Genomic DNA, 72,089 nt, shown 5'->3' with positions numbered 1-72,089 from the left:
TTTCTGACATGAACTCTAATTTCTGAATCTGTTTTGGACTTCATTCATAAACCCTTTACTCTGTTGTTTTTCACTATGCACCAGTTCACTATATTATTTATGTATGTATGTCACGACCCCATTCCGCCCCTAGTAGAATGGTGCCGTGATGGCCAGTAATCCGAGATTACCAAAGGCCAACTTACAAAGATTCACACACAATCAGAGTATACATATGGGGCTTACATGTGCGAAAGTAATAAATTTAAATCTAAGTAGTCCATAAGAGCTGTACATAGATCAAATGAAATGACATACATCTTAACATGGTCTTACAACTTGAATACAAAATAAAATGGAGTACATATTACATCTTGATCAAAAGGCTTCTCAAGCCGACATATACAAAGACATGTAACACAGAGCTAAGAAGCATAATCTTCAAAATGATACAAAACATGAATCCAAAACATCTTGCAAAGCACATCTAGGTGTCACCGCCTTCTTGCTCGTCACCTACATATATATAAGGAGAGAGTGAGCTTGGATACTCAGTGAATGGTATAAGTAATAAAGGTTTGAATGAATAATGTCCGGGATCCTTTCCAAATCAATACATATCATAACTTTACAAATTAAAGGGATGAATCAAGTTCATCTATTAAATCTTTCAAAGCTTCTTGGATGTTAATAACATTTACATAATACTAAAGGATGACATTCCGGACAAACAAACCCACGCGGAAAACCGTTAGTGGCAAAACAAAGGTGCAGTTGCATTATAGTCCCCTGGCACTAAGGACTTTCCCAAAATGTCATCAAAACAAACATAATACATGATACAAAACTAGGGACAATCATTCATGCTTAATCAAATACTTTTTCAAAACGAAACAAAGCTTTATCAAAACTTTATAACATAGTTTTATTAAAAATACCACTCACATAGCTCTTTGGGTGTAGGGATTACAAGCAAGGATCCAAGGCCTACAAGCACATAATAAAGTCTACTGAATGTACCTCAAGAAGACAAGAAGGAATGCTCAAATATGGGTATGAAATGCATTCTTAAAACAAGCTTTTCATGAGTGCAAATGATCTCGGCATTTCTTTCCAAAACCAAGCCAAGACAAAGTAAAATATGCTGGGAGTTAAATCACTGTTTTTCATCTAGGGAAAACATGCTGGGTACCAACCAGGTCTTGGAATGGATGCACAGAAATGATCCAGGCAAAAATGACCTAGCTGGGTGAGCTCAGGAGGTCTTGGCCGAGGTCCCACACCTTTTTGCCGAGGTGTGGTTACCTAGGCTTCGGTGTGCAGCTGCCTACCGAGGTGTTACAAGGTGCTGGCAAGGGTATACCATGGTCGACCTAGGTGTGCAGTGGTTAGCCTAGGTGTGCATGCGAGATAGACTAATGGTGCAAGTGATTATGCAAGGTAGGCCAAGGTGAGATACGATGCTTGGCCTAGGTGTGAGATCTAGGCAAGAGTGGTCTCGGTGACCACACCTAGGGAAATAGTGAAGTCTGGGAATCTGGGTTTCCTCCCTTGAAGAACATGAAGAATATGAACATGAAGAACATGAATACTAAAATCATAACTTCTTTATTCAAAATCTGAGATTTCATGAGATGGGTTTGAAAACATGGATCTGGGTACTCCTACTTGAAGATCTTATGAAAAAAACACAAAAACATGAATCTTAATACAAACTTTCGAATCAAAACATGGTTTTCTTTCAAGAACACAAGAACATCATTTTCTCTTTCTAAAACCGAATTTCAAAGCAATGCATGGCTCATGAATCATGTTAGATCATACAATGTAGTTAGATGAGCATAAAGAATAACAAGAGCAAAATAAGAGTCTAACCTCAAAACACGAATCCAACGGTTCAAATTCTAAGGATCAAGCTTGGAAATCTATTCTCACTCTAAGAACCCTTCTTCCTCTCCTCCTAGAGCTTCTCTCTTTACAAGGCTAGGATATGACAAAGTGATATGGGTTTCTCAGCTAGCACCTGACTTAAACGTCTGCGGGGACACGTGGCGCTACCGGATTGGGTTTCCTCAAAAAGGTGACAGAATGATAAGACAAGTGTAAGGCAAAGTGTATACAACAAGTAAGGTGACATGGACACTCCGGCAGGTAATGACCTCAGATCAAGACATAGGCTTCGGCAAGTAGGGTCTCAATGATCTCGGCTAGGAAGGATAACACTTGGCCTAGCTATGCCACACCTCAGCCTAGATGTGCCACACCGTGGTCTAGGTCATACTAGTCCCGGCGCAAGGTCACTAGGTGCAAGGTTCAAGGATGTCGGATGCCTAGATGATATCATTTCGGCCTAGATGATACACATCTCGGCCAATATGCCAGGGCGAAGGTGGAGGTCAACCGAAGTGGTTCCAAGATGGTTTCAGGTGTAAGAGGTTCGAAGGTGTGACCTAGGCTTAAGATGACCTCGGCTAAACACACACCAAATAAGGAACAAAGCAAGCATGCAACAACACTTAGATAAAACAAAACAGGATTTCATGAATGCAACTTAACAAGACAAAATTATATAAATGCATGTGAGCATGACTAAGGCAAAGTGAGGGTTGTTACAATGTAGGTGATCAGGCACGGAACCAGATCTAAGTTGCTAGTCTGGAGTTCTATTTTGTCAAGCCAGCCATCGTGCTTCCCGAGGTGGTTCCCAAGTGTTTCAAATGTTCAAGTCTAGTGCACGTGATGTCTATCTTAATCTTTTCTTTCTTTTGTTAACCAAGATTTTTGTATAATCTAAATTTAGGGCCAAGTCCCTTTTTGTTTTGTTTAGAAGTGGGTGTCGTAAGACAGTGACTACATATAAATAAGTGAATATAAGTTCTAAATTCTTTTTCCCATATAAGTCTGTATAGCTCTATGGACCTTGTTTTTGTAATATTTGTTTCTGTTAGCCCCTTGTACGTTAATATGTTTTAGAGGCCTTTGGTAATGTTAGGATTACTAGCAGGTTACGATGCTAAACCTATAAGGGCGGGTTTGGGTCGTGACAGAGTGGTATCAGAACACGTGTTATACCACATACATGAGTCCATATGAACTATAGGATATCCTAGAAAAGAATTAGGGATATTGCATCAGTATGCGTGAGTGTGTTAATCGTGTGAACATATTTGAATGAAATGAACATACAAACATGCGTAACATGAATTGAATGAAAATGAATATGAACACTGTGAGAAGATTTATTTGCCTATGTTTATTATCGTTTTGTTTACATATAGCAATGCAAAGAACAAGAAGTGATGATGTATCTAAATCATCTGATGCTCGGATGGAATGAATGAAACAAATGCTTGAGGCCTTAACTGAATTAATGAGACAACAACAAAGACAACATCCTTTGCCTCCTCCACCTTCTCCAATACAATTTGAGCTGATGAACAATGACATTATCGATTTGACTCAGAAATTCAACTAGATGAAGACACCAACTTTTTTGGGTGGCATTGAGCCACTATAGGCTAAGACTTGGATGCTTGAAATCAAAAAATTGTTTGAAGTCTTTCCATGTTCCGAAGTCTAGAAAGTTTTGTTGGCTACATACACTCTAAAAGATGAAGCTCGACATTGGTGGATGTTGATACGAGACAGTAATAGGGTTATGACCTAGAACCAGTTCAAAGAGATCTTTTATGAAAAATACTTCCCTCAGTGTTTTTAGGATCGTAAGGTTTCAAAATTTGAACAGTTAAAACAAGGCTAAAAAATCTTAAAATCCCCGAGATATTGATTTGTGATTACGTATCAATTTTAAATAGTAAATAACAATCTCAATCAAATAATTAAAGACAAATTGACACAACGATTTAACATGGAAAAACCATAATTAGAGTGTCTCCAATTGTGACAAAACCACGGGCAAAATCCACAAAACAATCCATAAAACGTTGAATCCATAATGCTGATATCAAATCCACGATGATGAGCCACTCTAGAATCCACCAAAGCTTTAAGCCCAAGTTCCACGGAATCCACCGAAGAACAACTCTCTCTTTTGTGAATAAACGAAAACAAACAAACCCTTGATAATGTTGATATGAAGTTCACAGATCCATTGATCACTCTTAAATTATCAAGGAAACACTCAATTTCACCATTCAATATAAAACACATTGTATCTTGTTCTTCTATAAAAATATGGCCGGCTAAAACACCAGAAACATTGAACAACACACTTTATAGAAAACATGATCACGCAGACCGCTCGAGCGCACATTTTACCACTCGAGCAGTGTGACTAAAGGCGGTGCAAAACATATAGCTGACCATTCGAGCTCAGCTTTCACTGCTCGAACAGTAAAACTTTCTTCCTAGAAGTTCAAACGCTCTGCAAAAGTACTGGATGATCATTTTCTTCGCTCGAGCGCACAAATGAATGCTCGAGCTATCAAACAACTTTGATCTCTGACATAGTTAGTGAAGTGGCAAACACTAAGGGTGTGTTTGGTAACGTTTACGTTTTCAGTTTATATTTATAAAAATTTTATAAACTGGTTTTTGTTTATTTTTTGTTTATTTTTAGGAAAACATAAATTACAAACGCGTTTGGTAATTGACAAAATGTTTAAAAAAATTTAAAAATATAAAAAAGAGTGAGAAATGACAAGTGACGGCGGAAGACGGTAGTGGAAAGTGGTGACGGTGGGTGGTGGGTAGCTGGTGGTGGTAGCGGGTGGGTGGTGGTGGTTGGTGGGTGGGTGACGGTGGCGGGTGGTGGGTGGTAGTGAGTGGGAGGTGGTGGCGGCGGGTGGTGGGTGGCAGATGGCAGGTGGTGGGTGGTAAGTGGCCGATGGTGGGTGGCTGGTGGTGGTGGTGGTGGTGGTGGGTGGGTGGGTGACGGTGGTGGGTGGTAGCGAGTGGGTGGTGGTGGGGCGGGTGGGTGGCGGATGGCGGATGGCGGGTGGTAGTGGGTGGGTGGGTGGGTGGGTGGTGGTGGTGGTGGCGGCGGCGGCGGCGAGTGGCGGGTGGCGGATGGCGGGTGGTGGTGGGTGGCGGGTAGGTGGTGGGTGGTGAGTGGCCGATGACAGGTGGTGGTGGATAGCGGGTAGGTGGCAGGTGGTGGTGGTGGTGGGTGGGTGGGTGACGGTGGCGGGTGGTGGGTGGTAGGGAGTTGATGGCAGTGGTAGGTGGGTGGCGGATGGCGGGTGGTAGTGGGTGATGGTGGTTGGGTAGGTGGGTAGGTGACGGTGGCGAGTGATGGGTGGTAGCGAGTGGGTGGTGGTGGTGGCGGGTGGTGGTAGCAAGTGGGTGGCGGATGGCGGGTAGGTGACGGGTGGTGGTAGTGGTGGTAGTGGTGGGTGGGTGGGTGACGGTGGCGGGTGGTAGGTGGTAGCGAGTGGGTGGTGGTGGTGGTGGCAGGTGGGTGGTAGGTAGTGGTCGCAGGTGGGTAGTGGGTGGTAAGTGGTAGCAAGTGGGTGGTGGTGGTAGTGGGTGGTGGTGGTAGGTGGGTAGTGGGTGATGGTGGTGGTGGTGGTGGTGGTGGTGGCAGGTGGCTGGTGGTGGTGGATGGCTGGTGGTGGCAGGTGGTGAATGGTGGTGGCAGGTGGGTAGTGAGTGGTGGTGGCAAGTAAGTGGTGGGTGGTGGTGGCGGGCGGTGAATGGTAGTGGCAGGTGGTGGGTGGTGGCGGGTGGATGACAGGTGGGTGGTGGTGGTGGTGGTAGCGAGGGGTGGCTGGTGGTGGCGAGTGGGTGGCGGTGACGGGTGGTGGCTGGTGGTAGCTGGTGGGTGGTGAGTGGTGGTGGCAGGTGGTGGTGGAGGGTGGGTGGTGGGTGGTGGTGGCGGAAGACGGTGGTGGAAAATGGTGGCGGGTGGTGGCTAATGTTGAGTGATAAAAAAAAAAAAACTGAAAACTCAAAATGGAAACACATTTTTTGTGTTTTCATTTTTTGGCCTAATTTATAAACTGAGACCACTGATTTATAAATCAAAAATTTTACCAAACAGGTTTTTATTTGAGTTTTTTAAATTTTTGTAAATATAAACAGAAAACTGAAAACATAAGTGTTACCAAACGACACCTAAAGAATTAAGATCATAAACTCCTCTATAAGGCACAATTCGGGTTGGATTTGCATCTAAAAATTCATAGCCTCGCTGAAATAAAAGATCTAATAAAATTACAACTGAAAGGATTTTTGTCAAACATGATTGCCAATAACAAAAAACCTAACAAAGACAATATGTCAGTGGCCGAGTACGAGGCTAAGTTCACAGAGTTAGCCTAGTTTGCTCCGTATATGGTAGACACGGATTACAAAAAGGCCAAATTTTTTTAAAGAGGCCTCAATCTAGATGTATTTGATCGGGTTGGTGAGTTAAAACTGACTAAGTATGTGGATGTGCTCGATCAAGCCTTGATGTCAGAAGCCAATTTAGCATCCATGAAACAAACCAATGCTCCAACAAATGAATGGAGAGGTAAAAGATCTGGATTTAATTTCAGAAAAGGCCAGCCATTAGCAAAGAAGCAAAATACAGGATCCTCTAGCAGTTTAAGTCAAAGTAGTGGCACAACACCTACTTGCTTAGAATATGGAAGAAAACACAAGGGACCTTGCTATCGATCAACAAGTGCTTGCTTCCGGTGTGGCAAGATTGGCCATATGATAAAAGATTGTCCGCTCATGTCCCAAAATTCCAACCATCCTGTGGCAAGTTCAGCCAGATTTGATTTTGTACCAAGAACAATCGTGAGAACTAATGCTAGAAAAGAAACCTTGAAGCAAGGCAGAGTTTAGACTTCTGCCTGGAGACGTCCAAAATACTAAATCAGTGGTGTCAGGTATAATCCCTATCTGTGCTCAGAATGTTTATGTCTTAATAGATTCTAGATCTACCCACTCATTTGTGTCGCATGCTTTCTTCCGAAAATTGACTAGACCTTTAGAACCTATGAATTATTTGTTGTCCGTAGTGACACCATTTGGGGGTTTTATGTTATGTGCATTTATATATTCTACATGTGATATTATGATTGGAGAAGTACTTTTATATGTTGATTTGCTACCATTGGATATAGATCATTTTGATTGCATATTGGGAATGGATTGGTTGACAAAATATTATGCTATGATTGATTGTGTTGCCAAATCTGTTGTGTTTCGGCCACCAGGGTTGCCTGAATTTGTATTTGCTGGGAATGGTGTAGGTCCTCTCTCGTATTTGATCTCTGCTATGCAAGCAAACAAAGTGCTTAAGAAGGGATGTAAGGGTTATTTGTGTTGTGTTTTGACTGTGTCTACGGATAGTGTTAATATGGAAAACTATTCCTGTAGTCAATGAATTTCCCAATGTGTTTCCAAATGAACTACCCAGTGACTTAGTTGATAGAGAGATTGAATTCACTATTGAAGTAGTACCTGAAACCCAATCAATCTCCAAATCTCTATACCGTCAACTATCGAACTGAAAGAATTGAAAATCCAACTTCAGGAGTTATTAGACCATAAATTTATCCGGTCAAGCACTTCACTTTGGGGTGCTCAAGTGTTGTTTGTTAAGAAGAAAGATGGGACTTTGAGGCTATGTATAGACTATTGAGAGTTGAACAAAGTAACTGTGAAAAATAATTATCCACTGCCCCAAATAGATGATTTGTTTGATCAAGTCCAGGGAGCCCAAGTATTTTCTAAAATTGACCTTAGGTCTGGGTATCACTAGTTAAAAGTTAAGGTAGAAGACATAGATAAAACTGGATTCTGAACTAGATATGGGCACTATGAATTTTTGGTAATGCCGTTTGGGGTAACCAATGCATTTGCCACCTTCATGGACCTAATGAATAAGGTTTTCAAACCATATCTGGATGAATTTGTGGTTTTGTTTATTGATGATGTTCTGATATGTTCTAAAAGTAAGGAAGAGCATGAAAATCATTTGAGAGCTATGTTACAGACTCTGAGTGAAAAGAAATCGTGTGCAAAACTGTTCAAATATGAGTTCTGGCATGATAGTGTAACATTTCTGGGACATGTAATAAACCAAGATGGCATATTAGTTGATCCACAAAAAATAGAAGCTATTGTGAATTGTCCAAGACCGACTACGGTGATAGAAGTTAGAAGTTTTCTAGGTCTTGTTGGCTATTACCGCAGATTTGTGAAAGACTTTTCCAAACTTGCCGTGCCATTGACTCAATTGACATAGAAAAATGTACCATTTGATTGGAATGACCAAAGAGAATCTTCCTTTCAAGAATTAAAGGCCAGATTAGTAACTGCATCAATTTTGACTTTGCCTAATGGTATTGATGGGTTCCAAATCTACAGTGATGCTTCGTACAAGGGCTTGGGATGTGTACTAATACAAAATGGTAAGGTAATTGCTTATGCTTCTTGGTAACTCCGCCCACATGAGAAGAATTACCCGACCTATGACCTTGAACTTGCAACTGTGGTTTTTTCTTTGAAAATCTGGCACCATTATCTGTATGAAGTGACTTGTGACGTGTATATGGACCGTAAAAGTTTGAAATATTTCTTTACTCCAAAAGAATTGAACATGAGACAGAGGAGATGGGTTGAACTGATAAAAGATTATGATTTGCAAATTCTGTATCATCTGTGAAAGGCAAATACAGTTATAGATGCTTTGAGCCAAAAATCCATTAGGACTTTAGCATGTTTGCTTATCGGTCAGAAAGAATTGTTGTATGAGCTAGAAAGAAATGAAATTGAGATTGTCTTGTGTGAACATGGTGGAATTTTAGCCGTTATTTCTGCACAACCAGCCATAATTAAAGAAATTAAAGGAAAACAATTAGAAGATGAATTTCTGAAGAAGATTGTTGATAACATTGATTCAAAACTGAGGCCCAGATTTGTGTTTGAAGGCTATCCTGAAATTTCAAAGAAGACTGTGTATCGGATTGTTTAGAGTTGATAAAGCGTGTTATGATCGAAGCTCACAAGTCTAAATTTACTATGCATCCCGGAAACACAAAAATATACAAACATTTAAAATAGAATTTTTAGTGGCCTGGTATGAAGTAGTGTATTGCTGACTATGTAGCCAAGTGTTTGCACTGCCAACAAGTGAAAACCAAACATCAATAACCCGCTGGACTGCTTCAGTCACTTCCAATACCAGAATGGAAATTGGAGCATATTACGATGGACTTCATTGTTGGACTGCCTTGCTTCTCTCGAGGTATGAGCTCTATCTGGGTTATTGTTGATCGCTTGACTAAATCTGCTCACTTTTTGCCAATGAAAACATTTTATAATATGGATAAATTGGATAACATCTATGTGAATGAAATTGTGATATTGCATAAAGTACCTGTGTTTATTGTATCTGATAGAGACCCAAAATTCACTTTAAGATTCTGGAAAAGTTTGCAACAAGCCTTGGGAACTGAATTAAGACTGAGTAGTGCTTATCACCCACAGACAAATGGCCAATCTAAACGAGCAATTCAAACTTTGGAAGATATGTGGAGAATGTGTGTCTTAGATTTCCAAGGGAATTGGGAGACGTACTTATCTCTGGCCGAATCGTGTATAATAACAGCTATCATTCGAGTACTGGGATGGCTTCTTATGAATCTTTGTACGGAAGAAAATGCCGATCTTCGATTTGTTGGGCTGAAGTAGGAGACAGGCCGTTATTGGGACTGGAACTTGTATAAGAGACGACTGAAAAAGTGAAACTAATACAGCAATGATTGAAAACTGCTCAGAGTCGTTAAAAGAGTTATGCGGATGTTGCAAGAAGAGATAAGGAATATGAAGTCGGTGACCATATGTTCATTAAAGTAACTCTGATGAAATGCCAGAAACGGTTTGGAGTTAAAGGCAAGTTGGCATCGTAGTACATTGGGTCGTATGAAATCATTGAGAAAATTAATCTGGTGACGTATCAAGTGGCCTTACCTCCAGTCATAGACAACATGCACAATGTTTTCCACATTTCTATACTTTAGGACTATTTGCGAGATCCATTTCAGGTCATCGAACCGGCCCATGGACTTTTGAAAGATGATTTTATTTATGAAGAACAGCCAATAAAGATAGTTAACCTCCAAATCGAAAGATCGAGAAACAAAGAAATCCCGTTGGTGAGACTTGACTGGCAAAATCATGGAGAGACGTATGTGACGTGGGAAACCGAAGAAGACATGATGAAGAGATATCCTGATTTGCTCCGTTTAGACCCTGCATTCTTCCAAAATGAAAGTAATTCGAGTTTGGAGGACTAAACTCTTTAAGGGAGGAAGACTATAACAATTTTGACCTGTGATTAGCCTATAATCCATGTTTAAGAATGCCTAATGAGTAATTAAAAAGAAGTTATGAGTTAATTGCTTATGTTTTGTGCTTATATCTGTCAGCTGTAGATATATTTGTCGGTAATTCTGCTTGAAGTTGTGAATTGAAGGCCTAATCGGCATTAGAACACGAAATTGAATAGGCCAATGTGCAAATTAGAATTTTTGGAATATTATGGTAAGTTTAATTAAAATTTATTCGGAATCAAATAATTAGAATTAATAAGTACAATTTGATTAGGTTAAGCTAAATTAATTAGTGAAGCCCATATAAGGCTAATGTTAAGCCTTAGAACATTATATAAACTTCCATTTCAAGCTTCTTGACCTAAAAAACGTGAGGAAGAGGAAAGAGAGAGAGAGAGAGAGAGAGAGAGAGGGAAGAAATCAACTTGATGGCTAAGGAATTATAGAGAAGTTGGAAGGAATTGAAGAGAACTTGGAGGATTAAGTTACTACATTTAAAAACTCGAAGCTTTAGGTAAGGATTTAATTCATCCTTTATGAGTTTGAGCTGGCTAACATGAGAACTCAAGAGAATTAAGTTGATTAATGTATAATTTGAGCTAAGAAAATAGAATTGTGAGGCAAATCATGCATGCATGCTCATTTCATCATAGTTTGAGTTAATTTTTCAAGAAATTCCTCATACATGTCATTGTTCATACTTGGTTTTGGAAATTCATCATATTTTACATTATTTTATCTCAATTGATCATGTTTTGGAAGGAATGAACCTGTATCCAATCATGCATATTTTATATATTGAATTTGAAGTTTTGTTTGGGATAATTGACAATGCTTTTCGGCTTGATTTTGCGAAATGGCTTTCAATTCATGAAGTTCTATGAGTTTACAAGTGTTTTCTTAAGTTTTGGCCCAAAAGAATGTGTTTTGATGCACTGGAATTGAGTTTTGAAGCTTGCTAAGCAATCTAAAAATTCCAGAATTTGGCATGATCGCTCGAGTAACAACTCCTTCTCTTGAGTGTAAAATGCAAGCTTCCAAGACTTTGGCAAATATGAGCCTTAGCTCGAGTGACAAAATTTGTGCTCGATTGACCATCCTTTATTCTCAGTACTTAGCTTGAGCGACTGTCAAGCGATTGTCGAGCATAAAAATTGAGCATCCAATACTTTTACAGACTTTGCAGACCGCTCGAGCGACCAAAGCTTCGCTTAAGCAAACTGCCTTGTTTTTAGAAATTTGGCTACGTGTTTCAAAGTGCATTTTTGCATCCTCATTACATCTAAGGCATTCCTAGGCCATGTATAAGCTACAATAATGAGGAGAAACGCACGCTAAGGAAAAAGAATGATAAGTTAAACTCCTTTGAGACGTGTGTCCAATACGTGTTATCGCCCGCCTAATCAGTCTGTTCTGTTCAAGTGATCTGTCCTACTACTACTAGAGCTATCTGTGAGTAACAACTTTTTAAAGCTATGTTTGATTATATGTATTTTCTAACTGAAATGATATGATCTATTTTCTGAAATGCTATTTTATGAATCATGAATGAATATCTATTTTTTTGAAATGTATTTGCGCCATCCTTAGTTCACATCGCCCTTGCCCAGGAGTAACAATATCGTAGCTTATGTTTACGTGGCCCTCGCTCGTGAGTAATAATACCATTGCCAATATGCACGTGGCCCTTGGCCGGGGATAACAATACCGTGGTCTATGTTCATGTGACCCTTACTCAGGGGTAACAATACCGAGACTTATGTTCACGTGACCCTTATCTGAAGGTAACAATACCATGGCTATATGTGTACAAAGATGTTGACCCTTATGGTCGTCAGTACTGACTATTCACGTGGGTCTTTATGACCAATCTGATCTGTTAGCTAATGGATGTACCACTTATAACTATTTATGAAATCTTTATAAGTATGTGAATCTGAATCTGTTTTTGATATGAATTCTGATTTCTGAATCTATTTTATACATCATTTATAAACCGTATACTCTCTTGTTATCCACTAGGCTCCAACTCACTGTATTATTTATGTATGTAGATGATCAGGCACAAGACCAGGCCTATATTGCTAGCCTGGAGTTCTGTTTTTTCAAGTCAGCCACCGTGCCTCCCGAAGTGGTCCCCAAGTGTTTCAAATGTTTAAGTCTAGTGCACGTGATGTCTGTCTTAATCTTTTCTTTCTTTTGTTAACCAAGATTTTTGTATAATCTGAATTTAGGGTCAAGTCCCTTTTTGTTTTGTTTAGAAGTAGGTGCTGTAAGACAGTGACTACATATAAATATGTGAATGTAAGTTTTAAATTTTCCATCTCATATAAGTCTGCACAGCTATATGGACGTTGTTTTTGTAATATTTGCTTCCGCTAGCCCCTTATTTGTTAATATTAATCAGAGGCTTTCAGTAATCTTAGGATTACTGGCTGATTATAATGTTAAACCTATAGGGATGGATTTGGGTCGTGACATCTGCACCGGTCAATTATTATAGCTTTTGGGGGAGCATCTGACATGCAACTTAACCATTTTTTGAATAGTCAAACAAATGTCTCAGTGTTCTCATTACATAAACAACTCACAACCAAACAAAATTGACTGTCCATTGTGATTAACTCCTACAAATGGAGCAAACGACATATTATATTTGTTTGGTATATAGGTTGTGTCAAATGAGACAACATCCTAAAATGCTTTATAAGCCGCCCTACTCCTTACATTCGCCCAAAACAAGTTTCGTATTCGACCATCTTCATTAAGGTCAACTGCCAAATAGAAGTTTGAATTTTGTTATTTCATTTTGTGAAAATAAAGTGCAACTGATTTAGCATTTCCTACCCCAAATCTCAATCTTCTATCATTCTCAATATTATATTCCCCCACTTCAACAACTATAGAATGAAAATTGCTAGCCACCCCAATCCCTGCTGCATATTTAACTTCTAGTCTCCTCTTCACCTGAGTAAGAATCCTCTTATTCATTGCAAAATGTCGTGAGTCACTAGGAATCAAATCATGAGTGTACTCAAGCATAACTGTGGTTAACTTATATCTTCTATCCTTTTGTAGATTGGCTCTTACCTTTGCTTTACAATCAATTTTTTATGACAAAGATACTTCTAGGGGATTTATTTCTGATCTTTTTGTTCTGTTTCGCACTCGAGTACATTCAATTCCAAAGTATTTTACTTCATCACTTGTTAAATTTTGTGTTCTATAAGCTATAGCAAATCCAAGGTGTTTCGCATATTTTACATAAAACGCATATACTTCTTGCTTCACGGTAAAATACATCCCCTTTTTAGGTTCTTCAACTTCACCACTCGCATTAAATGAAAGATTGTTATCCTGTTCTTCAACTTCTTCACTCCCATTGAAAGAATTATTGTTTGAATCAATATCCATTGTAGCTTCAAAGTGAAATAGAATAGATAATTAGAGAGTTAGTGGACAAAACACTGATGGCCTCCACCATTCTTATCACACAACAACCAACATTATAAGGAAGCAAACAAGAACAATACAAATCGTCCAAAACAACAACAATGACACAAAGAAACTAGTGACTATTTAAACAAATCCAGGAGCATTTCATTTACACTAGGCAAATAACCAATCCAATCTATTATTAGTAGACAAATTAACTATCATATAGAGAGTTCAAAACAACACTGATGACCAAGAAGAATTGTAAAATAAAGGATCAAAGATTCTACTTCAATTTTTTTACCAACACTCAACATAGGCAAATCATCGAACACCTTCAGAGCATAAAATCCAGGGACTTATATTCCAACATTTCATAGGTTGGGTTGAAGAGAAAATTGCAGTTTATCATACCATTTGAGTTCCAATGGCAGTGAAGGCATCGCATATTATCTATAAATTCATAATATATAAGACATGCAAGACAAACATGCAACACAGATAGTAGTCAAGACAAAATTGCAGTTTTTCACACAAATTAAGTTCCAAAATTGCGGCTTTTTCTTCTTCCAGAATTGAGTTACAAATTGCAATTTAACAAACAAACAGAAGAAGGCAGAGAGAGAGCTTGCTGACCCCGTGGGAGATTTTCGATGGCCATCGGTGGTCAACCAGGTTGACGGTCAGCAGCACCACCCTGGTCAGTGTTCAACGGCAACACCTAGATCAGTGCTCATCGGCGGCACACAGGTCGACTTTGTTTCGAGATTTTCGGTGGTAGTAGCACCCTGGTCAATAGCGGCACCCAGATCGGTGCTTAACGGTGGTACACAGGTCGGTGCTCCTCTCTCTACTCTTTGTTTTTTTTTTTTTTTTTTTAAATGAAATGCGTGTGTTCAATTGCACCAAGGATCCTCTAGAATGAAATTTCCCTAAAATTTCCTAGAGTGCTATATTGTGTGGTTGAGATTTACTGGTACACAGGTCGGTGAAATTTCCCTAAAATTTCCTAGAGTGCTATATTGTGTGTGTTCAATTGATGTGACTTGCCAGTAAATCTCAACCACACAATATAGCACTCTAGGAAACTTTAGGGAAAAATCACTCTAGAGGATCCTTGCTCGTTCAATTGAGCAGAAGAGTTGAAAAGTCAAGCCTAATTTATGGGTTTCACACAGCTCATTTTGGGCCATTCAAGCCTCACAGTTTCGAGCAATCTAGCGGGGTTGTTTAATCTAATACCATCACATTAGTAATTAGAACACTCAATTTCACCATACTTACCATTCCAGTCATCTTAATTCAGCTATGAAACATGACCTATGATCCTAGTCACTTGGGTTTAATTTCAATTACATATCTATTAATGTTACGAGGATTAAATTTAAGACGGGCTTGTTGAGTATATCATACTTATAAAAAATCAAATTGATTGGATATCGATAGCCACTTGATTAGATTGCATTTGTGTCTGTAATTTATTTTTAAAATCATAATTGCTGTTGAAATAAATATAATTTATCAATATCAGATCAACGTATTTTTTTTTACAAAATGATACTTAACAAACTTATACATTGAATTATTTGAATTATCGAAATGGGCTTAGAACCGAGCCCACCACAGCCTAATAACACCATCCAATCCAATTCTAGATTGGAGATAAACTGTTATCTAAATTTTTATACCAAAATAACCACAGTTGATCGCTATTATACATAAATGAATAGCAAATTAGTTTATACATAAATTGGATGGTGGAGATCTGTATGTGTCATTTTTTGGGCAATTATATTTTTAGTTTTCAAATTATGTAATTTGTTTTATTTTAATTCCTATTATTTCAATTATTTCAATTTAATCTTTAACGCAAAATGATTTTTTGAATTGGGCTTCCAACCTAACTTATTCAGTAAATTTCGTTCAATTGAATAAAAAAAAAAGTAAATTTCGTTCAAAACAAAAATGTGAAATTAAAAAAGATTACATTTTTATTCCCAAAATCTACGATTTGTGACATTTTGATCTCTAATATGTAAAAAAGTGTTTCAATATGATTCTCAAACTTAATTTCATTCCTTTCTTTATTTGGACTAAGGATAAATTATAAAAATTATAAATACACATCATCTAAAAATGAAAAAAAAAGAGTTAACATCTTTGGTGCGAACTATTTCTGCAACTACAACATTTTTGTAATCCGTTGTGATTGATTTTTGTGTTAATAGAAGAACTTGATGAGCACCGTATCCAAAGTAGTGGCCCCAAATGATCCAATGAAACAATGAGTACGCTAGGCTCTGTTTGGGGAAGCTCTTCAAATACATTTTCACCCATTGATTTCAGTGTAGCATTTGTTTTGAATTTTCAAATTATAATTTCACATCCACTTTTGAAAACCCTTTTCTATGCGGGAAAATTTGGCTAACCCGAACGTCCGGCCGGTTGACCAGAACAATGTTCTATTTTTTTTTTTGGCACCTGTTATTTTTATATTTTAAATAAAAAATATTTCTAGAATTTTTTAAATTTTTTTTATGAGCTTTGAATAAGATTTGGGGTTATGTGTTTAGTTATGAGTTATATGTTTTTGAATTAAATATCATATGTCGCATCATTTATTTAAAACTCTTTTCAAAATTCATAACCAAACAAATTTTTCACACTCAAATCATAATTCTAAAACTCACAAACTCAAAATACAACTTTATTCTCAAATCATATTTAAAAAACTCTACCAAACGCTACCATAGTTTTTCTTCCAAGTGATAGTAGGCATGAAATATTGGTTCGGCTCATAATAAGTTGGGAAACTTTATTTGAACTGAAATAGTAACTTAATATGTTCAATTAAAATTTTAGCTCCTATTATATCTTATTATAAATTTACTAATAAAAACAATACACATTAAACTCGAAAATAAAATATTTTTATTTTCATGACATACCCCCCTTATCACTTATATTCATATCCAAGTCACTTCATCTTCCTTTCTAAATTTTAATTTTTTTTTTTCATCTTCTTGTTTATTCCAAAACTTTAATCCCCGCCAAAACTCATCATTACCATTAACTATAAGCAAACACATGCTCTCTTTTTTTTTTTTTGGATTCATAAGAAATATGATAAAGGTGCTGTCATATAGTATTACAAAACAAAACAAGGGGATCAACTAGTCCCTCCCCAAACTCATTGATCATGTCAGCTACTAATTTTTCTGTTGAAGAGCCTCGAATTAACGCCAAGAATTCGACTTGTAATTGAAACCCTAGCTTGGATTGTTCGTTTGTTCAATCTTTAAACAAGAAAAATACTGTAAATTTTCCCAAGAAAATTAAATAAGAAGAGAGAGAAAGAAAGAGAAAATGTTAGGTTTAAATTATTTGGGCATACCACAAAGTATGATATTATCTTAAAGGGTAATTTGTAAAAAAAAATATAAGGTGTATTAAGAGTAAATTATAACCATAAATAATTTAATAGAGAGTACTTAAAAATTAGACATAATTATTTTTTAGGTGCAAATAATAAGTTCTATTACCATGGTGGGTCATGGTCCATGACACATTCATAAGCATATAATATTAATAAAAATATTTTTGGAATGGCCCTTTAAGTTGGCGTAGGTGTTCCTTTCAATCTCAAATTGAGCATAAATACTAAGCCGCATCTCTGTTAAGCCTCAGACAAAGCACATAAAGATAGCAAGCCATCCTTCGGAAGGAAAATGATATTCTAAACATAACTTTTGGAAAAGGACTAGCATTAGTGGCGGTTCTAGAATTTTTATTTTTATTTTTATTATTATTATTTTGTTGTTGTGACTATGAAGTCTATAACTCTTATCAATATTCATCATTTATTGTTAAGGAATCTTTTTAGTGCAAGTCATATTTTGTAAACAACAATGCTAGGTAGTTCAAAATTTTGTGGCTCAAATGGCTCAAATCTGTCAAAACGACGTCGTTTTGACAGATTTTGAGTATAAAACGACGTCGTTTTGACAAATTTGAGCCATTTGAGCCACAAAATTTTGAGCTACCAAACATTTTTCTTTTGCAAATAACACTTGCATTGCACCTAAAGACTTGCACGAAAAAAAAAATTCATGGATCTGCAATTTGTCCTAACAAAATTGTTCGTATGGTTCACTAGCAAACTCTAAGCCTATATGCTTGTTTGTTCCAAATGAATACTTGCGACATAGCATGAGCAAAATATTCACCTTGAACAGGTTTGTGTTTTTTGGTAGAAACTGTAAACTAAAATATAAAAATTGAAAGTTATCGTATTTGATAATGTTGTTAAATTTATGTTTTTAATTTACATAAAATAAGAAAAAAAGATTAAAAAAAACTTATTTGGTGCCCAATTTTTGAAAATGAAGGAAAAAAAAATATTTGGTGAGTTGCCAAAGTGTTGGCCGGCAAAAAAAGGGTGGTTGGCGGTGGACGGTGGTTGTAATTAGGGAAAATTCTATGACACACCCCTCTAGGGTATGTACCATATGCAAATTATGTCATTTGTGAGTTCGATTGTCACAGATAATATAACTCAATATTATGAAAGTCATAATTTTAAAAAAAAAGAAAAAGAAAAAAGGTTTGAGTTATAACTAAATATAACTAAACAACTTTTATATTATAACTAAAATTTTATCATAATTAATATCACAATATGTCATAACTAACAACATAATAAATCATAACCATTGACTCAAAGGTCATAACCAAAGGTACATATAGTACATACACACTCTATAATATATTCCCATAATTAGGCATCAGAATTGGTGGCTAAAGTGTCACTAGAGTTCACAAGGTTGCTAAAAGGTGGCCAAAAGGTTCCCTAAGGGTGGCTAAAAGTTACGAGGGGTGACTAAAAGGTCGTCAAAGATTACCGAAGGATTGGCTAAAGATCCCCAGAGGTCAATCGATAAGTAATTAGTGGTGGCCGCTGATTGGAGGTGGTGGCCGACAATAGGTAGTTAGCAATTGCATGGTACTTATGGCGTGAAAAGTTATGTAAATAAAAGAAATAACTTTTCTCATTCCTAAAGATTTTGAAATTGATTCCACTTAAAGAAAATGTAAACAACACATCAAACAAAATTTTGTTTCTAGAATTTTTTTTTTTTAAATTAAAAGAAAAACATTACACAAAAAATGAAGCATAATCGAACTACTAAAAATTGAATGCTAAATATGTTAATGTGCCAAACTATAGTATTTATTTAAATTTTAAGTGTTGGATTTAATCAAATTGTTTGATATATAGAAGTCAAAATTTGAGATTTATTAATATTTTAGAATTTCTCTTCCATTCTCTATATTGTGGTGATGATAGACGAATGTGGGTGGTTATAGTAGCGAAGGTAGCTGTGTAGTGATAAGGTGGTGGTGGTGGTGGTGGTGGTGGTGGTGGCGGCGGTGTAATTATTGTGGTGGTGGCAATAGGATAATGGTGTTGGTGGAAGCATAGTTGTTAAGGTAGGAGGTGGTGGTGGTTGTAGCAACAATGACAATAGTGAAGTTATGGTGGCAGTGAACTATTGTGGTCATGGTAGAGTAGATGTGGTGAAAATGATGGTGGGTTGCTAATGAGTGATGGTGGTGGCGGCAGCAAAGACGACAATGATTGTGGTGATACTAGAGTGATGGTGACAAAATCATTTTACTTTTTTCACTGCTAGAAATTTTCTCTCACACAAATAATAATATAGTAGCATTTTTTAAAAAGAATTGAAGGGAGTGATAAAATGAATGTTGAGGAAGGGAGCTTAACATTAAAAATAAATAATGGGTATGTAAGTTGACAACCGTCAAAGATATGCACAATGCGATGGGATTATTGGGCCTTAGAGGAAAGCGTTTTGAGTTCAAATTTTATAATTTTCTTTTGGCATTGTGAGCTTTGATTTATTTTTATTAGTTTGTATTGAAATATAATATGAGAAATTTAAGTAGTTGAATTGTATTTTTTAAAAGATATTTTTATAGTGTTAAATTTATCATTAGAAGTAAAACACTACTTATTGATAAATAATTTCAGTCCATAGGACTGGCTTAAGATTGTCCCTAAAATTTTTAGAACTGAACTAAACCAAACCGCAAATAGCAATTCAATTTCAATTTGATTCCACGGTTTTAGACTAAAAAAATATCACTATATCTAAATTATCTATATTAATAAAAATTGATTTTACAGGTGTGTTCTAAAATTTTCATAAGCATATTTCAAAATTTCAAAATATATTCCAAACTAACTTTTTATAAAATTTAAAACGACAAAAAAAGGTTTTTCATTTATGTAAAGTAATTATTATAAAAATGTATTTTTTTGTAATATAAGAAGTGTAAAAACCATATAAATAGTAAAAAAAAATTAAACATATTTTTTGTACAGAGAAAATGATTTATGAATAAGATAAATGAAGGCCTTGTCAATGTGAAGTGAGATTAACGTTTAAAGAACTGAATGAAAAGATAAGACAGTTGCTTCAGAAAATACTTTATAAATTAAATTTGATAAGAAAAAAAAAATCCAACGGTTTCGATTCAATTTTATTCGGTGTTGAACTAAACTGTAATAAAAAGTTTTTAATCGATTCAAACTAGAATCAAATCGTTCCCTTTAAAAATCAGACCAAAGCATATGATTTGAATCCGTTCAAAATAATTTATGATTTCGTATGTTTGGGTGATCAAATTTGGAGGGTGATTCTACTTACACCACTATTTTACCTCTTTACACTCTCCATATGAGTTTTTTTTTCTTCTCACTTTTATCCATGTGTGAAATTACCTTTAAGGACAAAACAATAAAATTAAATATATTTTATTATCTCCTTACACCCCTTGGTCTTCAATCCCTACTCCGCTTTTCCTTTCTTAATTTTTCTTTTCTCTTACACACCTCTTTTCAAAAAGTGAGAATCGTAGTATTTTGATTATTAAAGAAAGCAATGGATGAAGAAACGGTGGTGAAGAACTATCAAAAAAGTGAAATTGTGAGTTTTTTTAATTTATTTGGTAGGTTTTTGTTTCGTTTTTTTGGATTGGTGTTCGAATTTCGTTCAGTGGTTCGAAATCGAACAAAAAAAAAATAGTCCGGCATTACATTGCCGAACAAAAAACATAAGTCTGGTAACCAACTACCGAATAAAAGATACATTTCTGGTAATCCTAAACCGATTTTTTTTTAATTTTTTTGGCTTCTCATTCCATATATTTTTAGTTTCATTTTTTTATATTTTTTATTTTTTTGCCTGGAAGGATTATATTTATACTCATTGCAACAACGCAAGTACTACAATATTAGTGGACTCTAGTCATGAATTCATTACAGACGAGATTTGTTAAATTTTTTTATGAATACGATTTTTTCTTATTTTTAATTTATATTGAGTTTTATTAATAATTTGACGTATAAATGTATTTATTATCTTTAGATTTTTAGTAGTCATGAAGTATTAATTAAATGGGCTTCTAATGTTGGGAAAAAGACTGAATTTGTCATTGTTATAAATACATCAGACGCGAGAGGTAATGACAGAAAACTAAGACTTACACTTGCTTGCGAAAAAAGTGGTTATTATAGAAACAACAGGAAGATCAATGGGGAACGACTGAGGTTGACATGTTCTAAAAAGTGCGGATGTCTATTTCTATTAAGGGGAAAAAATTACATACAAATTACCAAAACGAATTGTGATAATATGTTTGATTGATGGATGCAAGTAATGATAGATTTTATGGATGCTTTATGGATATTCATACACTTGATATTTTTATGAATAATTTTATGGATACTTTTTATGTATGATTTTATAGATGCTTGACTGATTTATGAATTTTTTTTATTGATGCTTCAAGGAAAAAGTAAATCTTTCAATGTACAGCGACGGAGGCCTAGACAACTCTATTGTAGTTTGGCAACATGACACTAGAGTAATCTCATTTATATAACAATAGCCTCGTTTGGTAGAGCTGTGGAAAAGTGATTATAACTTATAACTTAACAGTTTATAGCTTATAGCTGTGAACATAAGCTGATTTTTGACTTATAAATTAACCTTCTCCTCCCCCACTCAAAGAATAAGTTGATTTTTGACTTACGAAAAGCTATAAGTTGTATTGTTAAGCTGAACCAAACACATCAAAATAGCTTAAATTAAGCTAAAAGCTGAAATAAGCTCTACCAAACAAGGTTAATGTATCACTGAACATGCACTTCACAAGTGGCCCAAATGAATTTCTTGTTATCATCTAATTGGACAGCAACATAATGCTGGAAAAAAAATATATTGTTCAGTAACATGGTACTGGAGTAATTCAAATTAATTAGCGTTGTGTTACCGAACAGGCCTACCACAAATTAAAAAATCATTTTTTGAAAGAAAGTGGCTCTGTAAATGTATAGCAACAAAATGTTGGAGAAATTTTATTTTTTCCGCAGCAAAACACCGGAATAATGTAAATTATTTAGCACTATGTTACCAAAATTAGTGGTGTAAAGAGATGAAATAATTAATTTAGGGTTAGTTTTGGTAATATATTGGAGGTGTAATGAGAATTACATTTTTTTTAGTGGTGTAATGAGATAGAGGGTGTAAAAAGGTTAAATAGTGATGTAAGTAGAATCACCCAATTTGGAAGCAATGTGACATTTTATTAGGGTAAATTACAAGTACACCCTTTGGGATTTTCTTAAAATACGAATTGCTTTAAGTGATTTGGAAAACTACAACTCCCTTGACAAAAAATTTTATTTGACAAAATTAACTAAAAAAAATAAAATTCTTAACTATACTCGTATACAATAATAAAATTACTTAAATTATTAATTGAAATAAATTTTTGATATCGTTAAAAACTGTTAATTAATTTGTTAATTTATTAATAAAAAATATCATTTTTTTATGAAATTGAAAACTTCAAGGAGCGGAATATAATTTTTATAAACACGGGAGATAAATCGTATTTTAAGCAAATATCAAAGGATGTATTTGTAATTGAACACTTATTTTTATTTTTTATTTTTTTTACAATGTATGGAGGGAATATGAGATTTATTATATATTAAGGGCCTATTTGTTTTGGATGATAGAGGAGGAGAATAGACTCAAATAGATGTGAGACCCATTATAATGGTGTTTGTTTGCAAAATAGAGAAGGGGATTCAGTCCCTTAAGATTATGATAGGCCTTCGAGGAGGGGATTAGCAAAGGCCTCCGAAGGTTAGGTTTCAAAACTAGTGAGGGGATTAATTTGAAAAAAACTATTTTACCCATGTTGTGTGTGTGTTCTTTTTTTTTTTTTGGAGTATCATGTCATTATATATATATATATATATATTAAAATAATATAGCACAAGAAAATATTTATAAAATATTTTTTAATATTAAAATATATCAAAAACATCTAAGGGTATTTATGGTATTTCATATAGTTAATCTCCTCACTAAAATATATCACAAATAAATACAATTTTCTTAATCCCTTTACTAACAATCCCCACACTAATAATCCCCTCACATTGCATTGTATTGTATATAGTTAATCCCCATATTTTTTTTCCGTAGTTTGCCTCTCTTTTCTTGCTTTCTATAGCTTGCATATATTTGGAACCTTGTGGATGTAGTTGGATATAGAAAGTAGCCACTCATTCACAAGTTTGATATGTAGAGGAAATTATTTTCTCTGACACATTTTCTTCTCACATATCTCATCATCCAAGCATGTTGGCCCATATGTTTCACCACATGCTCAATCTTGATGAGTAGTCGTGGTTGGTACATAAGGCTAATTGGATGATACTTGGGATTTGATGTTGAAAAGGTTGTTTTTTTCCATTTCATTGATTTTTGGAAATAAAGTACGAGATTTTATGTCAAAAGTATTAAAATTTCACTTCTCAATCATTTGTGAATATGGAAAGGAGTTGAAACATCCTTGTTCTATAAAATAGAAAGGGAGTTCTGATTGGCTTTTGAAGAATTTCTTACTTTAAAACCCAAGTCAAACTTCCACTAAGATATAATGGCCATTAATCTACTCTCTCCAATTGATAGTATGAATTTGGGTACTAACATACCCTTATTCACAAAGAGATGATGTACATTCCCATCTAGTTTTTAGGCTAGAATTTCTTCTTGCTTTATTTCATTTAATTTGTTGAATTATTGCAAAATATCTGTTGTATATAGCCATCCTATATTTTTGTTAAGGGTGGAGGCTCATCTACCCATTTATCCAGTGTTTTTTTGTAAGCAGAAGAGGTAGAAGGGATGGGCACCCCTTGGAAGATGTGCTTTGTTTCTGTTCTGAACCTTTCAGCACCAAACTGAGTTTTTCCCAGAGGATATGTTCGGCCGGTTATATTTGTAGTAAGTTGGACAATTTTGTGTATGGCCGGATGATTTTTCCCAGAATAGAACAATCAGCTTTTGGAAAGTGCTCTCCCATGTGTTTCTAGAGCTGATGGTTAAATTCATTTGTTTATATCGTATGATTTGTTAAATTCAGTAGTAGTTGGCTTAAATCTATTCATTATTGTAATAATTCCTCTAACCCTACGTCTTTTTCTTTATTATTATTTATTCAAATATTGTAATAATTTCCCTCTTTCCCCGGTCTTTCTTTCATTTTATTCAAATTGTTATAATAATCTTCTAACCCCACGTCTTTCTATCTCTTTTATTTACATGCTTTCCATATGACATCATGTCTTATCAATCATATTCATGACTTGCATACATTTTTCATGCATTCAGGTTCCACTCATCTACATTTGTGGATTTTATCCTTTCTAAAATTGATTATGTGTGTTATCGCATGACTCGAGATGATTCACCTGTTATATGTTAGTAAGCTGGACCCTTAGATTCATTTTATGCATGCACTGCATTAGTTACTTGTATATAGGATCATGCATATATTCTAATACGTTCTTTTGGCTTTCCCAGAGTATTAGGTGAGTATTTTTGTCTTAATATGTTCTGTGTGTATGTTATTCATCATACCCATTGATATACCATGAGGCTAGATGCTTAAATCAAATATCTGTATGAATGTCAATGGGTGGAGGTTGTATTGCTTGTGTTAGAATGTGATTAATTCTTATACTTCTAAGTTTGTACAAAAAGGCTTTTCAAAATGCATGAAATCAAAGCATAACCAAAACTAGTGACACAGTTTATATTTGTATGTCTCAGATAGTAATATTGGCAATATTAAGATCAGAATGTGAGCATATATCAACTATAAAAACCACATTATGACTTAGTAGAGATCGATCTTTTAATCGGCCTAGCAGAGGTGCTCAATTAATGGCATTCCCTCCTCATACATAAGTTCTCGAGCTAAGACACTATGGTTATAACGGACAGTAGCCTTTGGCACGAGTCACGGGTTTTCTAATTTTCCCAAAGGATTGGGTGGTGACTCTGAGATCTAGTGATGTAGTCTATTTTCAACAAATGTTTTGCAATAAAATGAATTTTCTACAAAAGTTGATGGATTTGGACTCTCATTTTTTGTTTCGCATCGCATTGCATTGGTGAGAATAGATCAGGAGATTGAGAGTTTGAATTGTGGGTCACGCTCGACAACCCTGAAAGCATCCTACAGATGTGCACTAACTTTTATCCTCAAGAACTAAGGATATATTTAAGTAAATGAAATGCAAGTTTGAAATTCTCAACAATGAAGGAAAGTAAGAAAGAGAGATAGAGAGGGACGGTGAGAGAGAGAGAGAGGAGTGAGAAAAAGTAAGGAAAAAATAGAGAGTTTCTATTTATAGTGGCGGGACAAAATAATTGATGGGGCCCAAGAATATATATAAAATAAGTAGATCAAAATCCCCAAAATGAATTCCTAAAAACATAACAAAATTCTTTGACTAACTGTCAAGTGTCAACACCTCAAGGAGGGGTGTTGACACCCATGTGTAATGGCGCGAAGGGATGAGTTTAAACAAGCAGAGTGCCAACCCTACTGTGTCAGGTGTCAACACTTCCAAGAAGTGTGCACCTGGGTCACTTCCAAACTAGACGGTGTCGACACTAGAAGAAAAAAGTATCAACACCCAAAAACAGCAAGCTAAATAAAGAAGAAAGAAAGACAAGTGTTGAAACCCAAGAGCTTAGTGCCAACACCTAGAACATGATTTCAAGGTTCTAAAGTATATTTCTGACAGATCTAAATGTAATTAAACATCCTAATCGAAGTATAGATCAAATTTCTCACTCAACCAACACCAAGACACATCAACTAAAGGATTTTAAATAACGAAAATAATGGAATTAAATGAATCCAAATGATTTATTAAGCACAAGTGTTACATTAAGAAATTTTTTTCTTACATCGAACTCTGTTGGGAACCACAATAACTGATGCATGGTTAATAGAACAACCTACATTGTATGAAGCCATGGTTTCCCAAGAATCGCGTTGTAAAGCGATAGGGTATCAATCATGGTGAACTTAGGACAATTTTGCGACTTTTGCAATAAACGAAATCATGTTAGTTTTTGGATTTGTTGGTCTTAGAGCATAGTTTATTCTTTCTCCGTGCACTTATTTAGTTGCTTATTTTCCCTCCACTCTGTCATCATCACCTTCATGCCTGCTTGCACATTCAAACTCACGACCCCTAAAGGATATGTTAGCGTCCCATTTAATCCAACCATTGGACTGTCAGAGGGTTCCAGATCGTCTTTCCTAAGAATTGCCTTGATCAATTAGTAGCTTCTTCACTTTGCACCCTCTGACGAACAAAGTAACTACTAGTGCATCGTTATACGGTTGTTGAACAATCTCTATGTCCTCATCTGTGAAAGATATCATTAGGCCATGATATTTTGCTGGCCGAGGATGAGGTCTTCTAAATGCTATTTTAAAGACCGACATCCCTCAGTTATGTGCCCATTCTCATCATGATATGCGTATGACGTATTTTGGAATCTCTCCATGGACACTCCATGAATCTTTTGGAATCTTATAGGGATTTTGAAGAAACTACTGACTTCTTGCATAGATTTCAACCTTGGCTTTCTAGTAATGTTACTTATTTCGTTTCTCCTTGGCGATTGGTTCTTGGAACACCTATAGAGTTGTGGATCGTTTCCACCTTATAAAGACATTGCATTAAGATAAAGATCAACATGAAAATTGAGATCACATTTACCGTCGTATATGTGAAACTTTGGCATAGAAAATCTTGTAATACCCCAAATTCTACTCTAAGGGTTGAGGTCAAGGCAATGTCACTAATTAGTCCTTTGGTCAATAACTAGGTAAGATCCCAAGAAGATCAAAAGAGTCAATGTAGTCTCCCTTCAAAATCCAACCACCTTAGATAGCGAAGCTACATTTTTTACAGATCTTAACAAGGTATTAACACAAGGGCTACATAAGTTGACAAAAGGATAAAGATATGTATATATATAAGTAACAATAATTACAAAAGTTGAAATTTAGTTACAAACCAAATTTCCATCCATGTTACATTCCCAAAAGATTAAAAGAAAAAAATATATATATATATACAAATGGACTTTAAACAAATTTGCTTCTAACTTCATCTAGAATAACCAACAATCTTCAAAATTTTTTGGTTCTCTGTCGTCTACGTAGGTTTCTTTGGTACCTAGCATGAAATGTCATGAGCTTAGAATACCCAATAACACACACACACACACCCTTCCTTTTTTTCTTAGTTCAATATACATTCATAATTGTAATAAACATTTAAGCAAGATGAACAAGTAAGCAAGGAAACAAGTAGAGGGTTATAAAGCTAGGTGTTAGTAATCTAGAAATTGCCTAAAGAGATTTCATCCTCCTAACTACAAGAATTTGACTTAGATTATTCGGTATACCCCCTATTTTGCTTATTTGCAGACCTTACCTCGAATGCCAACAACAGTTATATACTGCATAGCGCCAACCAAGGACCTTAAAAGCAAGGGTAACAATAAGGGCCTTACCCATAACCTCCTCCCACCTCCCACCTCCCATCTTATCACACTAAAACCACCTAGGGTTCAAATATAACCAATCTATTCAAGGGTTTCAAAACAACCACTTGCGCAAGACTTTACTTTCAATAGGGAACACATCCCGCCAACCAATACATGAAATTATCACAATCCTTATCTCATAACATCATTCAAGAGATCGAAAACCCATTACCACCTTTATTAAATTTCCCGTTAGTTTAGGTGCTTTAATCAAGATTAGCACAAGCAACTGAAATAATAATCTCTACAAAACGATGAACATTCATGGCATAAGATTAAGGTAATATAACCACAAACATATGTAGATGTCATAGTAAAGCTTGAACAACCAATTAGAAGCACATTCAAGAAATTAAAAGCATGAAATCAACAACAAAATGAATTTCCAAATTAGATATACTTTGAAGATCACAATCTAAGAGATATTTCAAGATTTTTCTCAAACTTTACCTTTCTAAGGTTGGTATAGAATTTTATCTAATTTTCAGATCATTTTTTGGAAGTGGGATAGCTTTCCTAGATTTTTAGTTATTAAAGAAATATTCCAGCACTGTCCAAATTCGTCGACTATTATGAAAAATGGATTTTCTCTTAAACAACTCAATCTTTTTCAATAAAACCATTTTTACTTGAAAGCTAACACTTCAAGGAAAGTTTTGATATATAAATGTGTTAAAGAAGAGTTTTCTACATTTTTCTAGAATTTTTGAAAATAGGCTAAAAATATTGGTCTTTCTTGCACAAAACTTGAAATAAGAAAAGTAATAGAAAAAGAGGATTGTGTTGTGGATTATTTTATGCCTAGTTGAAGTGTTGCACAAGGGTTCTTTTCTTTTCCTCTCCTCCACCATCAAAGATCAGTCTCTTCCTCTCCTCTCTTCCTCAGTCGTGGATGTGTATTCGAGTTGTATGGGTGAATTGTGTGCTAAAAAATGTGGAGCGGGGTGGTGTATTTAAAAAATTGGTGCAAAAAGTCCAAAATGCCCTTGGTTTCAAATGAATGGAAAAAGTTGGGATTTAATTGGAGTGTAATGGAATTAGGGGTGATTAAGGACTCTAATTACACCTCGAAACATGATCTAGCTAAGGTTAGGACTTAAGAAAATTAGGTTGGTTACAAGTACAAGCTATATATCAATATATATACAGATTGGTACCTTAGGGCATCTCCAAAGGTTGTTGTTATAATACCATTGCTATTGCTATAATTTGACAATGAATAGTGCTATTTTGCCAAATTATAGCAATAGTACTTCAATGGTCATTTGTTATTTTGACAATTGTGAACTTTCCCTCTAAGTTTGTAAGTATTGTTTAAATATGGGTTTGATTTTTTTTTTTTTTTTTTTTTGTCTTTTGTGACATTTTTTTAACTATTTGTAAGAAAATATATATATATATATATATATATTTATATTATTCCCGACTAGACAAATATAAAAAATGAAAAAAAAAATGGAAAATTGGAAAAAAAAATTAAATATAATTCACCCCACCAAAAAACATATCAAATTTTTTTTTTTTTAACTACATATAAAAAATAAACAATCACCAACAATCTTCCATCATTCACCCAACATTCATTCACCAACAACCACCCATCCAACAACCATCCATTATTCATCCACCATTCACATACTAACTGTAGGAGAGGGTTCAAGGAAAATTCGAAGATCTTCGAAGATCATTGAAGAACAACTTCGAATTCTCTAGAATATGATGAGAGGCTTAGATTCTTCAATAATCTCAACTTAGAAACACAACAACAAAGGAGATGATGGAGATAAGAGATTGGATGAAGAAGAAGGCAAAATGGCTAGAGAATAGAATAATGGCAAGGCTCTCCCATGGATCTCCCACTTTCACTCTCAAGGTTGATAATGGAGAAGGAAAATTAGTTCTTTCCCAAGAGTTAAAAATCTCCAAAATCTATCCCTTGTAAAGCTATGGGTGGGTGCTATTTATAGGCACCTCATGATGTAGGATGGAGCCCATGTGCAAGGCACATGGGGGATATTCTCTCTAACCACCTTGTCCGAGGAGGTGACCTCTCCGAGGAGGTGACTTCTCCGAGGATGAGAAAACCCCGAAGAGGAGATCAATCCCTCGGCGAACCCTTCTTCTTAGCCACACCTAACCAATGATCCCCAATCATCCCAAAGGGTCAGCGGTAGTCCCAGAGGACGTCCTGCCGCAAAATATTGCCGAGTCTCATGGACCTCCCGAGGTCGTGCCACCTTGACCCGGGTATAGGCTAGTTTAACCGAAGAGTGAATTTGTCTCCACTCACCGTCCTCGGGATCGGGTCCTTTGTTCGAACTCCATTACGCCCATGGTTCTGGTGCGTAGATCCCGGAAAGCTCCGAGCCCGCAAGTGTTCTGGGACTCATTAACGGAGCGACTTCTAGATTGCGTCTGAATCCGTTCGAAGCCAAGTATTTCGGACCTCTAGGTTCGTGGATCCGAACCCTTTCGAGTCCGAGTGCCTCGGATCTCTAGGCTTGCCTAATACCCTTTCGAGTCCGGGCCCGAGTAAGTCTCTAAGTTCGTGGATCCGAACCCTTTCTAGGCTTAGAGCCATTCAGCCCGTTTGATGGCGATAAATCTGGGCCCGCCAGTCTTGGACTTGCGATAAATTTGGGCCCATCAACCTTAGATTATTGGGCCTAATTAATTTAGTGGGCTTAAACTTAACTCCTCTTACACTAACAACCATCTACCAACAACCATCTATTATTCACACAACATTCATCCACCAACAAACACCCGCCAACAATCATCCATCATTCATCTAACATTCATTCACTAATAACCACCCACCAATAACCATTCATTATTCACCCAGCATTCATTTACCAACAACCACCCACCAACAACCATCCATTATTCACCAAGCATTCATTCACCAACAACCACCCACCCAACAACTATCCATTATTCACCTAGCATTTATTAACCAACAATCATCCATCATTCACCCAACATTCATTCACCAACAAACACCCACCCAACAACCATCCACTATTCATCCACAATTTATCTTGATGGTATAACAATTTTTTTTTGAAGCATCTGTATCAATAAAATATTAGATTAATTAATTAGTTAATTTTTATATGATACCAAAATAAGAAACTAAATATAATAACTGAAGATGAAATCTTACTATATCAACTTAAGACATCCCACTTGGGTGAAGATTTTCGACTTACGCTAAACACCCTCGAAATTTGTTGGAACATTTCATAATTATACCCCATTGAGATTGGATAGACACTTGTGTTCTTAACTGATCATTCTAAATAAAGCAATAATTTTCGTAAATTCTCCCTAAAAAGTGAGCATACGATTGCGAATTGCCAACAATTGGGTCTTCAAAAATGTGACACCAAGATTTACAAATTACCACCTCTTCATCAATGGTAAATGATTTTCCTCTATTTGTTTTGATGAACCTTCCACAGTGATTGTGTGAAAATACTAAAAAGAAAATAATTTTGGAGGTTTGATGTGAAATGAAATTCAGATAAAGAGAGGAGAAAATAAAAATGATATTTGAAGTGTTTGCTATGAAATGATATTGAGATGGAGGGTTTCCATTTATAGAAACACAAATATTACCGTTTGAAGATAATAGCCATTGAAGATGACTGTTTGAAGATAGTTGTTGTTTGTTTGTTTGTTTTTTTTTTTTTTTTTAAAGGAAAACAGAGCACGACGACTCTTTTCAATTCCAAGACAGATCCTCACCGTCTACATACCCTCAACCAACGGTTGAGATGATCTCTCTAGAATTATCCAACCATTCCAAGACATACAATGGCTGTCTTCACTCTCTCACTCTCACTCTCCTCTTCCCTCAACCTCCTCTATCATCGAAACTTCTCTCTCTCTCCTTCTCTCTCTCTCTCTCTCTCTTCACTCTCTCTTTCACTATCCTTTTCTATTTTCCTCATCCATCATGGAAACGTCTCTCTCTCTCTCTCTCTCTCTCTCTCTCTTCACTCTCTCTTTCACTATCCTTTTCTATTTTCCTCCTCCATCATGGAAACGTCTCTGTGTGTGTGTGTGTGTGTGTTTGAGCTTAAGAGCAGTCAGCACTACCGATCTGTCTTCGATCTGTCTACGGTCGCCGATCTGTCTCTCTCTCTGTCCTCAAACCTCTCTGACTTCTCTCTCTCTCTCTCCTCAAACCAGTATACTCTTCGATCTATCTCTCTGTGTGTCCTCAAACCGATCACCAATTTTCGATCTCCAAAACCAGTCTAGTCGACTGAAGAAGATGATCAATTCCAATCAAGTCCTCAAACCCATTCTAGGTATTTATCGGTTAAAATCGTTTATGAAATTTACATCAATTTGTGAAATTGAATCTAAAATTTGCTGTGTGATTTCGACATTAATTCTCAAATTGAAATTTGTGTGATTCTGAAATTGATTTTGAAATTTGTGTGATTCTAAAATTCTCAAATTTATTATGAAATTTGTGAAATTTATTATGAAATCCTAAAATTTATTCTAAAATTATTTTGAAATTGTGAGATTTATTCTAAAATTGTGAAATTTATTATGAAATTTGTGAATTTGGCAACTCCTTTGAAATTTGGGTTTGATTTTGAAATTTGGGAGGTGTTTTACTGTTTCAATTCTATTTTTTCAACTGAATTTGGCACAAAAAACCTGCTCATATTTGCTAATATAGCATGTTTGGCAGCTGCTATTCAACCTATCAAATTTGAGAACAAAAATGGCATCTGCTATCTTTGGCAAATAGAATAGCAGGCCATTGGAGACCCTCTTTTCGTCACTCTTGCCAAATTATAGCTTTGGCAGCTAGTTTGACAGGTCCATTGGAGATGCTCTTAGGTCAAACTTTCTTCCTTAAATCATGCAATTTGTTCCCAACAAGATATCATATATATAGATGGCCAACCATTGTACTCAAGATTGAGGGGATTTCCTTGATTTTGTGTGTGTGTGTGTGTGTGTGTACTAATTCAATATATTTTGAAGATATTTTGTGTACAATATTATTTATTTAAGAAAGGTACAAGTATATATATATAATGGTACTAGTTAGGGATCAATGTGTAAATCTTATAAAATGTGAGGGCTAAGGCTTAATTTATGAATTATAATATCTATTTAAATGTAGATTTTAATTAAATTAGGGCTAGTGAAAAACAATTTGGTTTAGGTTTTTCATTTTTCACTTAAAAGTTTATCAACTGAACGAAAATAAGAAAAATCACAAACCTAGGGTTTTGATGTAAATCTATAATTAGGGAGTTAATTAATTATTATTAAGGTATTAGAAATGATTTTTAAGTTATTGAGATCAGTTAGGGTTTGCATGGTTCCGATCGGCATGCATTTTTTATTCTAGGGTTAAAATTGTAAGTAAACGCGGAATCGATGGTCTTCATTAAAATAGTTCAAAAATAAGAGCCTTAATGGAAATATAAAATTCAGGGGCCTCACAAACCTCTTCGTAGTTTCAAAGACTTTGAGTTTTTTTAAAAAATGGCGTCCTTAGCCTAGTAAGTGAAGTAACCTCAATCGAGTTGTAACACTTCAAAAATTTTCCCTCCACTTGAGCATAAGAGTTGACGCTCGAGCGGACTTGTGAGGCTCCTAGTACTTTTGTAGTCTGTCCGAAAATTCTGAGAGTTGTGAATTCCCGCTCGAGCGCAGGAGTGTTCGCTCGAGCGGTCGGTTTTGTTAGCTTGTTCGCTCAAGCTCAAGATTAGATGCTCGAGCAGTCTGCCTGGTTGAGTCTGAATTTTTGGGACTACTGGGATTGTTTTTGACCTTTTATTATTGTGTTTGGAGCCTCCTTGTTTTATTTTGGGACATTGATCGAAGTGATAACATGATGGTAAAGGAAGATTATACCAAAAACTTTGATTCAAATAATTTTTCTTTGAACAACCATCACTCTTTTGCCCTTTTCTTTTTCCAGACTTTGAATTTGGCTATAAGGCTAGAACAATTGGAAATCTTATTTCCGGTGGTTTGATTTGGACACAAGAACGACCTAAAACGGAGTCCGGGTGAGAGAGTTATGTCCGTTTGAAGTTTTGGTATTTGTGCTGGAAGCAAGTGCGCTCGAGCGCAGAAAGTGGTGCTCGAATGGACTGCGTGAATTCAATTTCCCTCTTCCTTCCCCTCATCCTAGGTTCGAAAACCCTTGATTTCTTGACCCAAATAACTTCCATTTCTCAAAGACATGGCCAAGATTTCTTACCAAAAAGTGAAGAATACATGAAGCTCAACATTTTCAACCGATTGGATTTTGGATTTTCGAAAGGATGCTCTTGATATAGCTTCTTTGCTTGGTCTTTGAGGTAGGGGTTTCTAGATCTTCTTCAATACTCTCATTTATCGATAGATTTGTGGTATTTTCCTTATATAAATTCAAAATTTATGTTTTTAAGCATATTGTGATAAATCATGAGATTTGGAGGTCTAGGATTGGAAGTGTTAGGGTTTATTTGTTGGGTTATGATTTTGGGTTATGAAATTGGATGTATAATCAATAGGAGAATTAGAATAAAAATGTGTTTTTATGAAAAGCTCTAATTTCTCTTAAAACCCTAGAATGGTTCATGAAGATAGATGATGGTTTTGCTTAAATTGAAAGTAGTATCATGAAATTAAGGTATTAAATTGCACATATATAAGTTTAATTGAATTTTGGGAGTGTTTGGAAATTATGTAAAAGTTATGATTGAACCCGTATTGTTGATATTTTAAATCATGTGATAATATGAAACAAAATTTAGGAGAAGAAATTGTTAATGCTATGGATGATACGGAATTTGTGATAAGGTGATGCAGTGAAGATTTAAGAATTTTATTGTGTAGTTAGAAAGTGATTTTATACCTCAAAACTAAAAGCCCAAATTTATGCTTCACTTTAGTTATGAAGTTTATTTTTGGAAAATGAAGAATACTTTAATTAACATTAAATTTATGAAATTAAGTCTATGTTGGGTTAAGATGAGTGTGAACAATGATAATGAGAGATTGTAAGATATGAAAGTGTTATATGAAGGAGTTGTATCAAAGAAATTAAATGTTAGAGATTTAATTTATAACCTTGAGTAGTAATTGTTAATCAATATGTTGTAAAAATTGAATTGAAGACTTGATATTATTATGGAAAAGTAAAGAAATAGTTTGAATCCAAGAGTTTTGTACCTCTTTAAAGATGAACATATATGCTTCTATGGATGTGTTGTTATATTCTTGTAACGAAAACAATGAATGATTTGATGGATAATGGATAACGTGTTGGAATATATTGTGTACTTGTTATGTAAATGGAATTTTAATATATGGTGGATGTGTATTGAACTAATATGTTGCCGAAATAATGGAAGATGTGTTGGCATTGCCCACTAATTATAATGATTGATTGTGATGTTACCTTGGGGTCTGTTTCCGGCCGTATTTTGAGTCAGCAAAGCGTGGCGTTTGAAATAGGTTCTGCCTTCCTTCCGAAGTAACGCCCGATAAAGCGAGTGGTATGTTGAGGTTCCGCGTTCCTTCCAGCTTGTGACCGGTAAAGCGTGAGGTTTCGCATTTCTTGTGACCGGTATAGCTTGTGACTCATGGAGATGACTTGTTATTGGATCCGGTATTTGATATGAAATTAATTGAAAGAATGAAAAATGAAATGGTAATTGGATTAGGGATTGGTGATGATGAACTCAATGGATTGCTTGTGACTATAAGGGAAGGTTATGAGTTTTGTTTTGTAAATAATTGAGAAATTGAATTAAAAAGGGTTAGTTATTCTTGTGTTATGTTTGAACTCTAATCCTTTGGATTTTGATGTTATGGAGTCCATGTATCTTTTATGTATAATTTCATCGTAGATGTAAAAGGAATGAATATTGTACATTGACATTTGTAATTATTGATTTGTAGCTCCGCAGTGGATGCTTGGCATTTAGTATTGTTATTATTGTATTCATTGAGAGAGAGAACATGTATTATTATGTTTCTATTACTCAAGGGTAATGGGTATTTGTTTAAAAAAAAAAAAATGGACCTAAGTTACAGGCTTTGGTGATGTTTCCGAGTAATTAAAATTTGGGGCGTGACATGAGTTCCTCTTCTTCTGCAGGAGGTTGCGTAGATCCTCCTTGGATCGTCATCATCCAAGTGCTCTATTATTCACTGATTTCAATCTCTTCGGTGCACTACTCCCACTACTGGGGTTTGGCCTTTCAGATACATTAAGGTACAATGTCTTTTCGGCATGATGATCTTGTCCGTTCTCCCGCCCTGATACTCCAGCATGCGATGTTACATGTCTTTTAGAATCATCTCCACTGGCATTATCGTTACACTGAGAAGAGCATTCCATTCGTCTGCCATTACATTGTGGCAAGGTCTGTACTCCGTTGGTAGCACCATTATTAACAACGGGTGCCGATACTGGTTATTAGACCTGATTCTACACCAGGAGTTTCATCATGGTCTACAAGTGCACTACTTTGTTGTCCAAATCCTTCATTTCGGCATCTCGGCGTGACACTTGATCTTTCCAGACCTGGGCATCAATCTTGTTATAGTACTCTTCTCAGGGACGTTCTTGCGTCTTCCCGTTGCCTCTCCTCAGACCGTCCTCTACCCTTGGATTTTGGTCGTTGGTGGCATTATTCGCTACGTCCTTGTCCACTTGGTTCTCTCAACTTATCTGCTCATCACCTATGCTTAGGTCGATGCGCTCTCTTTCCTCACTATAGTTATCGTCTCCAACCCGTTAGTTTTGCTGACCGTGCACAATGTTACCCATCTATTCTGATTAAGTTTTCACAAACGGCGCCAAATTGTGGGTATTGAAATATGACCTCACAACTAGATCAAATATCTTTTCCAAGATTTTGGGAACTAAGTTGTAGAGCACGTACAAGAATAAAGAAGCCCAACACCTATACATAGAAACCCACCTGGGGGAACTTCGATGATCACGTCAATAATCTATGTCTCAAAGATATCGACTAAACAAATAACTCTCAAGAAAACAATGTACCTTAGACCCACGGGGGTGCCTTCTTTATGTAGTCAATGGCGCTCACTTTCTCCTATAAGTTTTACTTCATAAGACTCTATCCCTTACATAGATATCACTCATCTAGGTTTCCTCTAATTTGGAATAAGATTAACTCTCTCAAGAGTCTCACATTTATCCAAATAGAAAGCCTGTTATCATCTAGGACTCTAATCTCTCATCCGAATATATCAAGTTTAGATGTGATCTGATCATACCTCACTAATTAGAATCACCTATGTGGCACCTCAGTTAACCACATAAGCCACGTGAAAAACTCAAAATTATGTACCCACAGTTCACATAACCAATCACATCTAGCTTTTGATTGGTATGATATAGACGAGTTATCTAGTGCTCTCATTATCTAAATGTGGGCATACCCATTCCAATCAAAAGGAGGTCTATGATCTTGGTGAAAGGAAATGAATTTTAAGTGAGGAAGAAAAGAAAATTAAGCTTTGAATTCAACGTTGAAATGTGTTGCTTTGCATGATGAAACTCTTTTGTGTATGTAAAAAAGTGGGCTACCAAGGGCGAAGAGTGAGATAAATAATTGTAAGCAGTTAGTTAGGCACTCTCTTCATGTGAGTCAATCATATGCCATAATTTAGCTTACTTTGGGAACTCAAAGACGAGTAAACAGAAGCATGCCCAATGGGCATTTGTTTCATGGGATTGAAGTATGAGATTGGATCTCCATTTCTAATAAATTTACTAGTCAATTGTTTGGTGAGAAAAGTAAAGATCGAACTAACAATTAAATGCATATCATTTTTAACTAAATAGTCTAAACACTATTTATTTTAAGACTAATAGTTGATTACATTCCAATTCCCCTTATACCATTTGCCTGTCCAGACAAACAAAGAACCCTATTAAGGCTCCGTTTGGGAAGAAAAAAGCCAGGCTTTTTTGGCTAAAATAGCCACAAAAAACAAAATAGACTATTTTAGCCACAAAAAATAAAACATCAAATCCAACCCATAATCATTACTGTAACGCCCTCAAAAAACAACATTAAGCCCATCAATATAGACATGCATTGATATATAAAAGTTTCACATTCTTCCATTTATCAGAGTTTCATTACAAAAGTATTACATGTTAACGACAAAAGCAAATACACTAAAGGCTTACAGCTTTCCAAGTTAACACTTGGTTACAACAAAAGAGTACTAACTCATTTACACATTAAGCCCTTGGCTTGAATCTACATGTAATACATAAAAAATAAAGCGACAAAATGTGTCCGCCACTAGCCTCCCAAGCTATGTCCTTGGAAGTGGCATGCTACCTGTACCTGAAAATGATATTCCCATATAGGGTGAGCCACGGCCCAGTAGAAATACACTAAACCAAATATGAACAATGACTAAAAGATTAGCAGTAGATAGATGGCCAACACTGATACTTTCTTTTATCACACTTTACAGTTTCATGACATGCAAGTCCATGTTACAATTCATTTTCCAGTTCCTTTCAATTCTCATTTTATAACCATGGCTCAGAACCTGGCCAAACAACTCATATGAGACAATAACTCATATCAAGCACTTCCCCATTTCATAATAGATAAGCATACTAGCTATATCACAAACCAACAGATAAGCATACAAGCTATATCATCAATTCCACAGATATGCATATGAGCACTATCACACTTCCAATGACAAGCATATGAGCTCTGTCAATACATCACTAGATAAGCATATGAGCTCTATCTACGGAGTCCATCCCCTATCTCCTCCCAACAACATCCGGTTTAGAGGTCCATCCCCTATCTTCCCCTAAACCGTGGAGTACATCCCCTATCTCCTCCAACACAACACAATGCATATAAACAGTAATTATATACATCATCACACAACACATAAATTTAACGTGTTCTTTCAATCATCATACTCAATGACTCATTCCAGTGATTAGTTTCCGTTTGCCTAATCATCATGCATTGTCTACAACAATCACGACTATCCTCCACCGATAGCCCAAAGCAGTTATTTCTATACAGAAAGTAAATGCAACAATGGATATATAATCAACATTTCAACTAGGTGAGTGATAAATAATCCAACTACACCCTTTAACCCCTTCCCTTTCCAATTTCCACATTCTCAATTCAATTCCTCATTCCCAACAATTAATTATACAAATTAATCAATCAATGTAATTAGGGCATTTTTCATAATTAACATTACAACCCTTAGGTTCCATTTTCATTAATATTTTAACATTAATTTCACTTTTTCTATGCGAAACATGCATCTAGGCTTTATTTAGCTAAAACCCCAACCTTTGTAAATTTACACAAAAGCCCCAAATTTTCACCAAATTACCAAACCAACCCCAACATCTCAAAATACTAAAATTTAAAGACAAAACTCATAGAAAGGAGTAGGATATCCCTACCTCAAAGTTTGAGCTCCAATGGAGATGAAGACCAAAACCAAAATGCTTCAAATTCTGAAATTTTCAAATTAAAATGTAGCCCTTGACGATCAACACAACTTTCGTAAAGACCAAAAATGAGCAAACAACTCCTACTAGATCAAATCTAAGAGAGAAGGGCCGGTTTTAGAGTGAGAAGCTCTGGAAATGGCTTTTTGAAAAAGTAAGAGAGAGAAAAGATCTTGAAAAAAGTGATCCAAAAGTCGGATCTCGGATTTATATAAAAGTCGCCCCGCTCGAGCGTCAAACTCCCCGCTCGAGCGGCACTCACAGACTCCCGCTCGAGCGGACAATCCCCCGCTCGAGCTCCGGATGCACACTCCCAGAACTTTTGCAGACAGGTCTCCCGCTCGAGCGTCCAACTCTCCGCTCGAGCGGCACTCACACAACCCTGCTCGAGCGACCAATCCTACGCTCGAGCATCCAACACTTCACAAGAAATACTGGATGGGTGAAATTCCCGCTCGAGCGCCAAAACCCCCGCTCGAGCGGACAGGTCAAAATCTAGGCAACTAGTTTTGGTTTCTAAACTCAACCAACCTGTAACAAACCTGCCCAACACATCCTATAACTCAAATACAAAGTAAGAAAGGATGTACACCAGGTAATAATCAACTACTATCATCCACGGACACATGTCCGGATCACTGTACAACAAGGGTAAACCCGGGATCGCTATAACAATCCTCTCTCACAAAAAAGGCCAAAAAAGCCAAAAAGCCAAAAAGCCATTCCCAAACCAGGCTAAAATAGCCCAGGCTAAAAAAGCCAAAAAGCGAAAAAGCCAACCCACTTCCCAAACGGAGGCTAAGGTCTGTTTGGCATGAAAGTTTGTGTTGTGTTGGGTTGGGTTGGGGTTATTTTAGTCACAAAAGGATAAAATAGATTTTTTTATCTTAATAAGACAAAATGTCATATCCAAATCATAAGCTTCTCATTTTTTCTCTCATAAAAGTCAAAAAGTCAAAAAATTCATCCCAAATAAGTCTTTTTAATCCCAAATTAAAATAGCTAAAAAGTGAAAAAGACCAACCCACATCCAAGCAGAAGCATAAATAGGGAATTGAGTGGTTGAGGTAATTATAGATAGGGCTGCAAATGAACAGAGCCGTTCATGAACAAACTCGAGCTCGGCTCGGTAAAAGCTCGTTCGAACTCGGTTCGTTAATTTTTTTTACTGTTCGAGCTCGAGTTCGAGCTCGTTAAATTTTTAATAAACAAGCCAAACAATCTAAAGCTCGGCTCGTAAGCTCGACTCGTTAGTTAGCTCGTTTAATATTTATTATTTATATATTAAATAATATAAAATTATGTATAAAAAATAAAGAGAAATATGCTATTTATATATTTAAAAAATATAAATAATATTTAACTATAGATAGCATATTTATATAATAGTAGTAGTAGATATTATTATTTTAGTAAAATATGGACTTTTTTTTAGTATGTTTATATATATTGTATATATAATTGTATAATCAAAGTTTTAATTGTAACTTTAGTCTCACATGCAAGTATGAATTTATAAATTTTTTGACTCGTTAAGGTTCGTGAACAGGCTCGAACTCGAGTCGAGCCTAAGCCAACTCGGCTCGAGCTCGGTTCGTTAAATTTTTATTCAGCTCGAGCTCGAGCTCGAGCTCGTTAAAATCTTAATAAACAAGTCCAAACACACTAAAGCTCGGCTCAGCTCGGCTCATTTACAGCCCTAATTATAGACAAGTAGTGTACTCCCATACTACCTTATTTGTAATCATGTGATTGGTTCTATAAACCAATCCTATACCATAAACTACCAATAGGTCTCAATAGTTTGACTTAATTCTCATCAAGTCCTATTGAAAATAAATCTTGGTAAAATTGTCGTTAAAAATAATTTTTTTGTAACAATTTTTTATATATGTCGTTAAAAAATAACAATTAGTGACTTTTTTTGTCATGATTTTTGTAAATTGTCACTAGAACTTACAATTAGTGACTTTTTTTATGACAAATTTTTTTTCCATAGGACCTATTAGACAATAAGTTCGCTTAAGGGGTACTTACGTATATAAGTAGACTTATTGTCTAATAAGCTCTATGGAAAAAATTTGCTATATAAAGTCACTAATTGTAAATTTTAGGGACAATTTATAAAAATCATGACAAAAAAAAGTCACTAATTATCAATTTTTAGCGACATATATAAAAAATTGTCACAAAAAAATTATTTTTAGCGACAATTTTACCTAAAAATAATTTTTTTGTGACAATTTTTATGTCATTAAAAATTGACAATTAGTGACTTTTTTTATGACAAATTTTTTTCCATAGAACCTATTAGACAATAAATCCACTTATTAAAATTTACATGTAAGTATTCCAAGAAATTAATTATTAATGGATTACATCAAAATATAAATCTCAACAAAGTTGAAGTTGAAGTTAAAATCGGAGTAATTATCGGATCTGTTTAGTATAATTTATTATAAATTAAAAGTTAATAATTAAAAAGTGAAAGTAAAAAATATTATTCTTCTAGTTGAGATAATAAAAAAAAATTATTTATGTTATTTATGCCTAATAAACTAAAATTATACCAATCAGTCACTACTAAAAAAAGTACTTTTTGCGACCGTTACAAACCGTCGCAAATAATAAAAATACAGTCGCAAAATACTTTTTGCGACGGCCCATGCGACGGCAAATGGGGGTCGCGAATGTGGGGGTGGCAAATACTTTTTGCGACCGCAAAACAACAGTCGCAAATTATTTGCGACCGCCTAACCTACTTATAGCAACTGATGTTTTGCCGTCGCAAAAAAAGAATAAAAATTACCTACAATGTATTAGCGACCATCTTATTAGCATCGCATATAGTTTTCAATGACATTTATAAATAGTGCATCGTTATGATTTAAGATCTTTTCAAAAATCTGACTACATTGAACAAATTAAATCCAAGTGAATTCTATCAACAAGAAACTAAAAAACAAACTCAACCAAGTGAATTTCTAATTTTTTTCTGTCATTTCTTGTGCTTGAAACTCTTAATGTTCTTTAGAGCCGTTCAACTGGGCTAGGAAAAAAAAAAAGTGTCAAGCTTCTCGGTCACTATCTTCCCATGCATCATTGTCTGCTGGATCACTTGACTGATATAATAACCACAGAAGTTGTCCCATTTCCAACTTCTCGGTCTTGAAGCTCAACCAAATGGATGCTTTATTCTTCCACCTTTGCAGTAGGATGCTCAACATATAACATCTTGAGTATTATAGCACCATCATTAGTAATTGTTACATCACCAATATCATCAACTAGCATCTGAAACACAAAATCGACAGATGAAGTGTCAAGCTTCATATATTTGATTTCATCAATTTGACCAAAAAAATAAAAACCTGAAAAATGTTACATTAATAACAAATTAATGATCATGTGACGTCTAAAATTTCCATATTAACGCAAGGGAATATACTCTTTACTAAAATACCAAGTTACCCCACCAGCTAGTGAGATGGATAATAAAGCAAAAATGTTAAAAGCTGCGTACTAGGCGATTAAATTATCCCATTACCATTATGGTGTAGTCTTAATCAATTGCATAAAAGATCTACCTTTTCACTAAACTGACTCAGGGGAAAAAATGTTTTAAGACTTTCAAAAACTCATTCCCAATACTAGTAAGCTTAAAATATTGAAATTGGTGATCTAATAGTAAAAGTTGAACTGAAATTAAAATTTTAAGGGGGAGATAGAGAGACAGAGAGAGTAACCCCACAAACTGTTAGAATCTGCAAATCCAAATTAGAAATAAATAAAGAAAGAACGAACATTCAAGCACACAACACATAAAATGGGAAAATCAGAGAAGAAGTACTTCACTCTTGAAAGAACAGAATCATGTGTTGGATCGTAGGGATGGTCCTTGGAAGGAATCTCCAAAATTGCTAGAATTGGATTTTTGTAGCTATCTACTAAAAACTTTATCATGTTTGCAACCTGAAGATGAACATTGTTGCATTAGACAATGTTTTATCCACAGAATCAAATGACAAATGAACAATCACACCACCACAAAATCAATGTACTCATTCGTCTCTTACTACCAGACTATAATAATTGTGAGACTTTGTGATTTATATGAATGTTGCAATAAAGATTTAACTTGAAGTTTAGGAAGCATTAGTAAATTCAGCACCAAAGTATGAAGTCCCATTGACTAAAACATTAATGTAACATGCTAAATCTGTGACACGACCCATACTCATTCATCATAAACTTTTAATATTTTCTCTCATTCACATGATAGAATTTAAATAAAGAAGAAAAAGAAAAAAGAAGCATCTTAGGGTGCTCATGATACATCTGATAGGGTATAAGCATGCACTATAATCATATGCATAAGTCATACCATAGAAGAGCATTAAAATCAATCAAAAATATGACAGAGTAGAATAAAAACTTACATATTGGCTGATCATCACTATTGCAACGTCTTCTCTTGTTGTAAACTCCTTGAATGCTTCTTTAATTTGCTCAACAGTTATTTCTAAGCCATAATAAAAGAACATTTATAAGCCAAAATAAGAATATCCAAAAATTCAATTGAATTGAAATTAACTCAGGGGAAAGGACAGATTCTAATTCCATAACTAAGGATACAGGGCAAGAACAAAAATTTGGAGCGGTATAACAGCATCTGAAACCCATGTAGTTTCAAGTTCTCTCTCTCTCTCTCTCTCTCTCTCTCTCTCTCTCTCTCTCTCTCTCTCTCAACAATTTTAAAGCAAAATTTGAATCTCCTTAGCTGCTCATTCTGTTGCAGAGAAACAAAATCTACAGCTTAAATGACAAGAGTAACTAGTAGGCTTTAATGATTTTATCATAAAATTAAAGTATGTTGACCGTCCAGTCATTTATTGGAGATAGCTTTTCAATTCATCATATGCAAGTTATTTTAGTGAGAACTACTCCCAAAACAACTACCACAGGAAAAAACATCAAAAGCCAGTCACATTATTGGTGACTATATTCTTTCAGATAGCATGGAATGTTCACTTCAGAACTAAAAACAACAGAAGACAAACAATACACTAAAAAAAAAAAATGCAACTTCCTTAATATGAAAGAGGTAATCACATAAATCCAACACAATAATGCCTAAAACATTAAAATTTCACAACATTTGGAGCTCAAAAGCATACTTGAGTCCACAATTAGGTAATTTGTCTTTCTCTGCAAATCCACATCGCCTACTCCAGCCAATAAAAATACAGTTATTGTGTCCTACATCAGATAAATTTAACTCCAATCAGCTCTAGCAATATTGAGCATCACATTAGCAGTCATCTTAAAGACCTTCATAAATATACACCAAGATGTCAGGGACAAGCAAAAACATATCTGATGCTGTTTTAACAACCTACCAAGCCACATGATCAATACTGTTATCTGCAACTGCATTATCCATGTGGGAACTCAACATAAGAGAAGACAGAATAAATCCACTGCACATTTATTGACTGTGAACTCACATAAGATGGGAAAATCAATGACCAAGTTCAGACCAAACAGTGAGAACAGATTCAGAGATGAAGAAATCAAAGTGCTTTCTACATATTAAAGTTAGTTGAAACGAATAAAGAGGTACATTAGCTTTGAGCCAATTTCAAAATCCACTCACAAAAAAGCCTTCAACACCTCCTTCAATGGAGTCACCCACTAACAACACGAATTTTTGCTATGTTCACTCCCAAGTCATCAAATTCATCTTTTCTTATTTGTATTTATTTATTTATTTATTTGTCCAATTTAATTATGAAGCCAATTTCTCTTCATGAAATGATAATTTTTTTTAGTGGGTATGGATTTCAGATACCAAAAATCAGTTTAAAATGTTAAATATAGGGATTCTGGGGTGAACATCATTCCTATATGAAATAAGAGATGTACAAAAAACTCACCATCAAGATATATGTTCCTCAAATCCAATCTTGCTCCTGGAGTGAACATCATCGCTGCCTGGCCTCAAAACTTGGGCCCCATCGCTCTTCCAGAAGATTCTAGAAGAGTGAACTTCACTGTCATGTCAGGGACTTCCATGGCTTGTCCACATGTTGGTGGAATTGCTGCTCTGATCCACTTAGCTCATCCAACATAGACCCCAGCAGCTATTAAATCTAGAAGAGGAATCTGAGGCACAATTTTATCATTCGATAAAGACAGAAGAATTCAATATAATTTAAGAATTCTAATATATGTTTCTTTAAGGCAAAAGAGGTCTCTAAATAAGCAAGTCAGCATAAATTCTCACTATCATTCTTTTTGTCCACTTATCACGATTTTTCTAGAGATAAAATATTCACAGAAATGAAGCCAAAGCAGAACATCAATCTGCCCAAGTATGAGCATTGACTTCAACAAGCTTTAGTTAAATTTAACAGTTGTGGTATCAAGAAAACTACAGAAATATCACATGCAAAAATTCTCTACGAAGAATAAACACATGCAGATATGCAAGAGAACTAACAATAAGAAAAGATTTCTCTACGGAAAATATATGTTCCTCAAATCCAAGCTTGCACTGGGGGCCAAGTTTTGACCTGTTGCTTTTTATACCAATTCCAAATCTATCACTTTATAGTGAAACATTTCAATTCAACAAACCACAAACATCAATATCTCCCTATTTATGACTATTATTTGTGACACGAAGATGTTTGCAAGACAATAGATACACACATTCAAATATTCAATACTCTATGCATTTAGCCATATGAATCGAATTCAAATTCAAAAACGAGAGAGAAAGATATCAGTACCAAGTAATTCATCATTTAATTCAAGATCTAAATTACTTCTGAGCTTCCTCAAACTAAATTGAAATTGAAAACTACAGAGAGAGCTTGAAATCAAAATTAAACAGAGCAATATAGAAATCAACTACGACTAAAACATGTAACCAAGAAGAATTCAAAGTAGAACAACAAGACTATAAACTAGAAAAATCATTCAAAGATTAACCAAATTATGCTCTGTTTGGTTGCTAAGAAAATGTAACATAGACACAGGAAAACAAATATATATATATATATATATATTTTACCTTAATTGAGGTGAGCTTCAGTTTTCTAGCCAAACAAACATAAAAGCATAATACTAAAAGTTTGAAATTCGGTTGGTTCCTAAAATTTTCTCAGCATACAAACAAGAGGTTCAAAAACTAAATGAAATTTAGCAAACAATCTAGAGAAATGTTCAGATCAAGTTTTAAAGCCAAAGCAAATCAAGATTTAATAATCTAAAAAAATAAAAATAAAAATAAAATGAATCTTCGAATCAAAAAGATGTTTCGAAATCAGAATCTGCACCGCATTGATAAAAATAAATTGAATTGGAAAAAATTCATGTTGTTACCGTTGATGTTGATCTTCGAAATCGAACAAAGCTATGAGTCGAAGAGAATTTGGGAGCTGAAAGAATGACACAGGGATTACAGAGACAAAGAGTTGGATTCATACATAGAAATTAGGCTTACCGATTATGAATCGATCCAAATCTTCATCAACAGCAGATCGAAATCTTCAAATCTTCATCAACAATCGATCAAAATCTTCATGTCTTCATCAAAGTGGGAGTCGAGCGAGAAAGAGTGGAGAGTCGAGTGAGGGAGAGGAGAATTTATGAGATTACCAGTATGATTTGTGAGGTTTTGAGAGTGAGAGAGAGAAAGAGAGTTGGGAAATAAGAGTGAAAGGGATAGGGCAAGTTTTACACGATTTGGGGGTTTTTTTATTTTATTTTTTTTGTTCAGTTAAGAACACGATTGGGGGTTAAGCAAAACGGGATTGTTATGGAAAAAAGTGATTTTTTGCGACGGTTAAATAATCAGTCGCAAAAAAATAGACGCAAAAACTCATATTTCTAGTAGTGTATGTTAGTTCCAATGTGGTGGTCCAATGGCTCAATTCTAACTGCAAGAGTGAGCTCCAACCGGTGTGTCACCTTTGCATGTCAATTTTGATATGCTTCCATTTCATGACTTCTTTTTTGTTTTTCTTCTTTTCTTTAATAAAAGAAGAAATCGAATAGTAATACGTCAACAGTAATTTCACCATTGTAAATAAAAGATTTTTCAATTATATTTTATTTTATTTTATCAACTATAAATTTGGAGTTGGGTAATATTTTTTTGATCATTCACACCATGAATTCACCATACTCAATTTCAATATTTTTCCATCCAACACTCAATTTTCTAGTGTAGTGTTTGAAAATCCTAGTGATGAATTCCAAAAATAAAATACGTGTGGTGCTTGCTTCAAGGTACAAGAAGATCGACTTCTCATTAGTTCATAGCTTGACATTATTTTTAGTAATTTTTTAGTTTTTTATAAAAAGATGTATAGAAAAATAGAAAGAATGATGTAATAATTTATAATAATTTTTTAATTTTTTTACTAAAATATATAATTGACAAACGAGACATAAGTGTTACACATGGAAATGAGCAAAAATTCGGAACTTGCAATAGAATTGAGAGATTTCATTTAAAATTACTTGTACATTCATGATAGAGGATCACATTCACAACTCCAAAAAGATTTGGTTAAACATCCGAGCAACCGTAGCATCTGATTTATTATGATATTTATGTATTGTTATTTATTTATTTTTAAAATATGTATAGTACTCTAATTTTTCTTTTGAGTTAATTATCTAAAAGTCATATTTACAAATATTATGGTAGTTTAAGTTTTATCTAAAAATTTTTGAACCAATAAGTCTTATTTAGTAAAACTGATAATATTGTCAAATTTTTTCCAATTTTTAAAACTAAGAACATTATCAATTTTGCATATTAGTATTCCAGATAATTGTTTTACTAACTGATGAAAACATAGAGCATGAGATTAAACGTTTTTTTCCTTCTACTTATTGATTTGATTCAACTACTTAATAAAACCGAGAACATTATCAGTTTTTCATTTTTAAAGTTTTTTTTTTTTCAGTTTTCACATCAATGTTTCATCATCATGATTCTTTATAAATACAAATTTTTATTTTTGCACAAAAACATAATTTAACCTTTTCAAAAAAAAAAAGAGTAAGTTTTGCACAGGCCAAGATAGTTGGTGAGAAACCAACCGAAAAAAGAGAGCGAAAAATCAAGCAAATAGCAAACCCCAATAGACACAACAAACAACAATCCCCAAAAAACACCCCATCACTAGAAGTTCCTCTGTTACACCTCCTTATCACATTAGCAACTTCACCAAGCAAACTGAAACACAAATCTGCAGTAGCACGTAGCCTTTCATTTTGAGTGATCAATGCAGCCACTACCCCAACAACATTGACACATTGGAACAACAATAATGTAACTGATTGCTTTGGAGCTTTGGTAATTTCATAGAAGCCCAAAAAACCACACCATATTTTATTAGGTCCAGAATTTCATCCCAATTTGGTTGCACACTGTTAAACAAGCATTAGTCCTCAATCCCCATATCAACCATAAAACAACAAAAGGAATGATTTCCTGAACTACCTTCTTTGCTTTCCTATGTTTTCATCCCAGCCACCATTCCAACATAGCCTTTGTTGAGCTTGGAACCATCCACAACATCCCCCACCAATTCAGGATTGCAGTCCAAATTCTCCACACGTTTTCACACCAAATCAGACCATGCCCCATCGATTCCACCTCATTACCGCAGAAACGACAAAGCCCCTCATCCTGGTTAATTATGATCCCCACCCTAATGAGCCTTTTGGCAGTCTTAACCCTGCCACATGTGACAAACCAATCATTCATGCATGACATATATCATATTATTTTTGCATTCATGCCTTGTTTTATATGATTATGTAAATTAAGGCTTGCTACATGTGACAAACCAATCATTCATGCATGACGTATATCATATTATTCTTGCATTCATGCCTTGTGTTATATGCTTATGTGAATTAAGGCTTGCTAGGAATTAGCGAAGAAGAAGTTAGCTTTGAAAACTTTAAAGTTGTGTTTGGTTGGGGAATTTAGAAAGAGATTTAGAAAAGGAAAGAGAAAAGATATGTGAAATTAGGTAAAATATAGGTATATTTTATTCACACTTCGCTTATATTTTCCATTTTTCTTTTCAAATCTATCCCCGAATCCTCCAACCAAATACAACATAAGTGTAAAATTTATGTCAAGTGGTATCGAGCTAGACTTATATAGGCTCTAATTTATATACATTCAAGATGAATGGTGGTTGAATTCCTGTGATCAGAAGGAGGGTGGTAGGAAATCAGGATGGTTTTTGCAAGAAGACAGAGGTGATTACCATTTTTGTGGACAACATCCCTGAGTCCATGGATGCTAAAGGATTATTCAGTCTTTTTAGAAAGTTTGGCGTGGTCAAGGATGCGTTCATACCAGGGAAGAGGAGAAGAGTTTTAGGTTCCAGATTTGGTTTTGTGCAATACGATTGTGAGCTGGCGGCAGCGATGGCGATTGAGAAGGCTGATGGTTTGTGGTGTGATAACAAGGCGCTGAGAGTTAAAAGAGCAGAGTTTCAAAAACCTCATGCACTGGGTTATCGAGAAAGGGGGATGCTAAACAGAAGGGATGAAGGCAGAGTGATGCATCAGCGGCCTCAAAGGCAGCAATGGCAGGATAATGGGGTTAAGCAGTCATATGCAGAAGCATTAGTAAGAGGAGGAGTACGTGACAATGGGAAGGTGGTGATCAGAGCTTATGAAGAAGGAAACGGATGGCTTTATGAAAGTTTAGTGGTGAAGTTGAGTAGCTTCTTAGCTGTGGAAGTGTTCAAAGTAGAACTACATAATAGGGGAATGGGGGATGTTATTGTTAGGGACAATGGAGGAAGAATAGTATTGCTAACTTTTAATTTTGTTCAACAGATAAAGAAATGGAAGGAACAAATAGACAAGTGGGGTAAGAAGTGGTGCGATTCAGTTGATGAGTGGGAGAAGAGCCAGTTTGAGAAGCAAGAGAGATGTGTCTAGTTAAATTGCTTTGGCATACCAATTAATCTTTGGAGTGTGACAACTTTTAGAAGCATTGGTAGCTATTGGGGGACTGTTGTTCAATTCCAAGAGGATATTACTAGCCTACAAAATTTCCGCCATGGAAGAGTACGAGTAATCACAAGATGTATGGAGTTGATTAATTCGGTAGTCTTTTTGGAATTCGAAGGTAAATCTATACCAGTAAGGATCTGTGAAGAACTACCAAAGTGTTTGTTTCCTACTTCCAGTGAAAGCTGAGTGAAGGAGATGATGCAGTTGAAATCTAAAGGTTGTGAGACTGTGGAGGTGGATCAGGTGTCTGGCAATGGTGGGAGGACAAGGTGCGATTACAGAGGTACTGTAGCAAGGGAGAAGGAGGTGGTTGGTGAAGATGATGAGGTCAGCAGGGTTCAGGAAACAGTGGCTGGTAGATCAGATGTGATACATAGGGGTTATGATGGGAAGTATGCACCAGATGAAGCTATGGTGGGTATGGAAAAGGGTAAGGTAGGCGCTGGGTCCAAAGAAGAGGGTATGAATCAGGGAGTCAATTCACAGCAGATAATGATGACCAAAATTCAAAAATTGGATGGGGCTGTTGACAATACTGGACTTCCAAGTGCAGTGAATAGGCCAGAGGGGGTCACACCAAATATAAATTTGGAAGTAATTCTTGAAGGCCTACAGGTTGGGCCTCAGCCTAGCAGATTACAAGTTGGGTTAGGCTCGGATTTGAGTGACTGTGTGGCCCAAACACAACTCAAACCATCTGAGGCCCATGTCTCTCATTTATCACATTCCAGTATGGTTAAAAGGGCTAGGAAAAATTCAAGGAACAAGGCAGCAGTTGGTACTAAAAGTAATATATCACGGTAGAAAGACATAAGGATAAAGAAAGGCTTCTGCTCTGTAGGCGGCCTTAGCAAACAAAGAAGCATGGTTGGAAGGCTTGGTTTTCAAAGAAGGGCACTTTCAGAGCTTCAGTAGTAGCAGCTGCAGCTGCTACTTCTTTGTCTTCGTCTGAGAGTCATGCAACACAAAAGAGGAAAAATTTAATAGAGGAAGCACAAGCAACAGTGAAGATTGGAAAACTGTTGGGTTTGCAATGTCAAGGTAAAGAGGATGAGCTAGTCAACAAGATAGTAGAACTTGAAGAAAATGATTTACAAAGAATTGCAGGTGAGGAAGGGGCAGTCAGACCTTAACAGGTTGTTAAGTAGGGGACTAAGGAGAAAATATAAGTTTATTATGCAGATGTTATCTTGGAATGTTAGAGGGCTGAAAAGGTCACAAAAGAGGGGCAAAATAAAGAATTTGGCGAATGATAGAAGAGTGGATGTCTTACTTTTACAAGAAACCAAAAGGAATTCAATGGAGGAGCATTTTATGAGATCCATGTGGCCTTTTGAAGAGATGGGTTATATGATGGTGGATTCAGGAGGAAGTGCAGGAGGGTTGCTGTGTATTTGGAGGCCACAAGTGTTTGAGCTAAAAGACTGCTGCAGTAGTAAGCACTTCATTCTACTCTCAGGTACCTTGGCTCAACATTTTGATTGTGTGATTGTTAATATATATGCTCCAAATGAGGTGTTAGGAAGGAAGAAGCTATGGGATTCCCTTGTGTGCTTACAACCCCATTTTCCAAATCCCTGGTGTGTGGGTGGTGATTTTAATGAAATCAGATTATTGAGTGAGAAGAAAGGGTGTTCAAGAAGAGAGAAGGGGATGAAGGAGTTCAATGAGTTTGTGGAACAGTTGGAGTTGTCTGATTTGCGTATGTTAGGCAGAAAATTTACTTGGTGTAATGCATCAGAAGGGGATAGGTGGAGTAGGATAGATCGTTTTTTATTAGACTCCCTTTGGCAGGAAAATTTTTCATTTAATCAATGGGGATAACCTAGAACAATTTCAAACCGTTCTCCAATTTTGTTGAAGGAAGATGATAGGGATTGGGGTCCTAAGCCATTCAAATTCATTAATGCTTGGACATCATATCCTATATTCTTGACTGAAATCAAGCACATTTGGGAGGTCACACAGGTTTCAAGATGGGCAGGGTACAGATTAATGAGGAAGCTATCCTCTTTAAGGGGTCACTTAAGGGTGTGGAATAGGGAGGTGTTTCATAATATTGATACTATGTTGAGGTCAGCAGAACAAGAACTACATGAATGGGATTTGAAGGCAGAAATTAGATCTCTGGATGTGCTGGAAACAATAAGAAGGAGAGAGGTTAGAAGTCAGGTATGAAAGCTTAGTAGGGATAAGGAAAGAATATGGCATCAAAAGTCTAGATTGTTGTGGACTAGGTGTGGTGTCAGAAATACTAGATTTTTCCATCTTATGGCAAGTAGTAGGCAGAGAGTGAACTTGATAGATTCTGTGACAGTGGAGGAAGTGAGACATGAGGATCCAACTCAGGTGAAACAAGCAGTGCTTAGTCATTTCAGAAACCATTTTGTTCAAAGTTGGACTTCTAGGCCACAAATTTCTGGACCTTTTGTTACAATTTCTCTGGAGGTGGCAGTGGGTTTAGAAGCAATGTTTACTGAAGAAGAGATCTGAGCAGCTATTCAGGATTGTGATGGGAACAAGGCTCTTGGCCCAGATGGTTTTAACTTAGCTTGCATTAAAAAATGTTGGGGAATAATGAAAGGTGATATATTGCAGATGATGTATGAGTTTCACATAAATGGGAAGCTGGCAAGGGGTGTTAACAGTTCTTTCATGGTGCTCATATCCAAGAAGGACAATCCCATAGGCTTGGGGAACTATAGACCCATCAGCTTGGTTACCTCAGTGTATAAGATTTTGGCCAAGGTGCTATCTAGAAGATTAAAGAAGGCCCCTCCCTCTGTGATAGATGAAGTGCAGTCAACTTTTGTCAGTGGTAGATATATCTTAGATGGGGTGTTAATAGCAAATGAAGTTGTGGATTGGTGGAAAAAGTCTAAGAAGAAAGGCATTATCTTAAAATTGGATTTTGAGAAAGCCTATGATTCAATAAATTGGGAATTCTTGTTGGCAATGATGAGAAATTTTGGATTTTGTGTCAAATGGATTAAGTGGATGAAAGCTTGTATCTCTACAACTATGGTTCCAGTTCTTGTCAATGGTGCACCTACAGAGGAGTTCCAGCCACAAAAGGGGTTAAGGCAACGGGATCCCCTTTCTCCATTCTTGTTCATTATTGCTGCAAAAGGGCTTAATTTGCTACTTGCTAGGGCTAAAGTACTGGGTTTATGTAGGTGTGGGCTTCCAAGAAGATCAATCTAAGGAGTTTGCTAGGGTTTTGAATTGCTTAACTAAGAAATTACCCTTTTCTTTCCTTGGTCTCCCTTTATGGGCTAATCCTAAGAAACAGAGTACTTGGGACCCAGTTGTGCAGAAGGTCAAGAAAAAGTTGACCTCTTGGAAGAGGAAGCTTCTTTCATATGCTGGGAGATTAACCTTGATCAAGTCAGTCCTTGCTAATTTGCCAATCTATTTTCTTTCTCTCTTTAGAATGCCTAAGGGTGTTGTTAAAGCCTTAGTCAAGTTGAAGTCATCTTTTTTGTGGGGAGAGAATGTTAATAAAAGAAAAGTGCACTTGGTCAAATGGAAGGAGATCACAAGAAGTAAAAGTCAAGGAGGTTTGGGTGTGAGAGACTTAGGAGAGGTGAATGAATGCTTGCTATTGAAGTGGTGGTGGAGGTATGGTAATGAAGATTCAGCTTTGTGGAAAACTGTGGTTTGTTCAAGGTATGGTAGAAATGGAGGAGGTTGGCTTCCAGATCTAAACTCTTCAGGTGGGATGTCCATAGTCTGGTTGGACATTGTGAAATTGCTCTCAGAAAATCAGCAATTGGGGGATTTCTATGGTGAGCATTTTAGAATTAAGGTTGGAAATGGAAGGAGAATCTTGTTTTGGCAGTATAAATGGCTTAACAATAGTGACCTGAAGATTCAATTCCCTAGGCTTTATAGTCTATCCACTGAGAAAGAGGAGACCCTTCAGCAAATCAGTGCTAAGAAGAGTAATATGGGGCAGTGGCAGCTTAAATTTAGAAATCAGTTATTTGTATGAGAAGCTGAGGAGCTGCAGAGATTGATGGAGTTGTTGGATACATCTACAGTGCTGAGGTTTGATTGTGTTGACTCTTCCTTTTGGTTAGCAAATAGTTCAGGCCTTTTTTCTGTCTCTTTGGTGAGAAGATGGTGGGATGCCCAAATAGGGACTGGTCAGGTTGTGCCTAAAGGGGTATGGGTTGGTTTAGCTCCGCCAAAAATGCAGTTCTTTTGTTGGTTGGCTTGGAGAGGCAGAATAAACACTGCAACTTTCCTTCAGAGGATTGGGGTGCTACCTATTTCAGCAAATAATATGTGTGTGTTTTGCCAAGCTGAGGTGGAATCCTTGAATCATGTGCTTATGTTTTGTCCACTGGTGTGGAAATGTTGGTCTCAAATGACAAGTTGGAGGGGTCAGGTTTGGGCAATCCCTGGATCAGTTCAGGACTTGTTACAGTGGTGGTCTGCTGGTAAGAGTAAGCATTGGGTCTCTAGATTATGGGAGATAGTTCCAGCTGTTATGTTATGGTCAGTTTGGAGATTGTGAAATGAATGTATGTTCAAAGGGCTACAACCCATTTTTGATGAATTTTGTGATAAAGTGAAGGTACAAGTTGCTCTGTGGGTAAAATGGAGCTTGGAGGTTGAATATTCAGTTGATAATATTGTTTGTCATTTCAATCAGATCAGGTTGTCTGTTCAAACCGTTTGCAATTCTTCTTCAGGTCCTCTGCTGTAGGGTGCCTGATTCAGCTACTTCAATGTGTGAATGGTCTGGTTTGGTCTGGTCTGGACTGGTCTGGTTTGATTCTGCTTCAGGTCCTCTGTTATGCTGATTGTTGTTACTGCTTTGATTCTGCTTTGGTGAAAGTCTGTTGTTGCTCTTCTGCTGCTCTGCATCTGATATGGTCTGCTGATCTGTGGATGCTTCAATGAGATGAAGGTCAATGTGTTAGGTGGTTATTTAGGCTGTATATTGATCTGCACTGCTGCTCCAATTTCTACTACTGGTTTAGCTTGGTTCTAATCAGTTTTGGTTATTGGAGTCTTCATTCAGGAAATATGCTACAGAGGGTAGAGGTGTAGTCATTTGGATGCAGGGGAGCTGTGCCAAGTGTTGTGTAGTCTGGGGTCTTGATGACTTCTTTCAATGAGGACTGCAACTGGTTTTTTGGGTGGTTTGCTGCTAGGTAGTTCCTTTCTGGTCTATATCTGAGTTAGTTTGTTGCTAGTGGCTGATTTGCATCTGGTTGGTCTATTTTAGTAGCTAGGAGGTTGGAGCATGTCTATCTGCTGCTGATTTTGGAAATCAATTATGAAGTGTCGAAATTGATCCGTTGTTGTTTGTCTATCTGTTGCTGCTATTGCCTATTTGTCATTTAGGTGTTGCTTATGCTTTGTTTTGTGTTGTTGGTTTCTCACCAACTTGGAGGTTAAAGCTTTTTCCAATTCCAAGCTCCTCTTTATTGATATTTTGCCTTTCATATGTAATTTATATGTGGTTCATCAATAAAGACTTCTTTTGCCGATCAAAAAAAAAAAAATTGTAAAATTTATGTGTTTTGTCCCTTGAGTTAGGAGATGACTTTAGACTTGATTTGTGAATGCTAGGATGTGCTTATGCACCAATTAAGAAACTTAAAGATTTTAGACTATTGTGCTTCTCATTTTGATGTTATGTGAAATTTTGCTAGTCGGAATTAATGTTAATTATGATCAATTAGTCTTAATTACGATTAAGTTAAACCTAGATTAATTAGTACAAACATTGGTTAATTAGACTAAGTAAGCAAATTTGACAAATTAAGCAAGGACATAGGTGAAGCATACGCCTCCCTACTTTTCTTTTCTTTTTTTTTTTGGGGGGGCATTCTATTTAACCTTTTGTTTTATTTGTTAGATAAAACCAAGTAGGAAGAAGAAAATCTACTGTAGCAAACAAAAACTAGAAGAAAGGAGCAAAAAAAAAAAAAAAAAAAAAAGACGGAAGAAAAAGAGAGAAAAGGAAACCCTATGGAAAACTTAGCTCAAATCCATCCTAGAATGTGTTCTAAGGTAAGATTTGATTCAAATTCTTGTAGTAAACCTCCCTACTTTTAAGATTGAAAAGAAGTTAAAATTAATTTGAGTTAGAGATGAAGAAATAAAGAAAAGAATGAAGATAAGAGAAATAAGTTGAAGAAGAAATTAGATGGTTTAAATTCTTATTGTTATGATCATGTTCTTGATGTTCTTACTTCAAAACAAGTTTTGTTCTCATTGTTTCAATAAGTTTCAAGAGTTTTACAAGTTGAATGCATGTTTTGGAGTGAAAAAGAAGAGTTTGAATAAAAACTAGAATTGAGGAATTCTTTCACAAATTTTGAGTTTTAACCTTTGAATCTTGAAAACAACCATGTATTGATCTTGCAACATTGAAAATAACTTTGTTTCTATGTTTTTCCTCAAAGTTTTAAGTGTTTTTCAAGGTCCTAAATCATAGAGAAGAAAAGAGGAAGCTTGAAATAAGAAAGAATTTTCGAACAGCCTGAAGCAGCCATCTCCGCACATGTAGAAGTGACTCCTACACGTGCGGCCCAACCCTTTAGAACCCATTTTTCATTCTAAAATAACCACATGTGCGGCCCATGAACCCCGCAAGTGCGACATCCCTGCTCCTAGCCCATTTCATGTTTTTCAAGCCTTGTTTGCTTAGGACCCACTAATGCTTGCATTTGACACTTGATATATATTTGTTTGAGACTCTAATTAAACCTAGTGTAGCACTCCATATTTCTTGGTATAATGTAATTATATTTGACTCTTTGATAATTATAATTAAGAACCTTCCCAATCAATATTTGAGCCTTGGTTAAGGCGTTACCATAATGGTTGGGCGAGATTGGATCAAAAACTCCAAATTTGAATAATTGTTCTTGAGTAGTCTTCACTCTTTTATTATGTTCTCTCTCTACACTTTGAATCTCAATTTGAGGCTAGAACCATTAGAAAACTTAATTCAGAGGCTTCGATTTAGACATAAGAACGACCCAAAACAGAGTTCGAACGAAAGAGTTATGGCTATTTGAAATTTGGGTACCTGAGCTGTGTGTATAGTGCGCTCAAGCGAACTTTTTACTGCTCGAGTGGTCAGTTTGAGATTCAGAGATTCTAAGACCTTAATTTCAGCGCTCGAACCAACTTTTGACCACTTGAGTGGTCTATTCGAAATCAGCCACTTTAAAAGTCACTTTTGGCCCACTTTTCCTCACTTTTCCAAATCTTTATCTCTTCTCTATCTCTTTCTGCCATTTTTGAGCTTCCAAGCTCTTTAACCCTTGATTTCATCTATTTGTAAACATCTTTGACCCCTAGTTCTATACACTAAAATAAAGAGCTTGGCGAGAGCTTCCTTTTGATGTGAGCTGATCGTCGTTTCATCACAGATGGATTTTTGGGTTTTTTCTTCTCTTCTCTTCAAGAGGTAGAGATTTATTTGCTTCTCTTTAATTCATTACCATAGACAGACTTGTGGTACTTTTCTATTGCATTAAATCATAGTTTGGAAAGAAGATTTGTGAAAAGCATGTAGATTTGGATTAGGGCTTTCAATCCAAGGAAGGAATCTTATGTTTTTATGTTGATTATGATAAAATGCTGATAATAGAACATGATTATGATGATTAAATTGAAAATCCCTAATTTTCTTTATTCAATCTTTAATGAAAAATAATATGATTTGCTAAATTCATGGAATTGAACTACATTAATCATTATGAAAAGAGATGTGATATGAAAAGAGGAATGAGAAATGGATTAGGTTATGGAATTAACATGATAGTGGATATTTATGTTATGTGATGGTGTGTTGTTGAAAGGGTAGATGATGGAATAATATGGTAGTTGTGGGAATTTTATGAGACTTTTATTTATTTTCATTTCATGAGAATTGTGCTAGATATTGTTAGAGTCTTATCAGTGGCCATCAGTGGAGGATGGTGTTAATTGTTATTGGATAGGCTATATGTGTATTTCCTCATTATTGATTTAGTTGCGAAAATATAGAATATTGTGATGATATATGAGAGATACGAAGGGTTTGTTTCTTTCCGGCTTGTTACCAGTAAAGTGTGGTTAGAGGTTCCGCATTCTTTCCGGATAATGACCGATAAAGCATATCGCATGGAGATAGCGTTCGCTTACCTTCCGGCTTGGACCCGGTAAAGCATGTGAATTGTTTGGGCTACATGGAGGTTCCACTTTCCTTCTGACTAGCCACCAGTAAAGCGTGACACATTGAGATAGGTTATGATACCTTCCGATTAGCGCCCAGTAAATCATGTTGTGTTTTTGGTGACTTGTTATAGTTGGTGTTGTAGTATTAGATTGATAGGTGCCTAATTGTCCTTTTGTGCCGAGGCCAATAAATGTGGGAGTATTTGAAGGTGTTTATCATTGAATGACTCGATGGATATAATTGTACATGTTAATCTAAACAGTTATTTAATTTTGTAGAATGGTAAATAAATGGAAGTGAATGAGAAATTAACTATACGTGAAATCGTTTTTGTGAAACTAATGGAATTGAGAAAATGGTCTCTTTTGAAATATGAGAAATGGTTTGTAAGAATGAAGAAAAAGAATCAAGATTTCTTGGTTATTAAAAACGGATCATTTTTTTAAATGTATAGGTATGAACGTGTATTTTGAGCATAAAATGACACCCTATGTATATACTTATAATATCGAGTATCATGATCATTTTTGTCTATGAAGTGTTATTGTTTAGAATCATTGTGAATCCCTACTAGACCTTTGTGTTCATCCCATGTTGCTTAACCATTTTTCAAGTACAGAGTCGGTTGCGTCATTCGAAGATCAAGAGTTTATTTATTTTGTTAAGGATAAATTCCTTATAGATTGTGGGTGAATGATTAATGTGTTGTGGAAATGACTTTGTTCTTGCATTGTAATTATTTACTTTGTAATACTTGATGTAAGCCTAAGGGCATAGATTGTAAATTGTGGTATTGTAAGTTCCATCATTTATATTGTATAAGAGAGAACACTTTCTATTTATTTATTTGTACTCTTATTTTCGTATTGTATTATGTAATTGGACTTTAATGAGAAATTAGGTAATATATCTGAGTAAATAAAATTAGGAGCGTTACAACTTATATCAAAGCGAACCGAGTTTGAAAACCTTGAACTCGTAGGAAGCGGTGTTTACCACAATAGGTTTTGCTTCACTTGGCGAGGACATTGCATGTAAATAAACTAGGTACTAGGACATTATGTGTTGCATTTAAGTGATCATAGGGCTAAATTTGATGGATAATGCTTGTAGCCGGTTGACTTGCTTTGAGGTCTCATTATAAACGCATCTGATTAACGTGGTTTTGAGTGAGAATTTTTTGAGAGTTCCAAGACAAGTGGTCATTCTTGTGGACTTGACTCGATTATATGGCTAAGTGTTTAATTTGTTTATGTGCTCAAAACATAACCAAAATTGATGACACAGTCTACACTTGATTGCCTTAGATAGTAATATTAGCATTAATAAAAACTGGAATATAAATATCTGTTGATTATAAAAACCACATCATGACTTAATAGAGGCTGATATTTTGATCAGGTGAGCGGGGGACTCAATTAATGACCTTCCCTCTTCATACCTAAATTCTTGAGACAGACAATGGCCTTTGGCACGAGTCACGGGTTTCCTAATTTTCCCAAAAGATTAGGTGGAATCTTTGGAATCTGGTGAGGTAGTCTATTTTCAGCAAATATTTGCAATAAAATAGGTTTTTACAAAAGTTGCTAGATTTGGACTCTTGTCTTTGTTTCACATTGCACTGGTGAGACTAAATCAGGAGATTGAGAGTCTGAACTGTTGAACGCGCTTGATAACCCCAAAAGCATCCTACAATTGGGTTGCATTCACCAAAGCCTTTTCGGCCAAGTACTTTTCTTTTTCTGCTCGGCAAAGATTGAGGAAACAGTTTGTGGAGTTGCGCTAAGGTATCACTTTTTTAGCACAATTTGAGGCAAGATTCACCAGTTTGTCTAGGTTCGCTTCAGAGTTGATAGCAACGGAAGGGTGTCGTTGTATTGAGTTTAAGGAAAGGTCATGTGATGATATTCGATGAAAGGTTGTTGGATGCATACATAAGAACTATTACACACTTGTAGAGGCTGCTGCTCATATGGAAGCCACCAACCTAGGTGTAGGTTGGGATGAAGAAGAGGAAAAAGAACCTGTACAAGTATTTTCCATTGTTCGAGGAGGCACTAGGCCTGGTAAGAGGTAGAAGAGAGTAGAATCTCAGTTGCAGGTGCAGTTTCAACCTTAATCTACATCTGTGTTATCAGACTCGTCCCTTGGGAGGTCCAACCAAACATAGTCATCGGCCCAATCACTTAATAAGAGACGGCCTACTTGTTCCAAGTGTAAACAGTCGGGCCATGTCAGGAGTGTTGTCCCTATCGTAGGGTTCCACATTAGTAAGGTGGCTCTTGTGTTTCGTTGTTATAGTGTTACTTTATTATGTCAACGGGCATTATGCTTACTTATGTCTTGTATGTATATCAATTTGTTTATTCAACAAGTCGGACATAATTAATTATGAATTTCCTTGAATTGAAAAGTTGTTGAAATTGATAATCCTAGTATTGTTGTAGATATGTTTGTCATTCCATGAGTTGAACATATGATGATTCATGAACTTTCTTTTGATTAAGGATTTAGTTATTGGAGCTAGAAATTCATGTGTTGAGGTCACTAGATTTTGATGTGCTTGAGAATTGGGTTACGCTATCTGTAAATAGGAGGTTTGGGGTATCATGTTCTATTGAGTTTTATAGGAGTGGTAAGGACCTCTTGATAAGTGTTTGGAACCGTTCCTTGATGAGAGGATGAGGCTTGTGTCCTTAGGAGATGAGAGTAATGTTGTTCTAACTAGTTGATATGTTCAGGTTGGTGTGAGTAAGCGGTTTGTTGTTGACCTTAACGGTCCCTTTGTGAGTGGTGTGAAGTGTTTAATTGCCACATAGGAAAAATTATTCTGGTGAGTCGACTTGGGAATGTGAATTATGTAGCTGAGTTTCAAACGATGGGAATATTTGAGAGGAGTGGTCATAGTGTGATTAATTTAAAGGAGTCTGACATAGACTCATAGGACGTTGTAGCATGCTTTTCGTGCTCCTTTCGAATATGATTAGCCTTATAGTTCGGACTCCCATGGTTTTAAATCTGGTTTCACAAGTGCAATGTGAAATAGATAAACACTAATGAGTCCAAATTTGGCAATTCCTTTGGAAAATCGATTTTAAATCAAAATGTCAAAAATAGACTACATTACCAGATCCAGAGTCGCCACCTAATATATTTTTAAGAAATTTATGAAACCTAGGACTCATGCCAAAGGCCACTTATCCGTCATCACCAAGAGTGCCTTGGCTCGAGACCTTAGGTATGAGAGGGAAAGGTCATGAATTAAGCACCCCACTCACCTAATCAGAGATCGGCCTCTACTAATCATGATGTGATTCTTGTTTGCATTATATGCTCTTGTTCCGATTATTAGGCTATAAATACTATGTGTTGCACACAAGTATAGACTAATTTGTAAAATTTGGAACACTTTGATTCCATGCTTGTTTTAAAAAGTGTTTTGAGTATGTACCACTTAAAAACGCGACATCACATGTACATTAATCAAAATTCTTCCAATTTAAGCAATTAGCCTTCATCCATAGGTATTCAAGAGATAGATCAAGTAAGCACTTAACCTCATGGTAATCATGCTTGACATGGCAACAATCACACGCATGCAATATGCTAAAGCAATAAGTGCTCACCTAGTACTCTAAGGCAAGTTAAAAGAAATAAAAGAGTTAGAAAAAATGCATGATCCTACGGATACAAAATGACTGATGCAATGCATGCAATATGCAATTATTAGGCCCAGCTATTAACATGACATGTAAATCAATTTTGATAGCATGCGACTTTAAGCACGTATTCAAGGAAGTAATAAAGAACAGTGCTTTGTTAGAATGGTGAACCGAGCCTTATGCATGCAAGACAAATGGATGCTAGCATGGGAAATGCTAAATGAAATATGATGCTCTACGCTATCCATTATAAGCGGGTAAATAAAAGGGAGAAAGAAATAGGGCTAGAAGACATACACATTATTACATTTTGCCCTCGCACAAGAGAGTCTGAATGAATGTCCTAGCTACTTAAGCTATTTATTACAACACCACAAATTAACTAACTACTCTAGCTAATTAATTAAGCACAACACAAAAACTAACTAGCTACTTTAACTAATACTAATTAGTTACAATACAAAATTTAATGAACTAAGTAATTAACTATTACGGGTCCCAAGAAACGAGGGGTGACTCATGCATGCACGCGGATTTCCACCCGAAAATGCCTCTGTTTGGCTGCCAAAATGTTTTTGTTTTGCAGTCAGAAAATTGTACTATTTTTCACTTCAACCTCTGCTCTGTGGCATGAATTGCATGAATTTCGCATTTGTGGCATCGCCGAACAAAACCAATACAATCATCCTCCATGGTAAACCAATAATAACCATGCCTGAGAATCTTCCAGGCTAACATTATTACTCCATTCATGTGCGCTCCGAACTCTCCCCAATGGATGGCCTCCATCAGGTGCTTTAACTCCTCTTCTTCGACACACAACTTGTGCATTCCCAGATGACCTCTCTTGTATAGTTTACCTCCGCAAATGAAAAATTGGACGGCCATCCGCCGTATTGCCCTTTTGTCCTTGGCATTTGCCCCTGGTGGATAAATCTCCTTTTCCAAGAAGTTCCAGATATCGTAATACCAAGGGTTTTGATTTTGCGCTTCATCTATTGCGGCGATAGTCTCATAGGTTGGCGTGTATCTCTGCTCAACGATGATCGAACGCATCCGGACTCCAAGCGAGATATCTATTATGGAAGATAGAGTTGATAAGACGTCAGCGAACCTATTGTTCTCTCTTAGTAGATGCGTGAAAGTCAGCTTTTCAAAACTAGGAATTAGAACATCCAGGGTTTGGTGGTAAACCTTTATCTTTTCTTCCTTGACTTTCCAGTCTCCATTTGCTTGAGAAACAACTAGCTTCGAGTCCCCGATAACATCTAACCTTTTTGCCCCTATTTTCAGGGCGGCTTCCAAATCGGCGATACACGCCTCATATTCTGCTTCGTTGTTGGACACCTTGAACTGGAGTTTTATCACGACCCAAACCCGTCCCTATGGGTTTAGCACCATAACCGGCCAGTAATCCGAGATGACCGAAAGCCTGCTTAACAGTAATACAGTAATATAGAGTACAGGGGCTGGCGGAAGCCAAAACAGTAAATAAACAATGTCCAATGAGCTGTGACAGTCTGCATGCCAAAAAGACTTTTCATACATATGTATGTAACGTAAACAGTACAGAACAGTATGTACAATATTTACATGCATTCAGAATAGGGACTCAATCCCTTAGAGTAGTACAGTACAGTGCTATCAGTCTATACAGTTCACAAAATAGATACAGAGACAGAAAGGGGAAATAAAATACCCCTAAGCCATAGCATGGCAGGCTCGGAACCTCGCATTGAGGCACATAGGTTGGCTCGACAAAACTGGAGTTTACCCCGACGCTTCTAGCTGCGGTCTGGTCCTGTACACTTACATATATATATGAGCAGTGAGCTAAAGCCCAGTGGATAACACAATGCGTAAAGGGGTTAAGAATGAATGTCCTTACAGTAATGAAAACAGTTCATTGAATCAGTATTCCAGTCGTTCAGTCAGTGCAGTCATATGTGGCACATCCATTAGCATAACAGTACAGTAAACAGTAGGTCTTAAAAGACCGAGCAGTAAATGATGGCCATCAGTCAGTAACAGTAGTGGTTCCAACGAGGAAACCGATAAAGATCTCTGTAACAGTAACAATAAGCAGTAGTTGCTAAGGATGCCACAATACAGTTCAGAATATAGGATATACATTCATTCAATTAACAGTAACAGTTCAGAAGGCAGTACAGTTCAATTGTTCAGAAAATAATCATTTCGAACATATCTTTACACAGTTGTTACTCATAGAGTTCTGGGCTACAGTAAGCTAGAGCATCTCCTCAGAAAGCCAAACCTACACAGTTACAGATTAACACACACTAAGCTACCTAGTTGGGAAAATAATAACTTAATCCTTAATTTGCCTCGGTGTGTTCTACATCTATATCCTCATTAAGATGCCTTAAACTAGGCCTAAGAATGCCTAGAATGGGATGAGGATGCAAAGATGTACTTTAAAAGCATGTTCGGAAAACAGGGGATCCGCTCGAGCGCAGGTTACTCCGCTCGAGCGGACATGCAAACAAAGGTTTCCGCTCGGGCGTAGACTTACCCGCTCGAGCGTTCTATAAAACAGAGCAAAAATGCTGGATAGGCGAAAATCACGCTCGATTGAGCGCTCGACACCCGCTCGAGCATGAGACACAAAGTCCCGCTCGAGCGTCAATTATTCCGCTCGAGCGGACTTCAAAACAGAATAAAAATGCTGGGAGCATGATTTCCACGCTCGAGCGCCAGCCACTCCGCTCGAGCGTGAGTCCAAAATCTGGAAATTCCAGATTCGAACCTCAAGCTCAAAACCAAGTTTTAAAATATAAATTTCGATCCTCTTGGGCCAATTTTCCAGAAAACACATCAAAACTCATAGTTTAACATGATTCAAAGCTCATTTTAAGAAATCAAGGCCCAAAGGTAGTTCAATTCAAACTCAATTTCAAATCAATTTCATGAACAAGATGAACATGCAAACATGCATGAGCTTAACTCAATTCAAAGCTTCAATTTCATGCTCTAAGGAGCCAATTCCTTTCAAAACAAGATGATTTCATGAACTACTCTCAAAACATGGACATGCATGTGAGGAATTATGAACTACAACCTCAAAACTTCAATATATGTAAAACTTCAATATATGTACATGCATGCAACAATTAAGCTTCAACACAACAATTTGAGCCATAAGCTGGCTCTAGACTTCAACTTAGCTCTAAACCATGCAAGAATCAACTCAAAACATAAACAAGAAGACAATGGAGCTACCTTAAGTCTTGTAGTTCAAGAAGGGAGCTCAAATATGCAATCTCTTCGACAATTTCTTTGATTTCCAAGCAATTCACAAGATAGAACTCAATTTCTCTACCTCTCCCTCTCTTGGTCGATTAAGTCTAAGGAATGAGCTGATGAAATGTGTATGTATGAGTGTAATGAGGCTCAAAGATGATCCAAGTAGTGGGCCACTTAAGTGGCATTAAGGTAATTAAGTCAAATTATGCAATTTACCACCATTTAGCCTAATTTAATCATACCACATCGATTTTCAAATAATTACCCCATTAAATCACATAAATTCTACTGATCATGAAACACTAATCAATTCCTGGTTCGGCCGCCGATAAGGCCTTCAATTTTTGCAGTTAAACATAAAAGCATGAACAGATAATTAATCAGGTAAAAGATAGGAGTGCAATTCAAACAGATAGAAATTGCATTTAAACAGATACCGTCAATCAATCAATTCCGAATTCCAGTCAGTCAGGTCAGTATTTCAATTGATTCATTACTTATCATAATCAGTCTCCGTTTTCAATATTCGGTAGGGAATCGGTAATCAGTGGTGAGGGTTATTACAAGTTTGAAGGCTAAAAGGTATACGAGAATTGTCGAGTGCTATCAGCATATTCAACTGCTTCATCCCCTTCTACTGGGTGATCTTCCAGGAACTCCGCTACAGCTCTCCCCTTAACCGACTTACGAGTTATATACTTAAGATCGAATTCGGAGAGAAGAAGCAACCAACGGGCTAGCCTACCCGTAAACGCTGGTTTCTCAAAGAGATATTTGATGGGATCTAATCTCGAAATCAGAATTACGGAGTGAACTAACAAGTAGTGCCTCAACTTCTTGGTAGCTCATACCAAGCCTAGGCAAGCTTTCTTCAACGGAGTATAGCGGGCCTCGTATTCCAGCATTTTCTTGGTCAAGTAATAGATGGCTTCCTCTACTCTATCCTCAGATTCCTGAGCAAGCATGCATCTCATCATTGTGTCTATCACTGATAGATGCATAATCAAAGGCTTCCTTAGCTCTGCCGACGACAACATAGGCAGATTCTAAAAGTACTACTAAATCTGCTCAAAAATGACTTGACATCGATCATCCCATCGGAATTTCTTTCCTTTTTCAAAAGACCAAAAAGTGGTTCAAAAGTCAAGGTTAATTTGAAAATAAATCGCCTTATGAATTGCACTTTACCCAGAAAGCCTCGCACCTCCTTTTCAGTCCTTGGTGGTGGCATTCCTAGAATGGCCTTGATGTTGAAAGGATCTACCTCGATGCCCCTTTGTGTGATCAATAAGCCTAACATTTTCCTTGTTGTTACACCGAAGGTACATTTCTGTGGATTCAACTTCGGTTTGTATTCTCTGATTCATTCAAAGAATTTTGTCATGGCAGTATAATGGCCCTCTCTTTCTTTGGACTTGACAATCATGTCGTCCACGTACACCTCAACCTCTTTATGGATCATATCATGCAGAATGGTGGTTGTAGCCCATTGATAGGTAGCCCCGGCATTCTTCAGCCCAAACGGTATCACCCTGTTGTCGTAGGTTCCCTACGGTGTAGTGAAGGCGGTTTTCTCTCTGTCCTTGGGCACCATCAGAATTTGGTAATAACTGGAAATCCATCCACAAAGGAGAGAAATGCATGTCCCGCGGTGAAGTCTACCAACTCATCAATATTGGCAGGGGAAAATCATCCTTCGGACTAGCCTTATTCAGATCCCTGAAGTCGACACAGACTCTGATTCTACCATCCTTCTTTAGGACTGGAACAATGTTGACCAACCACGTTGGATACTCAGACACAAGCAAGAACCCTACCTCAATTTGTTTGGTAACTTATTCCTTAATTTTCAAAGCCTAATCCAGACGTATTCTCCGCAACTTCTGTTTGACGGGTCGGGCCTCGGGGTCAAGAGGGATCCGATAATGTACAATCTCAGGATCGATTTCAGACATGTCTTTGTAGGACCACGTGAAAACATCTTTGAAATCTTTTAATAAAGCGACTAAGCGCTCGCGCTTCTCCGAAGACAACGTGGACCTAATCTAGACCAGATGCGGACCCTTCTCAGTACCCACGTTACAAGCAATGATTTCATCAGCAAGGGGTTTTGCAAACCTCTACTCCTCTCGATTAATCAAAATTTTCAAAACCAGAGGAATTCCTTCCTCATTGTTTTCATTAAAATTTTGAAAATCCTGGTCAATGCAATAAACAAGCAGCACAGAGAAATACTCAGAATCAGCAACGGCATTCTTATTCATAAAGTTAAGCTCATCCAGCTCTTCGGTTACAACCAACTCAAAAGGAAAAAAAAAAGGACCTGCACAAGACCTTGGCATTCAGGTTATCACTCCTAGGAATACCGGACTCAGACTTAAAAAAACTGAAATCTGATTCCGACTTCACAGACTCTGTGGAATCCGATTCTGGCTCACTATCCGACTCAAAACTAGACAAGTAGCCCTCATCCAGGTGCCAAACGAGAGATGGTGCTTCAGATGCATCCAAAATGCTACTAGATAAGTTCACACCCAGTTGGTCCGCGATCATGGAGATGGTCAGGTTATCCCCCAAGCTCTCTGAGTTGGCCAAAGGATTTGAAAGGAGACATGCCAGTGCTGCCCCTACTCTGAGCTCGCTGTTATCCGAGTCACTTTCTATGCCCTGTTCAACTTCAGTAGTTGGCTCAGCCTTTTCCGTGGCATCACTGTCTTACAAATGTAGGTCGAAGAAGATTTCGAAGCCGGGGACACGTTACTTCGTAGAATTCATCCAGGGCTCAGGAAAGTCGCAAAATGGGAAGTCTTTTCCCTTCCAAACAAAATGACCATTGAGCGTTCCGCAGATCCGCCTGTGAACAAGCTCATAGTGTTTCCCAGCCCGCTTAGCTCTAGCTCTTCCTGCTATCTCTTCTCTTTTCCCGACCCAATCCTCTTTGGTGGGCATATAACCAAGACCAAAGGCATGCAAATTATGCAGCACATCGGCCAATGCTGTGACGCCTTTCTGGCCACTTCTTTCAAGTCCCATTCCTGGCATGTGTTGGAGTTTGTTCATGAAATACACAGACTGGGCACTGACATACATGCCCTCATCCGCTGCCAAGATATTCTGCACCACTCGGACCTCAGCTAGAGTAAACCTTGAAAGGAATACATCCTCCTTGTCATGAACGATCTCCAGCACTGGTGTAGTTACCTCTGGCGGAGGATGTATGGACGAATTCCCGAACACAATAGCCACTCCCTCTCCGTTAGGGTAATTCAGCATTTGGTGGAGGGTAAATGAGACTGCTTTCACAAGGTCCAACCAGGGCCTCCCTAGCAGTAAGTTGAAAGTGGCCGGCACATTTAGGACATAGAACTTGACATCCTGTTGCGCTGGGCCCACCTGAACTCGGATTTGTACTGTGCCATCACCTCCTTGCTTGTGTTATCATATGCCCGAATCACTTGGGCTATGGGTACGAAATCTGCTGGTTTTAGACCGATGGCATAAGTTGTACGAGACGGACAGACATTGATAGATGACCCAGTATCGACCAACACCACCGGCACCCATTTTTCTCTGCACTCAACACATATGTACAAAGGCTTGTTGTGAGCTAAGCCTTCTAGCGGCAGTTCTTTCTTGGAAAAGGTCAAGATTAGGCTAGCAACACCTGGGAAAACTAATCCCACAGGCTGTTCAGCAGTTCTTGTATAAACTGCTTCAACGCAGCTTCCTGTTCTGTATCCACTGTACTCATAGTGCCCAATTCTTTAGCTGAAATGTTCACACCAGTGTTCTCCGGTAGTTTCTCATTTTCATCGGACATTCCGGCCACCACAACAATTCTTGCTTCCTTTTTCTTCCAGTTTAGTCTCAATTTCTTCTTCCCTGTCCGGTTCATCACTCAACTACCAGAGTTGTCTGTCGACCCATTCAAATTGAACCAATCAATATGCACATCCACTTGATCTTGTTTGTCATAGAACTGTAGATTGTCTAAGTTCTCCTCAAACTCCGCCAGATCATCCAAACCTTAGCTCAGGCCATCCCCTCTAACCACACTGACCTCCACTGCTGTTGGCAATACCACTTCTGCCCTAACTTGATCAATCGGCACAATGTAGCAGCTCGGATCATACTCTTCCTTAGAAAAATCCTCAGAGCACTCAGGCAGCGAACTCGTACTCTCCTCTAAGGCCAGCATCCTTTCTTCTACCACTGTCACCATCACGAGTTCAGGTTGAAGTGTGGACGTGTCCATCATGCACAAATCTGTGCTTTCAGGAATGAACAACGTCGGTTTGGATAGGTGGAAAGGAGTAATATATATGCTGGGGTAATAGAGGAGGGCCAATGTATGGATTAGATTTAGATTATAAGGTGGGGGAACCTGGTTGTAGGCCGGGAAAGGGTTGGTAGTTACATTTGGCTTCTGGGGTGATGCAATCACCTTGTTGTCAATGAGGTCTTGAATCTCATAACGCAGCCTAAAGCATTGGTCGGTGTTGTGACCATATTGTTGGTAAAACGCACAGTACTTGGTTGGATTTTGTTTCAGTGGGAGAGGATCGGGTACTGGGTAGGGCTCTAAACCGGAAGACATTGGGCCCTGTTTCAGCTGTTCAAATTCAGTCACTTTTCTATCCCTGACACACTGAGGGAAGTACTTTTCAAAGAAGGACTCCTTGAACTGAGCCCAAGTCAAAACAGTGCTTGTATCGCGGACCAACATCCACCACCTTCTAGCTTCTTCTTGTAGGGTGAAGGTAGCTAGCAATACCTTATTCGCTTCCGAGCACGGAAACACTTCAAATAATTTTTCTGTTTCAAGCACCCAAGCTTCAGCCTTTAACGGTTCGAGGCCTCCCTGAAAGGATGGCGGTTTCATCTTGCTGAATTTATGGGTGAGAGCAATAATATCCCCATCATCCACATTCGCATTAGGTTCCGGCTGTACCGGAGGAGGAGGAGGCTGTTGGTTCTGTTGTTCAAGTCTAGCAGTTATCAGTTCCATCATTCTTTCCATTCTTTCCATTCTTGCCTCAGTAGATGAGGACTCAGGTTCATTTGCATTGTCCATTTCACTATAAGCAGTTATAACAGTTTTAAACATAAGCAGTCATTTGTTTAACAGTTTACCACATTAGTATGTATTCAGTCATAACATAACCACACACTTATCATGCTCATGAGATGCCCTAATCACTTTTCTAGGACACCCTATAGCTCATTTGGACACGTGTGTGCGGTATAACTCGTGGGAAGTATCGCTCTGATACCACTCTGTCACGACCCAAACCCGGTCCTATGGGTTTAGCACCGTAACCGGCCAGTAATCCGAGATTACCGAAGGCCTGCTTAACAGTAATACAGTAAAACAGAGTACAGGGCCTGGTGGAAGCCAATACAGTAATTAAACAATGTCCAATGAGTTGTGACAGTCTGTATGCCAAAAAGATTTTTCATGCATTCATACATACACAAACAGTACAGTCTATACAGAATTTACAATCACACAGTACAGGGACCTAATCCCTTGATAACAGTACAGTTAGCAACTGACAGTCTATACAGTAATCCAAACAGTATGGAGACAGACGGGGGAAACGAACAAAACACCCCAAAGCCATAGCATGGCAACTCGGAACCTCGCAGTGAGGCACAAAGGCTGGCTTGACAAAACTGGAGTCTAACCCACGCTCCTAGCTCCGATCTGGTGGCTGAGCACCTACATATATATATAAACAGTGAGCTAAAGCCCAGTGAATAACATAATGCGTAAAGAGGTTTAGAATGAATGTCCTTACGGTAATGAAAACAGTTCAATTCAATCAGTATTTCAGTTGTTCAGTACAGTAAACAGTCATATGTGGTACATCCATTAGCATAACAGTAACAGTAGGTCTTAAAAGACCGAACAGTAATGATGGCCATCAGTCAGTAAACAGTAGTGGCTCCACGAGGGAACCGACAGAGATCTCTGTAACAGTAACAGTAACAGTAAATAGTAGGTACTAAGGATGCCACAGTACAGTTCAGAAATAAAGGACATACATTCATTCAGTAATACCAGTTCAGTAAACAGTTCAGTTCAGTATTCAAAAGATATCAGTTGAACATATCTTTACACAATTGTTACTCACAGAGTTTGGGCTACGGTATGCTAGAGCGTGTCTCCCCAGTCGCCAACCCTACACAGTTAACAGATTGAACACACTAAGCTACACAGTTGGGAACGGTAATAACTTAATTCCTAATGCCTCGGTGTGTTCTACATCTATATCCTCAACAAGATGCCTTAAACTAGGCCTAAGAATGCCTAGAATGGGATGAGGATGCAAAGATGTACATTAAAAGCATTTTCAGAAAAACAGAGTCCCGCTCGAGCGCAAGTTTCCCCGCTCGAGCGGTCATGCAACAAAGGTACACGCTCGAGCGTAAACTTACCCGCTCGAGCGTACTGTAAAAGTACTGGATGGGTGAAATCTCCGCTCGACGCCCGCTCGAGCTTGAGACAAGACTCCGCTCGAGCGCCCAATCCTCCGCTCGAGCGGACTGTAAAACAGTGCAGAGAGATGCTGGATGCTCGGATTCCACGCTCGAGCGGCATTTCCCCCGCTCGAGCGGAAGTGCGAAATCTGGAAAACCCAGATTGCACCT

General features: G+C 36.7%; 2 protein-coding genes across 6 annotated transcripts; one reads left to right on the top strand and one right to left on the bottom strand.

The window, feature by feature from the left end:
* Window positions 1-42,236: 42,236 nt before the first annotated feature.
* LOC145824736 (V-type proton ATPase subunit F-like) lies at window positions 42,237-47,153 on the bottom strand. 5 transcript variants are annotated; one of them, XM_082925394.1, is made up of 7 exons: window positions 46,765-47,153; window positions 46,644-46,699; window positions 45,191-45,419; window positions 44,432-44,513; window positions 43,694-43,776; window positions 43,110-43,226; window positions 42,237-42,548 (listed from the first exon to the last, which is right to left on the bottom strand). In XM_082925394.1, exons 3-7 carry the CDS (start codon window positions 45,191-45,193, stop codon window positions 42,447-42,449), a joined length of 387 nt encoding a protein of 128 aa, XP_082781520.1. In that variant the 5' UTR covers window positions 45,194-45,419; window positions 46,644-46,699; window positions 46,765-47,153; the 3' UTR covers window positions 42,237-42,446. The 5 variants fall into 5 exon arrangements, with proteins under 5 accessions (XP_082781520.1, XP_082781519.1, XP_082781518.1 ...); XM_082925393.1 differs by having other exon boundaries at window positions 46,644-47,153; XM_082925392.1 differs by lacking the exon at window positions 46,644-46,699.
* Window positions 47,154-51,617: 4,464 nt separating this feature from the next.
* On the top strand, window positions 51,618-52,811 carry LOC145823920 (uncharacterized). The gene is made up of 3 exons (XM_082923481.1): window positions 51,618-52,024; window positions 52,148-52,490; window positions 52,608-52,811. Exons 1-3 carry the CDS (start codon window positions 51,618-51,620, stop codon window positions 52,809-52,811), a joined length of 954 nt encoding a protein of 317 aa, XP_082779607.1.
* Window positions 52,812-72,089: the final 19,278 nt, after the last annotated feature.

Source organism: Camellia sinensis, chromosome 4 (genome assembly GCF_055761805.1).
Source record: "Camellia sinensis isolate YWXY chromosome 4, ASM5576180v1, whole genome shotgun sequence".
In the NCBI taxonomy this organism is placed as follows: domain Eukaryota; kingdom Viridiplantae; phylum Streptophyta; class Magnoliopsida; order Ericales; family Theaceae; genus Camellia; species Camellia sinensis.
This window is presented reverse-complemented; position numbering and strand designations above follow the sequence as displayed.

What these genes read in the sequence shown, in the direction of transcription:
- LOC145824736 (XM_082925393.1), bottom strand. An exon ending in TTACCTAATTGTGGACTCAA is followed by an intron (nt 43,777 to 44,431) that starts GTATGCTTTTGA and finishes ATTATGGCTTAG; the next exon opens with AAATAACTGTTGAGCAAATT. An exon ending in ATGATTCTGTTCTTTCAAGA is followed by an intron (nt 42,549 to 43,109) that starts GTGAAGTACTTC and finishes TTTGTGTTTCAG; the next exon opens with ATGCTAGTTGATGATATTGG.
- LOC145823920 (XM_082923481.1), top strand. Translation starts at nt 51,618, where the DNA reads ATGGAGGAGCATTTTATGAGATCCATGTGGCCTTTTGAAGAGATGGGT. An exon ending in GAGTTGTCTGATTTGCGTAT is followed by an intron (nt 52,025 to 52,147) that starts GTTAGGCAGAAA and finishes GGGATAACCTAG; the next exon opens with AACAATTTCAAACCGTTCTC. An exon ending in GGAGAGAGGTTAGAAGTCAG is followed by an intron (nt 52,491 to 52,607) that starts GTATGAAAGCTT and finishes AGTAGTAGGCAG; the next exon opens with AGAGTGAACTTGATAGATTC.